Source organism: Octopus bimaculoides, chromosome 9 (assembly GCF_046866305.1).
Source record: "Octopus bimaculoides isolate indiv1 chromosome 9, ASM4686630v1, whole genome shotgun sequence".
In the NCBI taxonomy this organism is placed as follows: Eukaryota; Metazoa; Mollusca; class Cephalopoda; order Octopoda; family Octopodidae; genus Octopus; species Octopus bimaculoides.
The window spans coordinates 34,664,924-34,734,019 of NC_142936.1; the positions used below are offsets into that span (position 1 = coordinate 34,664,924).

At 38.3% G+C, this 69,096-nt stretch overlaps 3 protein-coding genes across 3 annotated transcripts; all 3 read left to right on the forward strand.

Moving 5' to 3' along the window:
• Window positions 1-10,886: 10,886 nt before the first annotated feature.
• Window positions 10,887-27,009, forward strand: LOC106868287 (uncharacterized). The gene is made up of 2 exons (XM_014913477.3): window positions 10,887-11,441; window positions 23,479-27,009. Exon 2 carries the CDS (start codon window positions 23,802-23,804, stop codon window positions 25,575-25,577), a length of 1,776 nt encoding a protein of 591 aa, XP_014768963.1. The 5' UTR covers window positions 10,887-11,441; window positions 23,479-23,801; the 3' UTR covers window positions 25,578-27,009.
• LOC149134051 (uncharacterized) lies at window positions 22,218-22,710 on the forward strand (the record flags this gene model as incomplete). The annotated part of the gene is made up of 1 exon (XM_089358176.1): window positions 22,218-22,710. A coding segment is annotated over one exon (390 nt), but the record flags the coding sequence as incomplete, so codon positions are not given.
• Window positions 27,010-49,867: 22,858 nt separating the features above from the next.
• Window positions 49,868-60,201, forward strand: LOC106868290 (uncharacterized). The gene is made up of 3 exons (XM_089357397.1): window positions 49,868-50,115; window positions 56,767-56,872; window positions 57,798-60,201. Exon 3 carries the CDS (start codon window positions 58,162-58,164, stop codon window positions 60,034-60,036), a length of 1,875 nt encoding a protein of 624 aa, XP_089213523.1. The 5' UTR covers window positions 49,868-50,115; window positions 56,767-56,872; window positions 57,798-58,161; the 3' UTR covers window positions 60,037-60,201.
• The last annotated feature ends 8,895 nt before the right edge of the window (window positions 60,202-69,096 follow it).

Consider the following 69,096-nt stretch of genomic DNA (forward strand, 5'->3'; position numbering starts at 1 on the left):
TGATGAAAAGCTTTTTGTGGGTTTCATGTGTTGAACATACAACACATTATATTCCAGTGGCTTTCTGAAAGTCTATGAAGTTGAAGTAAAGTTCTCTGCTATCCTGTGCATGGCTTGATATTGCATAGTATGAATATCTGACCAGCATATCCTTTTCCTTGAAAAGCCTGTCAACTCCATCTGAGATTTGTAGGATGAGTTCAGCTACTTTTAAGAAAAAATGATTTGCCACAGGTATCTATATGATATGATTTCTCTTTGTATGAATGCATCTGTGACCTCAAAAGAACAAAAATAAATAAATAACAAAGAGTTTACTGACAAAGCTGGTCATAAAATTTCCAAGAGAATTTTCTAGAAAGATATATTACTGAACAAAAACAGCATCAAGAACAAAATTAAATGGAACAAGAATCAATTATTGTCCAATTTGTTTCTGAAGACCTAGATGCTCCTGAAAACTTTCTCTGCTTTTGTAAGCCTTCTGACTGTGCTCTTCAGAGACACTAACTAAAGTTATTCTGGATGTTTTTGCCACCTAAACATTTTGCTGGGCTTATTATTATGCTGCTTTTCCTTTGATGGCACAGGTACCACAAGCAGGAACATTTCGGGTGTATAAAAGAGATTAAAAGACATGCTTTTTGATACATATTTTGTGCACTATAGAGACCACTTTCTGGATTTTATCTCCTAAGAAGTTGGCTCTATGGTTGCCATTGTTGTTAATGCACTGAACTTTTTTCACCAATGCACTATTCTTCTGAAAGAATCACCAAACAGAAAAGTGCTCTGGACAAGACTTTGTGGGAAGATTATCATCATGCTGCAAATTGTGTGTCCAATGTGTTGGTGCATTAAAGCAACAGTACTAAAACAGGCTGAAAGCAACAATAAAAATATTCAAGATCTCTTGCTGGAGCTTCTGAATGACATATCGCTAAGAGCAACAAGAAAGACTACTGTCAAAGGACTGCTGAAACAATCAGGCAAATCTTCCACTTTGTTTGGTATTAAGGTTGCTTGGAAAGTATTTGGAGTGGCATGTAGCTTACAGCATCCTGGTACAACAGCTGATGACTGCTTGAAGCTGATTGCGGTTACATTACGAATCAGGCTGAAGAGGAATAGACAATCGGTAAGATTCGTTAAATCCGAAACCGGTACCTGTTTAATAATGTGTTTCTTTTAGGTGATTTTAAATGTCTTGCCCGCTTACGTTTTGGTATGCTGCTATATTTCATGTTGAGAACAATTTAGGTCTCAATAGACACAAGATGTGATCTATTTCTAGCACATTAATTGTCCACGTTAGTGGTCAACGTTATATATAAAAATATATATGTATATATATAGGAGTGGCTGTGTGGTAAATAGCTTGCTTACCAACCACATGGTCCCGGGTTCAGTCCCACTGCGTGGCATCTTGGGCAAGTGTCTTCTACTATAGCCTTGGGACGACCAAAGCCTTGTGAGTGGATTTGGTAGACGGAAACTGAAAGAAGCCCGTCGTATATATGTATATATATATATGTATGTGTTTGTGTGTCTGTGTTTGTCCCCCCAACATCGCTTGACAACCGATGCTGGTGTGTTTATGTCCCCGTAACTTAGTGGTTCAGCAAAAGAGACCTATAGAATAAGTACTAGGCTTCTAAAGAATAAGTCCTGGGGTCGATTTGCTCGACTAAAGGTGATGCTCCAGCATGGCCACAGTCAAAAGACTGAAACAATTAAAAGAGTAAAAGAGTATATGTATATTTATGTGTATATATGTGTATATATGTATGTATATATGTATATGTATGTATATATGAATGTATATGTATATATGTATATGTATGTATGTATGTATATATATGTATATATATATATGTACATGTATGTATATGTATGTATGTATATGTATGTACATATATGCATGTATAAATATGTATATATATGTATGTATATATATATATATATATGTATGTATATATATCTATGTATATATATTAGGTCATCAAGTATGAAATTTGTAGAAAAGAAAAACAGTTTATGTTTTATAAATACAAGGAATAGTTTTATTCGCCCATATTGTCAATGCACTTTTGTCATTTCAGCTGTGGTTTGTCCAGCCTGGAACTGTAAAAGCTTGGCAACTAGAGTCAAGGAAATCTTGGAAGACCTGTTTTACAGCATTGTCGCAATTAAATTTTTTTCCTATCAAAAAGTTATCCAAATTCAGGAAGAAGTGGTAGTCAGTGGGGGCAAGATCAGGTGAGTATGGTTAATGACAGAGAACTTCCAACTCCAACACCTGTACTTTCACCAATGTCATTTTTGAGATGTGTGCTCTGGTGTTTCTTGCAATAAAGTATGAGTGGATCAGTTGACTAATCTAGGCTGTTTTTTAGTAAGTTTCTGCATCATTTGGTCCTGTTGGCTGCAGTATACTTCAGCTGTGATTGATGAGCCAGGTTTAATGAAATCATAATGGATTACACCTACGCCAGACCACCAAACACACACCATCAGCTTTCTTTGATATATTTTGCTTTTTGGACTGTGTTTTGGTGGCTCGTCTTTGTCCAACCATTGTGCTGAACATTTATGGTTGTTGTATTGGATCTATTTGTTATCACATTACAATTCGATTCAAAAATGATTCATTTTTGTGATGAGAAAGTAGCATAATGCAGGCTACCAAGTGTTGCTGTTTCTGATCTTCATTGAGTTCATGTGGAACTCACTTATCCAACTTTTTCACTTTACCGATTTGAACTAGGTAAGTCAATATTGTTTTCTGCCTAATTTGTGATTTCAAAAGGATTATATTTTCCTCAAAGTTATGAGGGAGAAACTCAGATCTTGTGAATCTTGAGAATTTTCCGAAGTCCTTTCCCTCCCCACACCATTACTTTCAGCGCATTTTTGTTTTCAAATTCGTTTCCTACGTGGGTGTGAAGCAGAACGTTATCCATTTTCCTCAAAGTCAAGAGGGAAAACTTGAAATCTTGTAAATTTTCCGAAGTCCTCTCCCCAACCCCTCGGAAAAGATTTTCCCTGCAAATTTCTTTATAATCGTAATCTATACCATTTGAAAGGTATCTACATAAAATTTTATTTTAAAAAATACATATTTCCTAAAAGTTATGAGGGAAAAGCATCGGATTTTGTGAATTTTCCAAAGGCCTCTCCCCACCCACCGTTGCTTTCTGGACATTTTTGCTTTCATATTCGTTTCCTACACCTTTTTTTTTACACCCGTTGCACTATTTTTTTCGATTTCGTTTCTGAGAAATATTGTCAGCATTAACCTTACTATTATTTCTTTTTATGACAATTACATAAGTGGTCTCCTTTGAATCTATCTGTAACCGTTGTTGTTAAGGTGTTGGCTGCCTGTATGCAAGATGGAAGAAGAACAGTGATCGATGTTGTAAAGAAATATTTATTTATCATTACTTTAATGACAGCCTTTGAGAAAGAGGGAAAAACCTCCTCATTGTAACAAAACTCTGGAAGAAAACCAAAACTTTCAGATAGGGACTGTCAGACTCTTACGCGAATTGTTAGAAAGGATCACAAAAGTACAACTAAAATTATGGCAGAGCTTAATGACCACCTCAAGAACCCAGTTTCCACAAAATCTCTTTGCCGGGAGCTGCACAAAGCCGGATTTCAAAAATAAATGTTGCAACGCGTTTAGAGTGGAGTAAAAACCTACAGAATTGGTCCCTAGAGCAGTGGAAGAATGTTATTTTCTCAGACAAGTCATCCTTTACCTTATTTCCAACCACTGGCTGAGTATATGTGTGGAGACAGCCAAAAGAAGCATTTGACCCAGACTGCCTTCTTCCAACTATTAAACATGGAGGAGGATCTGTGATGATGGGGAGGGTAACTATATCTTGGAAATCTGCTGGCCCAATGGTGTCCCTTCATGGCAGAATTAATAGTCAAGACTATTTAAGCATTTTATCTTATCAAATTTAGCCTATGCTTGCGGAACTGTTTCCGGAGGGAAACACAATCTTTCAGGATAATAATGCACCAATTCACACAGCTAAAGTTGTTACTGAATGGCATGAGGAATATTCTAGTGAAGTTGAACATCTTATCTGGTCACCACAGTCCCCAGATCTCAATATTATTGAACATTTATGGTGCATTTTAGAAAAACAAGTAAGGAGTTGATATCCTCCACCATCATCCCTACAAGAACTGGAGACTGTTTTAGCTGAAGAATGGACAAAAATTCGTTTGGAAACAATTAAAACTTTGTACGAGTCCATATCTCGTAGAATTCAAGCTGTAATTACTAATCACCATAAGGCATTCTTGTGTATAAATATATAGTTTATTCTGTGTTCACTTGTGGTGGGAGCATGTAGTATGATACAAAAACATGTGTTTACATACAAAAAAAGTTTTGTATTTTGCACTGAAAGAAGTAACATATAATATTTGGGTAATCTTCCAGTTTCGGGAGGTAAAAAAAAGTAAATAAAATACAAGGGAAATAACTTAACGTCTTACTAGTATTATCCGTACTACTCTGAAATGTTTTTTTTTTTTAGCTGTTTATAAATAAAATCACACACGTGATTGAAGTTAAATGTTTATATATAAATCACACACGAGATTGAATATCATAGTACCGGCTGCACAACAACTTATGGTAATCTTCCAGTATAGGGAAATAACAGTCAAACTAAAGCGTTTGACCCGAGCTCAAAAATAAAAAAAAATAAATTAGTGTAATAGGTGTAAAACAACTTGCTGTGAACGAATGGGTGGGGTGAGGAGAGTACGGATAATACTAGGAAGACGTTAAGTTATTTCCCTTGTATTCTTATTTACTTTTTTTACCTTCCGAAACTGGAAGATTACCTAATATTTGTATTACAGTATGTATGCATGTGTGTAATGAGCACAGTCATTTTGAGAATGTGTGTGTGATAAAATATCTTCATTTACAAACCATATATCTTATGTCGAGGTGAATAGACATGTGAGTCACACGTAGGAGATTGCGCGTGTAGCCGAAGAGAAGACGTGTGCCTTTGATTGAAACCTAGCAGAAACTAAGAGATTGTACAGTGTAGCTTAGAACGATGCTAATGTCTCAGAATGAGACTACTGTATCAAAGCGAGACTAGTGTATCAAAGCGAGGCTAGATGCCTCATCAATATATTCATCTGCTGTGTAGGTCGACTCACATATTACTATGTAATTTGTAGCTCTGCTACAGTAGGTATGATACATGACAGTTATTTGGTATTTCTGAATGTACATACACATACATCTTCACCAGCCAGTGCCGCTGGACGAGCTCCTGTGCAGGTGGCACATAAAAAACATCTTTAGAGCATGGCTGCTACCAGTACCTCCTGACTGGCTCTTGTGCCAGTGGCACATAACAGCACCCACTACACTCTCGGAGTGGTTGGCGTTAGAAAGGGCATGTAGAAACTCTGCCAGATCAGATTGGGGCCTGATGCAGGCATCTGGCTCGCCAGTCCTCAGTCAAACTATCCACCCATGCCAGCATGGAAAGCGGACGTTAAACGATGATGGTGATATTTATTGGATTTCATACTGAGGAAGTCAAAATTTAACTATTAGATATTAAACAGCCAAGTCCTTTAATTTTTTAGTCTTGATTCAAATTTTCATGAGTGGAAGAATCATCATCATCATCATCATCATCGTTTAGCGTCCGCTTTCCATGCTAGCATGGGTTGGGCGATTTGACTGAGGACTGGTGAACCAGATGGCTACACCAGGCTCCAATCTGATTTGGCAGAGTTTCTCCAGCTGGATGCCCTTCTTAATGCCAACCACTCCAAGAGTGTTGTGGGTGCTTTTACGTGCCTCCAGCTTCCGCTATCTGGGTGACCAAGTCAGTAGTGGTGGAGGGTGCACTGAAAGCGTAGCTGCTAGAATAAGAATAGCCTGGGCAAAGTTCAGAGAGCTCTTACCTCTGCTGGTGACAAAGGGCCTCTCTCTCAGAGTAAAAGGCAGACTGTATGACGCATGTGTACGAACAGCCATGCTATATGGCAGTGAAACATGGGCCGTGACTGCTGAGGACTTGCGTAAGCTCGAAAGGAATGAAGCCAGTATGCTCCGATGGATGTGTAATGTCAGTGTGCATACTCGACAGAGTGTAAGTACCTTGAGAGAAAAGTTGAACCTAAGAAGCATCAGTTATGGTGTGCAAGAGAGACGATTGCACTGGTATGGACATGTGACAAGAATGGATGAGGATAGCTGTGTGAAAAACTGCCACACCCTAGCGGTTGAGGGAACCTGTGGAAGAGGCAGACCCAGGAAGACCTGGGATGAGGTAATGAAGCACGACCTTCGAGCATTAGGCCTCACCAAGGCAATGACTTGTGACCGAGACCTTTGGAAATATGCTAAACGTGAGAAGACCCGGCAAGCCAAGTGAGGCAAAAATCCAAGGCCTCTGCCAGGGGTGTATCCAGCCCACTTATGCATACCTTTCCTTCATTGGACACTAAACTCCGCTTGTGAGGACCTGTTGAGGCAAGTGAAATCGAAATCGAACTAAATTCGACGACAGGCCCCCATGCCGTCTCCTCCATTGGACACTAAACTCGGCTTGCGAAGACCTGTTGGGGCAAGCGAAAGCGAAATCGTGATGGCACCACCGTTCGAGCGTGATCGTTACCAGTGTCGCCTTCCTGGCACTTGTACTGGTGGCACGTGAAAAGTCATTCGATCGAGATCATTGCCAGTGCTGCTGGACTGGCCCCTATGCAGATGACACGTAAAATACACCATTTTGAACGTGGCCGTTAATCATTACCAACATTACCCCCTGGTACTTGTGCCAGTGGCACGTGAAAAGACATTCGAGCAAGATCGTTGCCAGTGCCGATGGACTGGCTCCTGTGCAGGTGGCACATAATAGACACCATTTTGAGCGTGGCCGTCGCCAGTTCCGCCAGACTGGCCCTCGTGCCGGTGGCACGTAAAACACCCACTACACTCTTGGAGTGGTTGACGTTAGGAAGGGCATCCAGCTGTAGAAACTCTGCAAAATCAGATTGGAGCCTGGTGTCGCCTCCTGGTCCTCCAGTCCTCAGTCAAATCATCCAACCCATGCTAGCATGGAAAGCGAACGTTAAACAACAATGATGATGATGATGATATATATATATATATATATATATAATTGAGATTCAGTTGAATTAGGTACTTAAGTTAAAGCACCAAGTCAGTCCAGTATTATCTGCACAGCCCGAAGTAATGTGAATAAAATCAAAATATCTTGTCACTTATTTTGATTATACACACACACACAAACAAAATAACATTGCCAGCTATCCACAAAGGAAAAAATCAATCATTACTAATTGTGTCTGAGGGTACTGGGTATTACTTATGTAGTAACGCCTGCGCATGCGTAGTCTTACGCATGCGTAAAATTAAACAAGCAAGCGTCTCCCGCTCAATTCATTCTCTTTCTCGCTGGCCAGCGATTGAGCAAGGACGTGTGTCTAAAGCTGCCTGTACATCTTTCGGTCTTATACTCGACAGCTCGTTATTCTCACCTCTAAAGATGTATAACCAAAAGATATGTATGTTTACCAAGTAAATAAATGTTGTTTGGGTTGTTTAGTCTGGAGTTCAGCGTTCCGTCAATTTCTTTAATTTTATAGTAGAAAGTCAGGTATACAATCTAAAGATGTATAACCCACTTTCTACTAAAGTGGTGACCCCCGACGAAGAAAAAACGCAGCATGAACTACGGATTACCAACTTATAACTGGTGAACCTCGACTAAAGAACAAATACGGCCATGGAGACTGACTCATTACCAACATCTCCAAACATAGTCAACACGACTCAACAAGCGCGGTTTTTATTCTCGTCTCTGTTAGAGTGGATTTTTTCCACTCACGAAAAACAGACAGGATTTACGGCCTGCTTTTTATGTTCTTATATGTCACATTCACACTCTCACATTACACATACATCTTTTATGTCACACAATAACTCTTGTCATTCATTTCATACGGTCGTTCTTTCATCTTGGGTTAAGAAAATTTTTCTTCGAGGTTTTCGCTAATGGTCGTACAGAAATTGTGTCTGTCGATCGTTCTGTAAAAGCGTACCTCTTCAAACACTCATCACCAAACAGCCTTTTCGCCACCAGCGTCGTGCGCCAACCAAGATTACCACCGTGACGACAACAATTACTACTATCAATTACAAGCTTTCCCCCCGACGTCGCCAAGTTTCAACTGAATCATTACCACTGTCAATATCATTACCACCACACATACAGAACACAGCTAGAGCAGTTCCTGCGCCGACGTCTTCATCAATGTACTCTATCTCGGTGTTGTGGGATTTTTTTTGCAGTCTATACTACAGACGCTTTCACTTGTTCTGTGTTTTTTCTCACACACACACTTGTGCACTCATACATTTTCTTTCCTTTCAGGGAAAACAAACACTCAAGACTTTTACATCGCGTGATTCCAGTTTCCTGGACAGTTGTCATCACGGTTGTTTTGTCATTGTCATTTCATTTATACATTGCATGTTCTGTGTTTTTTCTCACACACACACTTGTGCACTCATACATTTTCTTTCCTTTCAGGGAAAACAAACACTCAAGACTTTTACATCGCGTGATTCCAGTATTCCTGGACAGTTGTCATCACGGTTGTTTTGTCATTGTCATTTCATTTATACGTTGCATGCATGTATTTCACAAGTGTACATTTCATTTCTTTGAATTTTCTTTGTGTGTGTTTGTACCACATCTTGTGGGTGGTTTTTCAGTGGCCATCCTGCCTCAGGCGTTCTAACAGATTTTATTTATTGTGCGTTTCCGCTCTGGCGAGGGAGCTCTGTAGTAACGCCTGCGCATGCGTAGTCTTACGCATGCGTAAAATTAAACAAGCAAGCGTCTCCCGCTCAATTCATTCTCTTTCTCGCTGGCCAGCGATTGAGCAAGGACGTGTGTTTAAAGCTGTCTCTACATCTTTCGATCTTATACTCGACAGCTCGTTATTCTCACCTCTAAAGATGTATAACCAAAAGATATGTATGTTTACCAAGTAAATAAATGTTGTTTGAGTTGTTTAGTCTGGAGTTCAGCGTTCCGTCAATTTCTTTAATTTTATAGTAGAAAGTCAGGTATACAATCTAAAGATGTATAACCCACTTTCTACTAAACTTATATTGCTAGAAATAAGAGTTAAAACCCTTAGAACTGCAAGGAAGCACATTTTCATACACTGTCAGGGGAGATAACTGCCCCATAAGCGAAGCCAGAATCACTGGACTAGACTAGTTTTATATGTAAATTGCAGACTCATCAGCAGTGACTAGTCCACCACCAAATGGTTTAGCTGAATCTAAACTGTGAATAATATATATACTAAAAGTCTTGATTTAGCTAAGCCATCTGGCGATGGAGTTGTCACTGCTGACAAGTCTGCAATTTTTCAAACAAAACTAGCCTTGTCCAGTTACTCTAGCTTTGCTTATGAGGTGGTTATCTCCCCTGTGAGTGTATGAAAATGTGCTTCTTTGCAGTTCTAAGGATTTTAACTCTTATTTTTAGCAATATAGGTGCTACCCAGCACCCTCAGTCACAATTAGTAACAGTTGGACTTTTCCTTCTTGGTTTTATATTGCATATAGTTGCCTACATTATTTTATAATTTTCACATTAGCATTTCGCTACCTCAACCATATATTTAATGGTAAATATATATAGTGTTCAGCAATAAAGATCAATAAAATAAGTACTAGGCTTAGAAAGAATAAGTCCTGGGGTCGATTTCTTCAACTAAAACCCTTTAAGCCAGTGCTCCAGCATGGCCGCAGTCAAATGACTGAAGCATGTAAAAGAATAGTGACAGTCTGGATTTAGTGTCCATTTGGCGATGGAGTAGTTACTGCTGATGAGTCCGCAATTTACAGACGAAACTAGTCTAGTCCAGTGATTCTAGCTTCGCTTATGGAACGGTTATCTCCCCTGTCAGTACATGAAAGTGTACTTTTTTGCAGTTCTAAGGGTTTTAACTCTAATTTCTAGCAATATAGGTGCTACCCAGCACCCTCAGTCACTATCAGTGACAATTGAATTTTTCCGATATATACAAATGTGTGTGCATGTGCATGTTTTACTGTTGTCTCTGTGCCTTGACATCACGTGATAGTTGTAAGCAAGTGTGTCTGTCATGCAAGCGGTATCCTTTGTTTCCAATATTCTATACCTGGGTATAGTGAAATATTACTTTCCTTGGAACATGTCAAGGTTGTGCCCGATCCATGCAAGCATGGAAAAGTGGCTGCTTCGTATATAATATATGGTGACAATATTTCCATCCGGGACGTTACAACTGTATCTGATTGTTCAAGTGTTTCAATTCTGTATTTATTCGATTGCTGATATTTATCAATGGTTTTTCACATAGTTTTGATGTGTCATTTACTATCATTTGTAAAGCTGTTGGTGTTTTTGACGACACGGGTATGTTAGTTATAACTATATTAAATTAGTCATTCGATATTTTACTTCACTTTGAGTGTATCTTCGTCTAGATAACAAAATGTGTCTATATTTGAAGACAGAAGACCGCGATACGTGTAAGATATAGTTTTACCGTAGATCCGCTGCTGCTCAAAATATAATATGAAAAAAAGTAGATAAGAATGAATTTTCGTAACATCTTGTGATGAAGTGATCTCTAAATGAAAGGTGGAGATGGGTATGATAAATTAAATGTAGCTTGTCAAAACAGAAATTAATGAGAGGAGAATGAGATTTGACAGTGAATCTTGCGTTTAATCTTCTCTCCCCTCCTCATCGAGTTTGTATGGATACCGTGGTTTACTTGCTATTGCTGTAACTAGGTACAGGATTTTACTGCGCGTGCGTTTATTCACATCTTAATACTATTATCAATGATAATCAAATGTAATCACTCCTCTCTTTTACGACTGGAAGGTATTTCTCTAATACTTTAATAATCATAAATCCTAATCATATTCCTGGAAAATCATTGTCGATCATGGTAGCATAAATGCTTGTTTAGAAACGTTAGAGCCAAATGCGGCTACAATATATGATGCATAAGTAGTACAGCGATGAATTTTTCTTGTTTTATACCCTGGGAAGAATGTAATATATGCTACATTGATTCTAATGACTCCACAATTCACCACCTTAGCTCGTATACATACGCGCGCGCGCACACTCTGCATCGAAACTATGGCTAAAGACATATTACCTACTTCCAGTTACGAATCTGTGGCTATATTTTGTAGATAGTCCATTGGATAGCATCTGTGACATGAAATTGATTAAACCTTTGAAAACTCCTATCTAACAATGAGATCGTTTTTATGATAACTTGCTAAAAACGTACCTCACAATGTGTCATTTTTACACCTGAAAATGGTAAGTTGACTGAGATTTGTTTCAAACTGTAATAATGTGTGTAAATAATAAAACTCTGAACTATGAAGATACAGTAGTAATTATGTCTACAGAAGTAGAAAAAGATATTTCCTTCAAGAAAACAATGAAAAGAACTAACGTTAGAAAATGGTTATTTCCTCTCAGGATATAGGAGTTAGAAATGAAAAAACATAATAGCATTGGAGGCGCATTATATATTTTGGGGCATAACTACACATTTCGGTATTATTTGATCCTTTCACCCGCACGATTTTCACTAAGAAAAAAAAAACTCGGATTTTTTGTGTGGAATCAAGTATCCTGACCTCCTAATATGTTGCAAGCCCCTTATTTTTGTTTGGAAAAAAAAGGGGTGGGTGGGAAACCGGACCCTCACCCCATATCCCGGAATCATTGGAAATTTTTTTTTTTTTCGTTGACTGAATTCTGGTGACCTAATATGCTACAAAACCCTTTTTTTGAGTCCGGTGGATGGAACCCTCGGAAATTTCACCCCTACCCCATTTTCAAATATTTTTTGCTATTTCTTTCTTTACCCATAATTTTAGATTACATTTTGCAGAAATACGTTTTCGAGATAGTGTGGCTTACATTAGACTGACAATTCAGAAAAGTTTGAAATGAATAAGTGAAAATGCAGAGGTTAAAGAAGTTAGTGGTAACGAAGTGTGTGGAGAGAGAACGAACGATAAATTCATCTAAAAAAAAAAAAAACACGTTAGAGTTTTTGCTGGTATGTGTGAAACAAAGTAAAAGTATAATATTAAAACAAAAATATGTGGACGACATCAAAGTAAAACAATGGGAAAGCATCGGATTGTGGTTTAGATAATTTATTTAACTGACACTTGCAATAACGTGTTGTATACACTAAAAAATTCACTACATGATATTACCAACTTGCTTCGGGTTGGCGAAGTAGAAAATAAACAGGAAATACTGTGTCGATGTGATGAGGTAGAACCGGGTATGTTTTGTGTTGGTCATTTGGTAGTGTCTATGTTCTGCGACTGCTACTATGTTGGGTCGTTCATGCTGAATATGCGGTTCTATGTTGGCTACTTGACTGCTGCAAATTAACTGCTGGGTGTCTGCTTGTCTCCTGACCGTTCGTCTGGTGTTGGCTGTCTGCCTCCTGTTGTATGTCTGACTGTATTTATAATGGTTGTGACAGCTAGGACATCATCATCATCATCATCGTTTAACGTCCGCTTTCCATGCTAGCATGGGTTGGACGATTTGACTGAGGACTGGTGAAACCGGATGGCAACACCAGGCTCCAATCTAATTTGGCAGAGTTTCTACAGCTGGATGCCCTTCCTAACGCCAACCACTCAGAGAGTGTAGTGGGTGCTTTTACGTGTCACCCGCACGAAAACGGCCACGCTCGAAATGGTGTCTTTTATGTGCCACCCGCACAAGCCAGTCCAGGGGCACTGGCAACGATCTCACTCGAAAATCCTACGGGAGCCAGTCAGGCGATACTGGCAACGGCCACGGTCAAAATGGTGCATCTCGTGTGCCACCCGCACAAGAGCCAGTCCAGGGGCACTGGCAACGATCTTACTTGGCTTGCCTGGTCTTCTCACGCACAGCACATTTCCAAAGGTCTCGGTCAGTAGTCATCGCCTCGGTGAGGCCCAATGTACGAAGGTCTTGCCTCACCACCTCAGCCCAGGTCTTCCTGGGCCTACCTCTTCCACGGGTTCCCTCAACTGTTAGGGTGTGGCACTTTTTCACGCAGCTATCCTCATCCATTTTCACCACATGTCCATACCAGCGCAATCGTCTCTCTTGCACACCACAACTGATGCTTCTAATGTTCAGCTTTTCTCTCAAGATACTTACACTCTGACGGGTATTCACATTGACATTACACATCCAACGGAGCATACTGGCTTCATTCCTTGCGAGCTTACGTATGTCCTCAGCAGTTACGGCCCATGTTTCACTGCCATGTAGCATGGCTGTTCGTACGCATGCGTCATACAGTCTGCCTTTTACTCTGAGTGAGAGTCCCTTTGTCGCCAGCAGGGGTAAGAGCTCTCTAAACTTTGCCCAGGCTATTCTTATTCTAGCAGCTACACTTTCAGCGCACCCACCCCCACTACTAACTTGGTCACCCAGATAGCGGAAGCTATCGACTACCTCTAGTTTTTCACCCTGGAATGAGATAGAAGTTGTTTCCTGTTTGTTTACAGTCTTTATTGCACCTGAACATCTGCCACAAACAAAAACTAACTTGCTAGTTAACCTGCCTTTGATGTTGCTGCACCTCTTATGTGTCCATAGCTTGCACCGGGTACATCTTATAGAGTTACTACCTACTCCTTTTCTACATACTGAGCAGGGCCATCTACCTGAAGGGGTTTGTGTTTTATCTACCTTCCTACTTATTAGGATTTTGGTTTTAGCTGGGTTGACTCTAAGGCCCTTCAATTCTAGACCTTGCTTCCACACCTGAAACTTCTCCTCTAGTTCTGATAGTGACTCCGCAATTAGGGCAAGGTCATCAGCATAGAGGAGCTCCCAGGGGCAACCTGTCTTGAACTCCTCTGTGATTGCCTGGAGGACTATGATAAATAAGAGGGGGCTGAGGACGGAACCTTGGTGGACCCCTACCTCTACCCGGAATTCATTGCTGTACTCATTTCCAACCCTCACCTTACTGGCAGCATCTCTGTACATGGCTCGCACAGCTCTCACTAACCATTCTTCTATCCCAAGTTTCCTCATTGACCACCAGATAAGGGATCGGGGGACCCTGTCAAAGGCTTTCTCCATGTCAACGAAAGCCAGGTACAGAGGTTTATCCTTAGCTAGGTATTTCTCCTGCAGCTGTCTCACTAGAAATAAGGCATCAGTAGTGCTTTTACCTGGCACGAACCCAAACTGCATCTCATCTAAATTGATTCGCTCCCTAATTAGTTGGGCTATGACCCTCTCTGTAACTTTCATAACCTGATCTAACAGCTTGATGCCTCTGTAATTATTTGTATCTAAAGCGTCACCTTTACCTTTGTAGCAGTTGACTATGATGCTGCTACACCAGTCATTGGGTATGACTCCTTCGTGTATCACCTGGTTCGTAATACGGGTGACTAGGCTATAGCCAACACTGCCAGATATTTTGAGCATTTCTGCAGTGATTCCTGATGGGGGCTTTCCCGGTCTTCATACTCTTAATTGCTTTATCTACCCCGGTACTATCAACTCGGATAGCTGGTCCCTCTATTGGGTCGACATACGGCAGGCTCTCTTCCTCCCATTCATTCTCTTTATTAAGCAATCTATCGTAGTGGCATCTCCAGACCTCTTTCTTTGCATCCTCAGTTAGTGCAAGCGTACCATCATCCATGCGAATACATTTCTCTCCTACAACATCACTATTCTCTGTCCTACACTGTCTTGCAACACGAAATACCTCGAGTCTTTGGTCCTCACGGCGCAGAACATTGGCAAATCTTTTCTTATCTGCTTCCCCTCTGGCTAAATAAACCTGTCGCCTAGCCTCCCTTCTGGCACATTGGTACAATTCCCTGCTACCACCATTCTTCCAGTCCTTCCAAGCCTGTTTCTTTTGTCTAGTAGCCCTGTCTACCTCCTTGTTCCACCACCACGTTACTCTGGGTCGGGAGGGGACCTTACACCACCCACAAATCTGGTCGGTGGCTTTCAACAGGTTGTCCCGCAGAAATCTCCAATTGTCTTCCACGTTGTATGATGCTATATCCCCTTCTATTTTGTTAAATGCTTCAAGTAACTTGTCTCTAAGTCTCTGTCCATTTGCAGGGTCTTTAAGCTTCCACACCCTTCTCCTCCAAGCCTGTCTAATTCTGGGCACCCATTTTGCCTTGATCCCAAAGTCGCTAACTACTAATCTATGTTGTGGGGTACATTCTTCGCCTGGGTAGGTTTTGGCATTTATAAGCCGCCCTCTTTCCCTATTTCTGGCGAGGATTTAGTCGATTTGGCTAGAGTGTCTGCCGGAGCGGTAGGTGACTAGGTGACTGGCAGGTTTCCTGAAGTTGGTATTGCAGACCATAAGATGGGTTGCATCACAGAACTCCAGCAGTCTGGTTCCCTCTTCGTTGCGGGAACCGAAGCCATAGCCTCCATGTCTGCCATGGAAGCCTCCAGCACGACGTCCGACATGACCATTGAAGTCTCCAGCCACAAAGAGAAGGTCCCTGTCACTCGTCGACGAGGTAGTTTGCAAGAGGGTGTCATAGAATTGGTCTTTCAGACCATCTGGTAGCCCCGGTTGAGGTGCATAGGCTGAGATTACAGTGGCTAATCTATGATGAAGCACTAGTCTGATCTTAAGTACTCTGTCACTTACTCTAACGACCTCGATTACCTTATCCACCCATTTCTCCGCTAGAAGTATTCCTACGCCCCCGACCCCGTCAGTGTTCCCTGCCCAGAAAATCTTGTACCTGTGTTCTTTGCCTGTGAGGAACCTCGCAGAACCTCCTCTCCATCTTACTTCCTGGATGCAGCACATATCTACGCGTCTCCGTTCAAGCATCTCAACAATTTCACCAGATCTACCTTTCAGCGTGCCGACGTTGAGAGTGCCAATCCTAACAGTATGGGTGTTGGGGGTGTGGGCCTGTAGCCTGGGAAGGGGGAAAGCAGTGTCGTGTACCTGAAAAGAAAACTTGCAATTGGAAGAATTCATAAGCAAAACAGTACCTACAACCTGCAAACATTACTCAAACTTAATGCGCTACCCAAAGGTAGGGGAGAGGATGGCCAAGGCCGCTAGATGGGTTCCGGGAGACAGCCGAGGATGACAGGATGACAGAGGAATGCACTTCCGGTGGAGGGGGTGGGAGGGCGGGTGTACCATCAGCGAGGAGATAGGGCTCTTGATCGTAGATTTTAAATATTTGAGAGACAACAATGCATAAATCGTAATTTTTAAAAGAGCAATGAAATCTAGGTGAATAGAATATATACGTAGCATGAATTTAGGAAGCTTAGAAAATGAATAAGTATGAATTTAAGACAAAAACTGAATTCAATTGAATTTCATGGAGAGAAACAAGATAAATAATAGAGGGCAGACTAAAGCGCGAAAGGTATGAGATGTTTGAGGCCGTAAATAAATAAAAATCTTCTCCGCTGCCATACTACGACGAAGTCTCCAAGATGCAGATAAGATAGAGGACAGTACGTACTACATAAGTAATTTCTACCTATGTAAGTTGCCTCCTGTCCACTTGAACCTTAAATGACACAGCACAGGTCATAAGCTGAAGGGGAATCCATTCATCACTTTTTAACAGAACAAAGAAATTTCTTTCATGCCTGTTTGGCCAGTGGTGGATCAGATGAGCGAGAATCCTTAGATTCGGTTTCGAATCTCAGCTCTGAAAAAGGAGGTGTTAGTTTTTACACTACCCCACTTCTAGTGAGAAAGCCACCAAGCTCAAACAATACAGATGCGTGTGATATTGAAAATGTGTAATTTTGTGTGTAATGCAGATAAATGGATACATTGTCATTTACAAACAAATAAATACATGTCAAAAACATGGGAAGTGAAAGAAATGAAAAATAAAAATATAAAGCTAAAAAGCAATGTTCAGAGTTGGTGTGTGCAATATATGTTAGGCAATGTGTATATGCCTAGGCAAAAGTATAAATGTAATATGTTGGCGTGTTGAAAGAGAAAGGCAATTCTATTGATTATGCAACCCACTAGAGGTAAGTTGTCTTTCAGTGGCGTGGAGAGCAAGTGATAGCACACATTAAAATATGGGTGGTGCTAGTGTGTAAGCATACAGGTGTGATGTAAAAAGCAAAACATATGTACATGCAAGGAAATGTAATTTTACAGAAAAATGAAAATGTTCATGGAAAAAGTTCAATGGTGAAATATTCAGTCAGTTCAATTAGCAGAACAATGTTCATAAAAAATGTTTTTCGTTGATATAGAAAAATGTTTTTTTATACAAAATGTTCTTTGTTTTGTTTTGGTTTGTATGTGGGTGATGCAGAGTCACTTGGGTTATGTATGTATAAATTATTTACAACCACGAGAAAAAAACAAGTTGTTTTTATTTGTTGGTGTGGACATTGTGAACCAGGATGTGCCAGGGAATGCAAACGGCACGTCTATGTTTCTGTGGCACATACGGACGTTCATGACCAGTGGAGGTGTCGCATCAAATATAGCTTGTAGCAAAGGGTATCGGTGATTGTTGAAATTTCAGAGATGATGAATTCCGGAGTTGTAAAAGTTCTTCATCATCTTGTTGATCAGCTGCAATCTGCTGGAGATCAGTGGTGGCAATGGTGTGGATAGCGTTAAGTTCCGTGTGTGACAGGGCATCAGCTGCAGAGTTGTTTGCACACTTGATGTGGCGAATGTCTGTTGTGTACTATGATATGAAGTCTAGATGTCGGATTTTACTGAGTGAGTGATGATTGGGCTTAGTGTTAAAGGCATAAACCAGCAGTTTGTGGTCAGTATAAATGGAGAAAACGTGACCTTCCAGCATGTGTGGAAAATGCTTGACAGCGAGATACACTACCAGTAATTCTTGACTGCAGGTACTGTATTTAGTCTCGACAGATTTTAAGTGATTGAAGAAGAAGGATACAGGTTGCCAAATGCCGTCAGTGAGTCGTTGGAGTACACCACCAACTCTAGAATTGGATGCATCAACTAGTACACACAGTGGGGCATCTAGTTTAGGATACACCAGCATGGTAGTGTTGGATAACACTTTTTTCAAGGCAGCGAAAGAGGCAAGTTGTTCTTCACTCAGGGCAATGTTTGTATTTTTGCATGTTCGCTATAAGTGGTTGGACTGTTTCTGTACAGTGGGGTAAAAAAATCTCTGGTAGATATTTACCAAGCCAAGAAATTCCTGCAATTTGTGGAAAGATGTGGGTGGTGTCAAATTAACAATGGCTTTGACTTTCTCAGGAAGTGAGTGAATGCCATCGTTATCAACGATGTGCCTGAGAAAATGAAGGAATGCAACTTTGAATGAACACTCGCTGGGGTTGATAACAATAACATATTTACTCAGGCGTTGGAATAGCAGATGGAGGTGTTGATCTTCGTCTGAGCTATTGGCCACACCGTCTATGTATGCATAGACAAAAGGCAAACTCTGGTAACTGTGTCTATAACATGTTGGTCTGTGCCACATTGTGTAAACCAAAAGGCATACACAGGAATTCAAACATTCCGAAGGGTGTCGTGACTGCTGTCTTCGGAATATCCACAGGTTCTACAGGGATTCGATTGTAAGCTCACACAAAGTCGATCTTTGAAAAGATGCAAGCTCCATGCAATGAGCTAACAAAGTCCTGTAGGAGTGGAACAGGATATGCATCAGGTACAGTGCAGTTATTTAGTGATTGATAATCATCACAAACTCGCCAATTGGTTGATGACTTCTTAGGAACGGTGTATTGGCAAAGACCAGTTGCTGCTAGAGGTGCGGATGATTCTAAGGTCGAGCATGTGCTAGAATTCTCACTTGATAGCTTTGAGACGATCTGGTGGTAACCTTTGGGGTTGTGCAGCAACAGGTGGACCATGGGTTTTGATGTGGTGGGTGACTTCATGCTTGATAGGCTGACTATGGAATACTGGTCGAGCAACATTCGGGTATTCTTTAAGGATAGCACTGTGATGGGTTGTCATTGTTTGCAAAATGGTTGAGCTGACTGTGGCCATACAAGCGGTTATACCCTACCAGGAGACCAAAATGATGAAGGAAACTGGCTCCTAATATAGGGGTCAGTAGTTTAACAATGACAAATACCCATTGGAAGGTGCGGCATAGTCCTAAGTTTAATGTTAGGGACTGTTCACCATAGGTTGGAATTGGTGAGTGGTTGACTGCCTGAAGACAGACTGGTGTCTCTTTTCTTTTGCCTGAAGTGCAGGAAACAGGGATTATGCTGACTTCCGCACCATTGTCAATAAGGAAACACATGCTTGTTACATGATTGCAAACAAAAAAACAGGCAACTTTGTGGGTGAGAGCCAGGAATTTCCATCGTGTTCAATTCCTCGCTGTGTTGTTTCCCGAATAGGATGCTGAAAATGAGCATAGAGTCATGCATTTCTGCACCCGTGTTCCAAATTTTCAGTGGTACCAATAATTCCTGTGAATTATGGGTGGCACTCAGGCTTCAGGACCATCTACCAAATTGACGCCATGGGCTGTTATTTCAATGCAGGGTACCAAGTGATAGGGCTTGTATCTGTGATGCCTACTGCGCCACCAATGAACACAAGTCGGAAATTTCTGAAGCACTGGACGATGAAAGGAAAGGATTGGTGGAAGGAATCGCTGCCTGGAATGATATGTTGACCATAGCTGAGTTCACCGCTGGGTTGTATTCTGGTAAAGCCATCATGTGATGACTAACCGCAGCAATTTTCCAGTTCTGATTTAGTGATGTGTGATGTGAAGAGTGTCATTCTTCGTCTGAGTCACCAAATGTAGCGGGATGGTGTAGCAAATGATGTTGTTGAGGTAGCAGGTGAAATAGGCATGTGGATGACATCAAAGCAATGGGAAAGCATTGGATTGTGGTTTAAATAATTTATTTAGTTGACACTTGCAATTACGTGTTGTATACACCAGAAAATTCAAAACTAATCTACACTGTATGTAATTTTATGGGACCGAAATTGTGTTAATTTAGGTCTTTAAAACAGATGGGTGTCATTTTCATCTTAATTTATCAATCCCCTGTGTTTGCTTCATGATATTTCTTGATTCAATGAAGTTAATTTGGTATCTCAACGGTGAGAATAGAGATTAAAACCTTTCTATTACAGGAATTTAATTCACAGTCAATCTCCATCTGTGTTCTACTGCATGGCACTCAAATAAATGTTTCTTTGTCCTCATCATGGTTTCAATTAAAGAAAGGGAAGAAGATATTGCATGATGTCGTCCAAGATAAATTATGTTGGAGTATAGTGTTTATCACTGGAACACTTGATCATAATAGATCTGGTGGATTGGAGGTAACTTAGTGTTAACTACAATAACCAGTCACTTTTGTAGTTTGTAATTACAGTAATAGAACCACACTGAATGAAGAATATAAAATACATTAAAGTACTCTCTCTATAATAATTTTAACATGTTAACTGTAAATATCCAACCTATTATACTTTAAGGTTTTATGGGTGCTTTCTTATTTCTGTACATATGTTGGCTGTATCTTTGGACTATAGTGTTAGGAATCAAAGTATATTTCATTGCTAGTTTATTGCATCAGTATACATACACATGTTTGTGTAGTATTAGCCCATTGGCTTCTATCCTCTGCTCTTCAAGACCTTTGTTAGCAGAAGTAATAGTTCCCTGAACTTTTCCAGCCTGTTCTCTCTGCTATACATTTGGTGCTTGTGTACTGATCAGGCATTTAAGAGAATATATTTCTGGTGTACTCTGAATGCTTATGGTCCCAGTGCAGCTCCAATTATAAAACCTGCTTTCTCTGTTAGCCCCATGTGATCCCACAACAGCTTTGTGCATCCGTAGCTTATACTGATTACAGCATATGGAGTTCCTATCTACTCCTTTTCTGCATATTAAACAGTCATTTGTTAGAACCTTATCTTTTCTGCTCATTATATATATATGTTTGTGTGTGCAATGTCAGTATGCTTGTACAACAGCGTAAATGTCTTGAGAGAAAAACTGGGCATAAGAGGCATCAGATGTGGTGTGCAAGAGAAATGAATGCACTGATATGGTGATGTGATGTGTATGGATGAGGACAGCTGTGTAAAGAAGTGCTGATCTGTAACTGGAGGGAACCTGTGGAAGAGGTAGACCAAGGAAGACATGGGATGAGGTGGTGAAGCATGATCTTCGAATGTTAGGCCTAACACTGGTGATAAGTGATTGTAACGTTTGCTGTGCTTGAAAAAACTCAAGCCAAGTGGTAAATGGCACCCATGCCAGTGGAATGCAAAAAGCAACCATTACAGCTTGAATTCTACAAGGTATCGACTCGTACAAAGTTTTAATTGTTTCCAAATGAATTTTTGTCCATTCTTCAATTAAAACTGTCTTCAGTTCTTGTAGTGATGATGGTGGAGGATATTGACTCCTTACTTGTTTTTCTACAATGCACCATAAACATTCAATAACATTGAGATCTGGGGACCGTGGTGGCCAGATAAGATGTTCAACTTCACTAGAATGTTCCTCATACCATTCAGTAACAACTTTAGCTGTGTGAATTGGTGCATTATCATCCTGAAAGATTGTGCTTCCCTCCGGGAACAGTTCCGCAAGCATAGTATAAATTTGATCAGATAAAATGCTTAAATAGTCTTGACTATTAATTCTGCCATGAAGAGACACCATTGGGCCAGCGGATTTCCAAGATATAGCCCCCCAGATCATCACAGACCCTCCTCCATGTTTAACAGTTGGAAGAAGGCAGTCTGGGTCAAATGCTTCTTTTGGCTGTCTCCACTTGTATACTCAGCTGGTGGTTGGAAGTAAGGTAAAGGATGACTCTTCTGAGAAAATAACATTCTTCCACTGCTCTAGGGACCAATTCTGTCGGTTTTTTCTCCACTCTAAATGCTTTGCAATGTTTGTTTTTGAAAGTAGTGCTTTTCTGATTGTTGCCCTCCCATGAAACCTGACTTTGTGCAGCTCAAAACGAACAGTTTTTGTGGAAACTGGGTTCTTGATGTGGTCATTAAGCTCTGCAATAATTTTAGGAGTTGTACTTTTGTGATCCTTTCTAACAATTTGCATAAGAGTCCGACAGTCCCTATCTGAAAGTTTTGGTTTTCTTCTAGAGTTTTGTTACAATGAGGAGGTTTATTTCGATATCTGTGGTAAATCATTCTCTGTAAAGAGTACCTTAACTAAACACAAACGCATTCATACAGGAGAAAAACCATATCACTGTGATATTTGTGGTAAATCATTCTCAGAGAAAGGTCCTTTAACTCAGCACAAATGTACTCATACAGGAGTGAAGCCATATCATTGTAATATCTGTGGTAAATCATTCTCTCAGAGCAATAGCTTAACTAAACACAAAGACCTTCATACAGGGGAGAAGCCCTGTCAGTGTGATATCTGTGGTAAATCATTCTTTCTCAAAGGCTGTTATTACTTTTGAGACAGTACTTCTTGATACACCAAACATTTCGGCTGTTTACGTCAGGCTAGTGCCTGCCATATGAACACCAACAATTTGACCTCTTTGAAAGTCTGATAGATCTGGCATTTTAGTAAATTTTAATTACCTTTTAACTGGTGATATCTGAAAAGAAACAGCAAAACATATTAAGCAACACTAAGAATAAATAAAAAAAAACATGCAAATAAACAAGCTTATGACGGTTTTTATAGATATTTCAAAATTATGATGCTAGGTGTTTCCATTATTTTGTCCAACCCCTGTATATATGTGTGTGTGTGTGCACCTGTGTTTGTCTCCCACCACTGCTTGGCAACTGGTATTGGTTGATTTGTCTTCAGAATGGTTCAGCAGAAGAGATTGATAGAATAAGTACCATTCTTAAAAATAAGTACTGGGGTTGATTTGTTTGACTAAACCCTTCAAGGTAGTGCTCCAGCATAGCTGCAGACTGAAATGCGTAAACAATAAAAGGTTGTCTTAAAAAGGAGAGCAGGTTATAGTTGAGGTGCCTCTATCATAAGTTTGCTTAATTAGGTTTTACCTTGGTCAGAACAACAATAGTCTACTTTTAATAAGGTTATCTTAATCAACACTAATTTAGCTTTAAATATAATGCTATGATAAGAAAGCTGTATGTGATGGTTCACCTTGCTAAAAATGCACTCAAATTACCCTCATGTTACACCCTACCTTCTAGTAAGGAGATGGATAAATTGGCTCAATTCAGCTGTTCAGGTAAATGTTTATATTTACAGTTTATCAATGTAGAAATGTTAAATATTTTACTGTTAAATACTATTTAAATATTCCTTATATCTTATAGTTTTTGTTTTTGTTTTCATTTCAGAATAACAAATGAGATTGCCTTGCAGTATTTTTAACTTATGATCCTTCATCAATATTTATCATCTAAAGGTAGATGCTATATACTATACAGGACATATAAACCTTTATTTCATTAATCTCTGGTAGAATTACTGAGAGAGATTTCTTCAAAGTAAAGTTATTTGCAAACTATCTCCACTTCACTGTCTGGAATGTTTACAAGATGAATTTGTTGTCAACAGTATAAGACACAAAGAACACAATTGTTGTAAAAATATTTACTTAGAATACAATATAAAAAAACAAAGAACAGTATTTGCATACTGTAGTGATAGACGAAAAATTATGGAAAATGAATTATGTGACAACCAAAATAAATGCAAGTCAGAGTTGCTTAGAACAGATTTTCCTGATGAAAATCTGAAAGAGATGAGGAAAATATCATACCACTGTGATATCTGTAAAAAGTCATTCACTCAGAAAAGTAATCTAACTACTCACAAACGTATTCATACTGGAGAGAAACGCTATTGTTGTGATATCTGTGGTAAATCATTCCTTCGAAATGATGAGGTTGCTATTCACAAACGTATTCATACAGGGGAGAAACCATATCATTGTGATATCTGTGGTAAATCATTCTCTGTGAAGAGTACCTTAACTAAACACAAACGCATTCATACAGGAGAAAAACCATATCACTGTGATATTTGTGGTAAATCATTTTCAGAGAAAGGTGCTTTAACTCAGCACAAACGTACTCATACAGGAGTGAAGCCATATCATTGTAATATCTGTGGTAAATCATTCTCTCAAAGCAGTAGCTTAACTAAACACAAAGACCTTCATACAGGGGAGAAGCCCTATCAGTGTGATATCTGTGGTAAATCATTCTCTGAAAATGGTACATTAACTACTCACAAACGTATTCATACAGGTGAGAAGCCCTATCACTGTGATGTCTGTGGTAAATCATTCTGTCAAAAAAATGATTTAAATACTCACAAACGTATTCATACAGGTGAGAAACCATATCACTGTAATATATGTGGTAAATCTTTTACTCGAAGTGGGGAGTTAACTAGTCACAAACGTATTCATACAGGAGAGAAGCCATATTGCTGTGCTATCTGTGGTAAATCATTTTCTCAAGGAAGTGCCTTAATTAGCCACAAACGTGTTCATACAGGAGAGAAGCCATATTACTGTGATATATGTGGTAAATCATTTTCTGTAAGTAGTGAAATAACTCCTCACAAACGTATTCATACTGGAGTGAAGCCCTATCACTGTGATATCTGTGGTAAGTCATTTGTTCGAAATGATTACTTAACTAACCATAAACGCATTCATACCGGAGAAAAACCATATCACTGTGATATCTGTGGTAAATCATTCTCGCTAAGTTGTCAGTTAACTACTCACCAACGCATTCATACTGGAGCAAAGCCATATCGTTGTGATATATGTGGTAAATCATTCCCACAAACTTGTGGATTAACTTCTCACAAACGTATTCATACAGGAGAAAAACCATATCACTGTGATGTCTGTGGTAAATCATTCACTGTAAATAGTACATTAACAAAACACAAACGCATTCATACAGGAGAGAAGCCATATCACTGTGATATCTGTGGTAAAACATTCTCTGAAGGAAGTGCCTTAACTAAACACAGACATGTTCATACTGGAGTAAAGCCTTATCACTGTAATATCTGTGGTAAAATGTTCTCTGGATGCAGTAACTTGACTATTCACAAACGGATTCATACTGGAGAAAGGCCATATCACTGTGATATCTGTGGTAAATCTTTCTCTGTAACTAGTCGCTTAACTAATCATAAACGCATTCATACTGGAGAGAAGCCATATTGTTGCAATGTGTGCGATAAATCTTTCTCAGAAGGAAGTGCCTTAACTAAGCATAGACGTATTCATACAGGAGAGAAGCCATACTGCTGTAATATCTGTGGTAAATCATTCACTGTAAATAGTACTTTGACTAAACACAAACGCATTCATACAGGAGAGAAGCCATATCACTGTGTTATCTGTGGTAAATCATTCTCTAAAAAATCTCACTTAGCTGCGCATGTATGTATTCCTACAGAAGACTGACACTTCCAATATCATCTTATATTAATATATAACCTATAAACACATTCATAGAGAAAAGAGATATAGCTGTGCCTGAAACTAACTTCCCAATACTATTGTATATAGCCACAATGATATATTGGGGATGTAATGCAGTTCCTCTTAGAGTTTTTCTTGTTAATATGTGGGATTCTTCTCTTGTGACGCTACATTTTGCTAAGTTGTACACAATTATAACAATCTATTAACATAATCAGGAATATTATTTACATTTGATGGATATTTGTCCTCATCTTGTTTGTTGTTAACAATGTTTCGGCTGATATACCCTCCAGCCTTCATCAGGTGTCTTGGGGAAATTTCGAACCTGGGTTCTTATTCCTAAGGTATTTTTTGATATTATTATTATTCAGATCACTGCCGGGCATATGGTGTAGTGGTTAAGAGCGCGGGCTACTAACCCCAAGATTCTGAGTTCGATTCCAGGCAGTGACCTGATAATAATAATAATATCGAAAAATACTTTAGAAATAAGAACCCAGGTTCGAAATTTCCCCAAGACACCTGATGAAGGCTGGAGAGTATATCAGCCAAAACGTTGTGTTAACAACAAGCAAGATGAGGACAAATATCCGTCAGATGTACATAATTCCTCATCTCTTAAATATAGAACTGTATAATCAGTAATGTCTGAAAATAACCGATTCTATAATACTGATTGAAGAAAAATAGCCTACCATCAATAACTTGCCTATAGATAGTTTTGATGAGTGAAAATTGCAGACTTCGTGGTCTGTTATATCCTAAGCATACTTGCAAAAACCCAGTAAGTAGAAAAAGGCATGACTTGAATAAAATTAGAATGAAACTCATTAAAATATTTAGTAAATCAAATCTTAAGAAAACAAAAAGTGTATACCTCGAAATAGTTACCTATAAATTTACACTCTAGAGAACAGTACTAATTCCATATAATGAACAGGGAGACGATTTATATGTACAAAGGCATCAGCCATAATCAAAGTATGTTCTATAAAACCATCTTCCTCTCAAACTATTGAGCATGGAAATAGTACGATTGTGTGGTTCAATCTATTCTTTAGTATCAACGTAGCCATGAATATAGCTAGATGGTTCTTATTCATAGTAGACATGGTTTTTCTTGCAAACCACACTGATTACAAGAACTCTGTTGAAGTTCGCTTTAGTTCAAGCAATATAAAGTCACATATATTCAGCTACAATAAAGAAGTCAGATGATATAGGATCATTTCAGATACACAGCCAACTTCTGAATAACAAACGCCTTGGAAAGGTATTGGTGTATAGACCTGATGTTTAGATAGTAAAGGGATAAAAAATACAAAACATACATCAGCCTCATCAAAAATACATTTGCACAATGGTCTTGTTTAATTTAGACAGAATAAATGCAATTCCTCCTCACTGTCAATGATTTTTTTTGTTGTCATTCTTTTTTTTTTACCTTTGTTTTTCCTTGCTAGCATGGATGAGATGAATTTGTTATTGAGACATTGTTTTACAGCTGAATGTCCTTCCTGTCACTACTTCTTACTTGCTTTTCAACTAAAAGGTCACTTATTTAACATATCTTTGAAAGTATAAAACATGTGGACAACTACTATAACCAATTCGATTAATAATCAAATTGATCTACAGTTAAATCTATTCAAAAATATAGTCACTTTTCGAGTCTAAAATAAAATAAAAATAATTTTAAAAATCAATGTATGTATTGTAACTTATACTAAATATCTAAAAAAAATACTTGTTTTAACAATAAATAAATAAATAATCGAAAAGCATTTAACAATATTTCTTAAAATAAAAACACAACTTATCGAAGAATTGCTGTAAACTAAAATTTCAAACGTAATATGTAGAACTTAGCGTTTATACAAAATATATCGCGTGAAAATACGGCGTAAATAAAAAATTATGGAATAATGAGATAGAAATATGTATTTAAACTGTTAAGATGACTTAATGTATTTTAGATGTGAGAATAAGGAAAAAATAAACTGTAGTATATCATTTACTTAAAAATACTAAAGTCTAAATAACTTAAATCTAAAATACGTAAAATACATTATATATTATATACATAAGTGAAGCTAAATTACAATAATTCAATCTATTTATTTATATATTTTATAAACATCTTAGTTTAATTTTATTCTAAATATGTAATATATCCTTTATAATCTCATGCTAATTTATACACATTCTACTACTACAAATCAACTACAACAATTAGTAACATAAATTAGGGTTCATATAAATACACAACTCAGCTAAACTTATATAAGTAATTTAATTTATGTCTGCATTTAATTTTTTGTTCATCTAGGGAATTAATTTTTTATCAGTTAATAATATCTCCTTAAATTCATTAGTACATAATAAACAAAAAGCACTACCTATTCGTTAAGATTTAGCCTTACAAACGATCTCCCAATTTAAATTGTGCATAATATTTTTAGATTTTAGTTCCCATATATATTTACTAAGGCCAGTAGAATTAATTAAATTTCTATTCTTAAAAGAATTCACATGTTGAGCCACACGTAATTTAATTTTGTTAGAAGTCGACCCTATGTAAATAGTATTTAAATTATAACCATTCATACTATTATCATAAAGCAAAGTCACTACACATTTATATACTACGTCCTCCAAATTACAGTTATTATTAAATTTTCATTTATTTTTATCTCTACATGTACAATTATGTTCTGGTCTGTATTATTATTATTGGAATAATTACTTGATTTGTTTTTGTAAAACTTATTCAGCTTAAAGAAGAAATAATATTACCAACATTATTAGTAGTAGAGTAACCAACTCCAAAATTATCACTACAAAAAATGTTATTATATTTTTTATTATCTCTAATGAATACCTCAATTATATTTAAAATCTCTTTAATAATTTTTGTTTTAACTTTACACCATTTACTAGTTATTCTTTTATATATTTTATTGATTTTTTGAATAAGGTTTTTATGATATATTTATTTTCTAGAGGGTGTGAATTACATTCTTCTTTATTGAATTATTTATCTCTCTCTCTCTCTATATATATATATATATATATATATATTTTTATATATGACGTTGACCACTAACGTGAACATTCAATGTGCTAGAAATAGATCACATCTTGTGTCTAATAAGACCTAAATTGTTCTCAACATGAAATATAGCGTGATACCAAAACGTAAGCGGGCAAGACATTTAAAATCACCGAAAAAGGAACATTCTTAAACGGACCGGTTTCAAAATTTAACAATCTTCTGTTTAAAAATGTTCCTTTTTCGGTGATTTTAAATGTCTTGCCTGCTTACGTTTTGGTATCACGCTATATTTCATATTGAGAACAATTTAGGTCTTATTAGACACAAGATGTGATCTATTTCTAGCACATTGAATGTCCACGTTAGTGGTCAACGTCATATAAAAAATGTACTTTAATCCCCTGAGATTGCAGATACTGTTTCTGAATCTCTTTGATTCTTTAAATGTGCTAGCTTCCTGGTAATTAATCGCAGTGAGACAACTTGAAATCATGGATATGGAAAATTAACTTTTTCAAACTATTATCACTACTGGAGATTTATTTAAAGGACAGCAATACCTCAGCCCCTTCCTCTAACTTTTCTGCCTGATACTCTTTCCACTTCACCTCCTTTTTGATATCATACACCACTACCTACAACCCCAGGAAACCCCACTCCTTTCTCTGGCTCCACTCTTGGACTGACTACCTGCTATACTAGAATGTAACTCCTGCTCCACTATATAGACACCTAGTGTCTGTACTTGCAACTTCAGAATTAGCTGTAAACTCATAATCTCTAAATATATCACAGTGGACAACATCTCATGATATAGATGTGTGATGTCTATAGTTTTCCATACAAGATATAAGCTGTCATGATGTCTGAACATTATATCAGAATGGACAACATCCACATGCCATTATACAGAAACTTTGTACATTCTACTAAACAAGGAGACATACATTGCCTAAAACTGTAAACATTGTATTCCAGAGGTTAACTTACCTACTACTACATAACTTGGTCGCATACGACCATATTGCAAGACATATTACTCTATATCTGGAAGGGACTTTGCATCAGCCACAGACTTGGTCTGTAGCACTCAGTAAGCTGTCCCGTAAGAATTTCCAGCTACCTTCTATGTCCGGGGACTGTAGTTCCTCCTCCCTCACATTAAATTTCTTGATGAGGATGTCCCTAAATCTCTGACCATGTGAAGGGTTTTTTAGCTTCCAAATCCTTCTCTTCTGGATTGGTCTGCTTCTAGGCATCCTCCTGGTCTCGAGTCAAAAGTCACTAATAACTAGTCTATGCTGGGGGGGGGGGCATTCCTCACCTGGGAGGGTCCTTGTATTTAAGAGCAACCCTGTTTCCTGCTGTCTGGTGAGGATGAAATCAATCTAGCTAGCAGAATCCCTTGATTGATAGTTTATCAGGTGGCTGTCTGGCTTCCTAAACTTAGTGCTGCAGATTAAAAGGTTACATGCATCACAGAACTCCAGTAGCCTAGTTCCCTCATCATTCCGGGAACCAATACCATGGCCCCTGTGTACACCAGTGAGGATACCAGATTTCTGCCCAACATGCCCATTGAAATCTCCAAAGATGAGGTCATTGCTACTCGTCTTTGAGGTAGCCTGTAGAAGGGTATCATAAAAGTGGTCCTTCTGATCATTTGGTAGCCCGCATGTGGGGCGTAGGCACAGATAATTGTAGCCATGCTGTTCTGCAGGACTAGCCTGAGCTTAAACACTCTATCACATACCCTAACATCCTCTATAACCTTATCCACCCATTTCTCCACAAGGAGTATGCCTACACCCCTATGCCATCCATGTTACCTTGCCAGAAGACTTTATACCTATGTGCCTTGCCAGTGAGAAGCTGAAGCTCCTTTCCATCTTACCTCTTGTATGCAGCATACATCAACCCATCTCCTTTCAAGCATCTCTACAATCTCACTCAACCTACCTTTCAGTGTGCCAACATTGACAGTGCAAACTCTGAAAACTGGGAAGGGAATGCGGGGTGGGGCTTGGGGAGGAGAGATGTTATTCAGCGCCTGAAAAGAAGAGGGAGGTTGTTGTGATTGTTTTTTAGGCATGCTTCATCTGTTCTCTGTTCTGACCTGACAACATTCAAACATTCAAGCATGTTAAGATTGTTGCCCCTACTGGAGGTAGGAGCTGGTGTTAGCGGCATTGTTAGCATAAGCATTATGGTCATTGAATGATGTAAATTTAAGCGGTGTAGCAAAATATGGATAAATTGATAATTTATCCTGACTGACTGCTAACCAGTACACTTTCCCTCTCTTCATTTCTTTATTTTCTCTCTCCCCACTTTTTTTTCCTCTCTTCCTGTTTTTGATTTGACCTTACAAACACATTCCCAACTTTTAAGTCACTTCAAAAAAACCCTCGATTCAATAACACCATTTACAAACTCTATGCTTGGAATGAGCAATTTTAAATACTATTGGAACTCACATACAAGTTACAGGAAACTTATATGTATACCATTCTGCTTAAATAATGGAACTGCAGATACAATATCCCTGCATATCTCCCGTCTGTTTTCATTACTCCACTTCACACTATTTCATATCTTCTCTAGAATAACTATTGCTTAACCATTTTCTTACACCGTCACCGATGAAAGGATATATAAAATATTCTGGAAGCAGCTGTAAGACCTCTTTATAAATGTTCTGAAATCTTTCACAACCTTGGATTTTTATCTCATTCTGATAATTTTTCATATATACGTATGCTGATATATGGCCGACATTAGACTCCTCATTCGCATAATCACCGAACCTGGAGCTTAACTATACTCTGTCCATAGCACTTACTCAGCATTACCTGACATCTTTGGGTCTTCTTGACACCATTACCTCTCATAACCTATATATAATGTGTGTATACATATTATATATATATATCATCATCATCATCGTTTAACGTCTGTTTTCCGTGCTAGCATGGGTTGGACAGATCGACCGGGGTCTGGGAAGCCAGGAGGCTGCACCAGGCTCCAGTCTGATCTGGCAGTGTTTCTACAGCTGGATGCCCTTCCTAACGCCAACCACTCCATGAGTGTAGTGGGTGCTTTTTACATGCCACCAGCACGGAAGCCAGTCAGGGCGGCGCTGGCATCGGCCATGTTCGGATGGTGCTTTTTGTGTGCCATTGGTACAGGTATCACAACTAGAATTTCCATTTGATTTTTATTTTGATGTTGATGTACTTTACTCAATAGGTCTCCTCAAGCACAGCAGGTTGCCTTACGATCCAAGGTAAGCACAGCAGGTCGTCCTACGATCCAACGCACTTTTGAATGGGCTGGGGCTGGTTATGCGAAACTGGTGTAGGAGACAGCCATGAACTCACTTTATTTGTCGGGTCTTCGCAGTGACAGTGTATCTCCAGAGGTCTCGGCCTTTCGTCATTGCCTCTGTGATGCCCAACATTCAAAGGTCATGCTTGACCACACCATCCCATGTCTTCCTGGGTCTACCTCTACCCCGGATTCCTTCAACTGTTTGGGAATATATATGTACTGTATACACACACACACACACACGCACATATATATATATATATACTGTATATATATATATAGACAAGTGCACATACACACACATACACAAATGGAGACTGAAACACATGACCTATTATACACGCACACTTTACTTCACACAAGGACACATATAGAGACACACGCCCACACATATGAAGATGCACATCCATACATACAAACACGGTACATAGTTGCAAAACATACACACTCAAACATGCACACACAAAGAGACAGAGGTACACACACACACATATACATACACACATACATAAAAACACACAAACACTGACACGAAAACATGAATATGCAGAATACATACATACAAAAATACACACATACATACATATATACATATGCACATACATGCATATACACACACATGCATACATACATACATGCAAAACACACACACACACACACTCAAACATGCACACACAAAGAGACAGAAGTACACACACACATATACATACACACATACACACGCACACACATACATAAAAACACACAAACACGGACACGAAAACATGAATATGCAGAATACATACATACAAAAATACACACATACATACATATATACATATGCACACACACGCATACATGCATATACACACACATGCATATACACACACATGCATGCATACATACATGCATGTGTAGGCACACACACACTAACCCACACACATGTGCACAAACAAACAAAAAGGAACTAAGTGTGAATAATGGACAGAGTCAAAACTAATGAAAAGGTTGCAAGACGCAACGAAAATTTCAGCAAAATAAAAAAGAAGTGGAAATTTTACTGGTGAGTGTGTTAAATTATAAGGCACTAAAAGAGAATGACTCTCTCCAGACACAACAGAATATGCTTCAACACACGAAATCACATATATACACTGCATATATCTATATACTGTATATATATGTGTGTGTGTGTGTGTATATATACATACATATATATATATACATATTCTTTTTTACTCTTTTACTTGTTTCAGTCATTTGACTGCGGCCATGCTGGGGCACCACCTTTAGTCGAGCAAATTGACCCCAGGACTTATTCTTTGTAAGCCTAGTACTTATTCTATCGATCTCTGTTTGCCGAACCACTAAGTTACAGGGATGTAAACACACCAGCATCGGTTGTCAAGCGAAGTTGGGGGGACAAACACAGACACACAAACATATACACACACATACATATATATATATACACATATATACGACGGGCTTCTTTCAGTTTCTGTCTACCAAATCCACTCACAAGGCTTTAGTCGGCCCGAGGCTATAGTAGAAGACACTTGCCCAAGGTGCCACACAGTGGGACTGAACCCGGAACCATGTGGTTGGTAAGCAAGCTACTTACCACACATGGGGGAATTCACAAAAAAAAACATCAAACGAAAACAGGTGGTGTAGAAAACAAATAGATGTATTAGTATAACGCAGGGGAATTGAAAAAGTCTTTAATGTTTCGAGCCTATGCTCTTCCACAGAAAGGAACAGAGAAAGAAACAAGGAGAGAAACGAGTAGGGGAAAAAAAATGTGTGTAGTGGTTAGCGATCTATCATGGCGAATGCCGAACAGAATTGTCACAAAGGAGAGTTAAGAAGAAGAGGAGATAACAAAGTAGTAGTGATCCCAAAACGAAGGTGCGCATGTGTAAGAGAATGCTGCTGATCTTGACGTATGCATGTGTGTATGTGTAGGTGTGAAAATGTGGGGATTGGAATTGGTCAGTGCTGGGGTATGCATGGTGGTGTGTTATGATGTGTTGTGTGGTATGGTGTAGCATGGTGTGGTGTTGGGAGGTGGGGAAAGCACGGGTGGGGTGTGGGTTAGGCTGAGGGTGGGGGTCTGTGGGAGAGGGTGTAAGGGATGGGGTGGGATGGGAAGGTGTGGTAGGAGTATGTAGGGGTGGAGTGGGCTTATGAGGGAGCGTTGACAATGAAGGGGGAAGAGGAAGGTGGGTTTGAGAGAATAGAGAGAGTACGGGTTAAGTGAAGTAGGAGGGAGGGGAGGGGGAGGAGGTTAGATGAAGAGGAGAGGAGAGTTGAGCCCATGTGACGCAAAGGAGTGAAGAAAGAATATTAATCCCTGAGAAACACCCAAGTACCTCAATTTCATCTACTAATTACTTCAGTCCACTGGAGGGATAAAGGTAGAATGAGGTATTTTTGCCACTTGGCTGAAGCAGCTGTAAGATATTATCCCAATTTCTATTGCTTTATGTTATATTTTAATAATTACTGATATTTTATATTTTATATATTATATATGTAAGGCATAATATGTCATATATGTATGTATATTGTTATAATTGTCCTTTTAGTAAATAAATAAATTGACATAATATAATGTCTATAAGTTGATACCCTCCATTTTCTTATTACTCTATAAATTAATGGTAAAATAACTCTTTACCCTCACCCATTTATTACACTTGGTAATGTAATTGCCATGCAATGAAAAAACACTTGTGTATTAATAATTGGGTATGCTACCAGCAGTATATTGGATAGATACTATCCCTTAGTTGGTTGGATTCACAACCTCTAACTTTCTTGGAATATATATATATATATATATATATATATATATATATACATATATGTATGTATGTATATATTCACCACCCCACACCACTCTGCACATATTAGCACTGACCACTTCCCAGCAGCCATACCATCATCCACACACACACTTTACAGATGTGCACTCTTACACATGTGCACATCTACATGTTAAAGTCACCAGCCCCTATCCACATACACACACTTCCACACTCTCACATATACATACGCATGTGCCCCTTAGTTTGGGGATCACTAGTGCTTTATTATCTCCCCTTCTTCCTAGCTCTCCTGTCCAACTACCTTTTTCCAACCAGTCGCCATGATTGACCACTAAATCCACAAGTTTTTTTCTCTCTGTTTATTTCCCCATGTTCCTTTCTGTTGAAGAGCATAATATTGTATACGACTTGAGATGTTTGACTTGCCTGATTATTTGTTGTCCTGTTTAACAATTATATGTATGCGCATGCATGCACGCGCGCGCACACACACACATATGGTAAATGAATGATAGAAGATGGAAGATATGAGAATTTTTATTAATCGCTATAATTGTTTCAATACCTCATGCATCTATCATTCAAGGTTAGGATACTTAACAACTGGTTCAGGAGTATCTGGCAGTGCTGATGTGTCTGTTTGTGTGATAAAAAAACATAACTCATTGAAATAGCAATTCCACAATGTATCTTTTCATTTCATGTAAAGAAAAGCAGCAAAACAAAGGATATACCTTCATTTATATAGAAGATCAAAAATAAAATAACAGATGCAAAAAAGAATCGGCTAGGTCTGTGACCTAGTTGAAATATATATCCTTTTATTAATCCAGTCTTCCTTTCAGGAAGTAACTGGAGGTCTATACAGGGATGACTACCCTATTCTTTCTGGACAGAAGTAGTTAATTAAAATTAGAAAGGCATAGGAAAAATTTCTTTAGATCTTTTAAAATCTTATGACAATACATTATTATGGGAAAGGATTATCGTGAAGTAAATTGTCTTGACACTACCTTCTGTCTTGATACTGGATTATTTGAACCATTTCGTCAGCCAAATGATCATATCAAGTACATAATTGTAGCATCCAACCATCCCCATCATAATTTCTAGATTATCTGCTAATAAAAAAATTTTGGAATCACATGCAACTTATAATGCTGCTTTAACTAAGGCTGGGTACCATGAGAAAATTCAATATATACAAGAAGTAGCAAGCAGGCATACCCAGCACTGTCAATTCCTCCAATAATAATATACATTTTACACTATCACAACATTATGGTATGAGAATTTACTCTGATCGAGAATACAGGCCAGGAAGAATTAGCCAAGGCAATTAATTACCAACGAAAACTCAGACACACACAACATAATAATCCAACTGCTCATAACACAGTAAATTGTTCTAATCCTGTACAACACAGTAGATCAAATAAGCCAAACAACAGATATAGAAATCATGATGTCCTCTGGTTCAACCCAATTTTCAGTTTGCATGCTTCAACCAAGATCGCTGAAAAAAATTTTGCTGCTTTGGACAAATGTTTTCCTAAATCTAATAGATACCTTGCTATTTTTAATCTGCATGCCATGAAAGTATCCTATGCTAACATTTACTAATTTAGAGCAGCATATGCACTGCATAAACAATAGTAAAATGCAACAACAGTTCAATAACCCACCTACTGGATCTAGCAAATGAAGGAGATATAAACCACAATGAAAAGCACCAAATATGGCCAAATTGTAATAGTAGAAAGGATTATGATATAGCTAACATAGTAACAATGTCGGAAAATGAAGTCAGAACTGCTATATACACAAATAAGTATGATGAATGCTCATGCAGAGAAAAATTTAAATGACCATTGATAAACCTCTGTATGAGTACAAATCTTGTATATAGATGTACCATGCACACAGGGGGAGGGTCATATGTTTACATTGGGCAGACAGCTGATTCATTTAAGAATTGTTATCATAACCATGTCGCCAGCTTCAAGAGTATCAATTAGAGACATTCAACATGTTTGGCTGATTTCGTGTGCTGACTGAAAGATGAGAAAATTAAGTATAGCATAACTTGGTCCATAGTAAGGCATGCAAAACCATACAATATCATTTCCAGGAGATGCTGACTCTGCTCTGAGGAATCCTTGTCTTTTTTGTGGACCGATGAGAAGATCATTAATAGAATTTCTGAAAGACTCTCAAGATGTCTACATGCATATAAATGTACTTTCACAAAATGCAGTGGGAATGAATTTGAGAAATTGTTAACAGAATTTACTTTAAGGTATGGATAAATTAAGTTTAGCTTTAACCTTCCCATTCTTGTAAATACCAAGTAGCTACTTAACTCGCTATGTGAACGTGTGAGCACCAAACCACACGTGTGCATATGCTTGCATCTTCGTGGATGCTAGTATGAATGAGTGTACATGCAGCTTGCGTGAGGGCATTTATACATCCATATCTGTTAATAGTTATTTTTAATACTTTTCTCGCTGTATTGTGTGTTCATTTCTTTTTCGCACCTGTTATTTTATTTTTGATCTATATAAATGAAGATATCCTTTGTTTTGCTGTTTATACATACATATATGTGTGTGTGTGTTATGGTATATTCTGTTAAGAATGTAATAGAGTACAGTATAAAGCTCGTCCACCTTCAGATTTCACCATGCTATCCAGTAGTAGTATAATACGTACTTCCAGATTTGCGTTTGGGCATCTGTCTTGTGTGAATAGGTAACTGAAAAAATTTGGAGTCAACAAGGAGTACAGTTGGACATTTATTTTTTAATCGCTCCAATTGTTTCCACACAAGGTAATTCTCTAAGCATACAGGTACTCGATTATACGACTGTTTCCCTGCATTATGAGATTTAGTTGTGTTTCTTCAGGCAATATGTAAATATTGTCTCCGTAAGTTCAAATTCTTATCCTCTCTGTCTGTTGTGGCTTGAATTTAGTAGTAGTCACTGAGTTTATCAAGGTGTGTTGTTGCTGAAGGACCATTGGCAAACTGCTTTGAATGTGTAGATGTAGTGGGATGGTGATTCTGCTACTCTTAAAGTGATTGCTGTTTTAAAGGGATTGGCAGATTTCTTTGTACTCTTGATTTGTTCTTCATGATTGGTTACACATGCGATTGTTCTTAGCTGACCTTTAAGAATTAGCCTATATGTACACATACATGGTGTTTACATATACATCCATATACTCCCTAACTCTCAGACAAATAAACACACACACACATGCACACATATATAGATATGTACGTGCACATGCATGCATACACATATTCAAATACATGTACACATACACACTTATACATACATAGATGTGCATGTACGTATACATACACACACACACATATATATATAGATACATACATTCTTGCATACTAAGCATGCAGACAGGCACACATACATATATACAGAAATACAACCCGACACATGGATAGAGGGAAGGGGAGAGGGAGAAAGTTTACTGAATTATTATTATTATTTCACTGTGTTGTATCTGGAAAATGTGAATTTGGTGTGATGGCAACATTTTGGTGTTTTCTCAGCATGCTTGTTTCCCAAGTTTTTGTTACTTAACAGAATGCACAAGGCTTCCTCAAAGCACAAGTCACATTCGCCAGATAGTATATTATATGGGTGTGCATTTTTATTATTGACCATTCCGGCTTAGATATGGAGATATGGCTGTGATAACAGACCTTAAATTGGTTTTCAGAGGCTCCTATGTATGTGTATTTATGTTGTGGTGTGGTGATTGTGCATTTTTTGCATGCATCAATTCCTGAGCAGACATGCAGATTTCTTGCAATTGCTGCAATGATTAAAATTTATTCTCCAGTAAAATCACTTCATGTTTGACACCACTGTATACCAATAAAAATTTGGAGTTGTGATGGGAACCAAGGCAGCCACCATTCTTGCAAACCTGATGATGGACTATTTAGAACTAACAGTATATCAGGAGTCACTCACAAAATTCAGAAATCCCCTTTCCTAATACATAAAGGAAAAATGGGGAAGATATTTGGATGATCATTTCATTCTATGGAATGAGAACATGGAGAAACTTTTGGAATTCAAAAGACTTCTCAATAGAATAAATACAAATATACAATTCACAATGGAACACAACAAAAAGTAACTCCCTTTTCTAGATATACTAATCAAAAAAGTAAATAAAGAAATAGAAACTAACATATTTTACAAAACTACAGACTTGAAACAATGCTTATTATTTAGCTCATATTAAAGACATATTAAAATAAATACATAAATACATAAATATTCTATTCAGTGTAGCAAGAAGAATCTGCACTATAGTGTCAGAAAAAACACCAAAGAACTCAGACTACAAGAACTTAAAAACATACTCATTGACAGACTTTGATTATAGATAATGCAAAAAGAATTAATATACAAACATTAAGAGAGGTCAAACAAAACAACACACCCACTCAAAAATATTACCTTATATTTCCATGTACAATCCCAGAAACAATGAAGCATATAACACTATTATCCCAAACTTTCCTATACTACATAAGGACCCTGAGCTGTATGACATTCTATGCACCTATAAAATTATTAAAAGCAACAAACAGCCAAAACCACTAAAAGAGATATTCACAAATGCAAAACTATACTCAAATATAACGGAAGCAAGAGTTAAAAAATATGGATGACCAAACTGTGGAACATATCCCAATCTAATAGAAGGCTCAGAATTCCATTTTAAACAAGGACAAAAATTTTAAATTAAAATTGACTTCACTAGCGCCTCTGAAAATCTCATCTACATCAAAACATGTTCCGGACACAGAAAGAACTATATAGGCTCAAAAAGAATGTCCCTAAGATGAAGATTTACACTACACAGACAACAAATCTACCATCCCCAATACCGTCAAATATCACTCAGTGGTCGCATAGACAGAAGTGCTAAGGAACACCAACCATAGTTCACAATATTCCCACTATACCAATGCACAGAAAGCACCTCAACTCAACAATGACTAAATAAAGAGGCTACATTTATTGAAAAATACAAACCACAATTTAACATGAATATATAATGGACTTCACAGCTAAAAATATATCCACTGATTATCCCCTTAGCTAAAAAACGTTATATTTACTGATTATCCCCCTTCAGCTATACTCTTCTGTATAACCAAAAAACGGTATCATACCTGCTCCTATGCAAGATTAAATCAAAAACTTATGATTTCATAACATTGAGTCATGGTTAGCAAACCAAAACTGGTCGACTGTACAAACAAAGAGTTCTGTACTTTTTAATCTTATATATATATATATATATATATATATATATATATATATATATATATATATACTGTATACACACACACACACACACGCATTCATACAAAATATGTTTATGTGTATGTATATTATATATATATCCTTAGCCGCAGCAAAACTGCAGTTAAAAGCAATAAAAACAGTGTTTCAATGATAATATATGAAACTATAGCTAAAGATGTTAGATATTGTAGGGAAGTGGTTATACACCATTAGGTGTACTCCGCTTCCGTACATTAAATTTCTTGAAGAAACAACGCAACGCAGATTCTGAACTATCAACACAACAATATTTATTACAATAGAATTCGGCAGCACTTCGCCCTTTGGTTACTGAGACGCTGTCAATGAAGTTGCATGGTTATTTGTGTAGCTCCAGAGTTGGATTGTTGGAGAGTGGCTGCTACGACGTCTAGGCTCTTCGTCGGCCAGGGTGAAAGAGAATGAAAAGAAGCGCGAAAGCTTGGATGTCGATGACTACGCATGCGCATGAGACTCTTCTTGTATTCCTTCCGGAACTAGTCCCTGCGCATGCGTGGATAAAACTCCGGAAATGTCGTCTGCTATAAAGGCGTCACTACATGGCTCCCCCTCGAGTGCCGAAAGCACGAAAATAGAAATTTGGAGTGGCGCCTGAGGCAAGATGGCTACCGAAAACACCCACAAGATGTGACACAAATATATATAAAGAAAAATCGAAGAAATGATGTACACTTGTGAGATACATGCATGCAATGTACAAAAGAATTGACAATGACAAAACAACCGTGATGACCACTGTCCAGGAAAACTGGAATCACGCGATGTAAAAGTCTGATTTTTTGTTTTTTTCTGAAAGGAAAGAAAATATTTGAGTGCACAAGTGTGTGTGTGTGAGAGAAAACACAGAACATAGTAAAAGTGTCTGTAGAGAAAAAACAGTTTGTATTAAAGTTCCACAAGGAGATAGAATGTTCATACGCAGGAAGTTGTGGTCAAGGAGCAGAGCTGTAGTTGAGCGTCGATGCTGCGACCTGTGTTACCTGGTACGGAATATTCTGGCTGGTTAGTTCTGGTCTGTTGATTGTGAGTGGAAACATCCACTCTAACAGGGTCGAGATAAAACCACGCTTGTTGATGTTGGTTTTGCTGGCGACGACAATGGTAGACAGTACATTGGTGGTGAAGACGTCGGCGCTGGAACTGGCTGTAGCTGTGTTCTGTATGTGTGTTTGCGATTGTGTATGCATTGGTAAAGAATGTTGACAGTGGTGTGTGTGGTTGTTGTGACAGGGCGTCGATTTGAGAGATACCGTTGAGTGGCATTGCTTGAAAATGCTGTCATGAATTCGGAGCTGCGAGCGAAAATGACCAAAAGATCCCGTGCAAATGAAGATAAGCCAGAACTCTTCCATTCTCCGGCCGAGAGAAACGGAGAGGTGACGAAAGATGCTGAACTGGGAACAAGTAAACATCAAGAAATGTTATGTACTCACTGAAATGTTACTGTGCATTTTACTGCTATTTTCAGCAAGTAGAGGATGCTGTGTAAGAATGAATGGACGTCTCGTGAAACATGTAGGAAACTGCTCAAAAAGTTGTTAGGATGAAATAACCGTGAAGTTTTTTGTGTGAAAAAAACACAAAGGTCTCAGCCGCAAAGAGGTCTTTGGTTATAGGCTCTGGAAGTCATTGACAAAATGAAAAACTTTAACGTAGGAAAATTTACTTAGCTTTTCATTTGTGATGGATGAGAATGTAGAGGCAATCCTGAAGTTGAACGTCGCGAAGCATACGAATTCAATGGCTGTTGAAACGAGGTCTGTGTTTGTTGTCGCGGGCATTTGCTAAGATTAGCCCGAAACGACGACAGTGTTGCATGCTGACGCGTTGCCTTGGACAGACAATTTTCTCTGTTAACTTCGTGACCAACCTGGGGTCGAACAGAGATAAGTTGTGTCTGACAAGAACGCAGAGAGCATGGGTTGACATCCGACGTACACAGAGTCGGGAAAAGAGCTGAGTGGGCACAGACATGATGATAACAACTCTAAAGGCATAATATCGTGGTGCATGTGTAGAGATGGGTGCGTGCGAAGAAAGTTCAATCTATGACTGTCAAAAAACGTTGCTCGTGTGGGCTTCCATAGAGTTATCCGTTTAGTTCTTGGTCGGATAGCTGTTCGAAATGCTGTATTTACTTATGTCAGCGGTTTCTCTGGTGGTATTATTGGTCGGCAGATCAGAATTTTCAGCTGCAGTTGTTCTTTATTCGGGGTCACCAATTGTAGGGAAGTGGTTATACACCATTAGGTGTACTCCGCTTCCGTACATTAAATTTCTTGAAGAAACAACGGAACGCAGATTCTGAACTATCAACACAACAATATTTATTACAGTAGAATTCGGCAGCACTTCGCCCTTTGGTTACTGAGACGCCGTCAATGAAGTTGCATGGTTATTTGTGTAGCTCTAGAGTTGGGTTGTTGGAGAGTGGCTGCTGCGACGTCTAGGCTCGTCGTCGGCCAGGGTGAAAGAGAATGAAAAGAAGCACGAAAGCTTGGATGTCGATGACTACGCATGCGCATGAAACTCTTCCTGTATTCCTTCCGGAACTAGTCCCTGCGCATGCGTCGATAAAACTCCGGAAATGTTGTCTGCTATAAAGGCGTCACTACAATATTATAAGCATGTTGAAGCCAGCGATTTAAAGAGATTAAACCTTTGACATTCCCAGTCAAACAGTATTTTTGGTAGTTTAGGGTAGCGAGCTGGCAGAAGCGTTAGCACACCAGGCAAAGTGCTTAGCAGTATTTCATCTGCCGTTACATTCTGAGTTTAAATTCTGCCGAGTTTGACTTTGCCTTTCATCCTTTCGGGGTTGATTAAATAAGTACCAGTTACGCGCTGGATCAATGTAATCAACTTAATCCCTTTGTCTGTCCTTGTTTGCCCCTCTATGTTTAGCACCCTGTAGGCAATAAATAAAAAATAAATAAATAAAAACTATGCTATCACTCTCTCCCTCTCTTTCACTCAAATACATACACACACACACACACACACGCCTTCTCTCTCTCTCTCTCTCTCTCTCTCTCTCTCTCTCAGTCAGACACAAAAAACTAAAAACACTAAAAAAGATGCAAGTAAAAGTAAATAAATCAATTTACGCTATCACTCTCTCTCTCTCCCTCTCTCTCTCTACTTCTCTCCCTCTCCCCCTCTCTCTCTCTCCCTCTCCCTCTCTCCCTCTCTCTGTCTCTCTCTCCCCCTCTCCGTCTCTCCATCTCTCTCTCCCTCTCTCCATCTCTCTCTCTCAGTCAATCACTCACACACTCACTCAAAAAAGATGCAAGGAAAAATATATAAAAGATGTATGCTGTCACTCTCTCTTCTTCACACACATAGCAACACACCTCCCTCTCTCTCTCTCTCACACACACACACACTTTCTGTCTTGCACCCCACGCCAACACATACACACTTCTCTGTCAAATTTCTCTCTCACTTTATGCTGACATCAAAGGAAATGTACATTTCCTGCCACAAAAATAAATGAATTTTTTTTACGTAAACGCATTAATAGTTGATGGATCAGCTGTTACAGTTTGGCATTTCTGCGAGTCATATCGAAAGATAGCCAGGATCTGTTGGAAAGAATATTCCCGAGAGGTTAGGGAGAGAAGTTTCAGAAAAAACACACAACCGAACTTTTTTCCCCATAACTTTCAAGAAAATGGGTATCTTTTGATGAAATGTTATATAAATACTTTTCAAATGGCATAGATTACAATTATAAAGACATGTCATTCTTTCAGCTTTAGCAGCATAAACGTCAAACTTTAAATATAAAGATACCCATATTTCTGAAAGTTGTGATGGAAAAAATTCAGGCTATGTGAATTTCCAGAAATTCCTCTTCCCACCCTCTCAGAAAAATTCTTTCCAATAAATCTCTATGTACTCTGAATCTACAGCATCTAAGCAGTATTTGTTGAAAATTTTGTTAAAAACTATTCATTTTTCTGGAAGTTATGAGGCAACAAAGGGTATCCAAGTTAAATAACCTGAAAGTGTCGAGATCTCAGCCCTGTTGTAGCTCCCCATAGAAACATTGAACTGTGGATTGCTTTCTTCCTTTATTCAGAAGGAATCATTGTGAACCAGAATTAATTTTCTGGTGTTCGTGATGATTCTGACATCGAGATCACTTATACTAGAGAATTGATTTGCAAAATCTAGGGTCTTTAGGAGAAGAGGTTTTGATATACAGGGTGTCTACAAGGTCTGGGTACATGGAGTAAATAAAATCATAAGATAAACAATTAAATATAAGAAATAATAATTTCTTAAAGCATGTGTTAATCCCCATGTACCCAGACTTTGTGGACACTCTGTAGATGGGTAGTCGTCCATGATGTCAAACTGTGAATCTATAGGCTGATTTGTTCTTGACACTGTGGAACCAGTTGATCACAGCTGCACTAGAATCCTACTGAATCAACCCTGTGGTCCTCTTAATATCAGAGTTGATGGTATCAAAAATGCACTTACGGCCAATGCTTGTATTTGCATATGTGTATGTATACGTGTATGTATGTGTGTGTGTGTGTGTATATATATATATATATATATATATATATATATAAAGATAGATAGATATGTATGTATGTATGTATGCATGCATGTATGCATGTATGTATGTATATATATGTATGTATGTATACCCACATGTTACAGTGGTCTTTCACCTGCCCAGACTGCCAAATTATCTCCTCTCATGCATTACATATGTTTTATCGTTCTCTACTCCACATCTGCAGCTTACCCAAACATGTCAATCTCTCTCTCTAACTTCTCCCCTGTGAATGTTATTGTTAGTATTCCTATAGCCTCCCCAACTCGTGCACTCCTTCCCCTCAATCCTTACGGATGTTGCCTTCCCCACTTTCCCTATCTCTTTCAAGCCCCCAATCCCCACCACCTGCTACTGTTCCTGTTACCTGAGGTTCCACCTGGACATCTCATCAACACTGTCTGTCTCCTTGAAGATGCCTCTAATTCATTCTCACACACTCTCCTAAATATGAATAGCTCCTCTACAACAAGAACCTGCTCTACACCAACCTCTTCTCTCATACCTTAACCCCCATCTAGCATACAGAGGCAAAATCCTCCCTGATTTGTTGACTTGTGAGCTACATGTTGATCTCAATAGTGCTTGTGACATGAACATTGCACCCAGTACACACTGTAAAGTGGTTGACATTAGGAAGGGCATCCAGTCATAGAAACCATGCTAATGCAGGCACTGAAGTACAGTCCCTGTGTGTTTTTAAATGGCTAATATGTGTCTTTTATGCTACAGTGATTTTAGTTTCAACACATGATCTTATGTCAAATCACTTGCTGGCAAGTACACCTCCAAAAAAGTTGTAACATCCCTGATAACAACTTGCTTTCGATAACAAATCTGCCCCAACAGGACACACCTAAGTTTAAATAATAACAACAATGAGCCACAGAGGGAGCCTGTGTGCTCAGCTGGCTGCAAATAGAAGGCAATTTTATCCCAAGTCAATATTATAGTGGGGTAGGCTGGTTTATGGGGTTACCCTGGGTTTCTCACTCATTAGGGGTTTAGCCTTACGGTATATCTTCAGGCCCCAAACACTGCTGGCCTGAGACCTCATTAAAATATGGAGGGGGAAAGCTAGCGTTGTTGCTGTTGTTCAACAGCTGGAAACTGATAGCCAAGGCTGAAGGGAGACAATCGTTTACTTTCGTGGTGCTTTGGTGACCACAAGATGGCAGCAAGGCCAAAAATCGGTGGACAATGGCAAAGGGAGATAATCATCTAGGAGTTTACCCTTAAAAACGATGCTTTTCCCCCTCCATATTTTAAAGAGGTCCCAGGCCAGCAGTGTTTGGGGTCTGAAGATGCGCCATAAGGCTAAACCTTTTATGAGCGAGAAACCCAGGGTAACCGCATAAACCGGCCTACTCCACTATAATATATATACATATATATATATTTAGAGAAAAATAGTTATGGTTGGTTCATTGGGTTGCCCAGAGTTTTGCATTCATAAAGCGCTTAACTTTACATGTCTTGTCAGACCCTAATGAGTGATGGCCTATAACCTCTCTTCAAAATGGAGGGAGAAAAGGCCTCATGGCTAGTTTCTGGATATACAGACAAAGAAGAAAGGTCAAGTGCAAAGGATTGATTTCTTTTGACCACTGTCTGGAATCCACCCAGTCAACTTACAGGTCCCAAGATTTCAGTAGGAATCACCTGAAATGTAAACAGGGTCTGAAATTCCAGGACGAAGACTTCTGTCCTTGAATTTAAGTTGTTCTCCAGGTCGAGGGAGTTCTTTAACATCCTTGCTTGTTCCACTGTTAATGTAGAGACCCAGTTTTTCTAGCATCTTCCATGTGATTATATGTGGAATCTTTTCACCCTTCAGGCGTTACATGTGGCTAGCTAAGGACATAGCATAATGTCTCTCTGGGATCCTAACCAAGGATTTCTGGTTGGAGAGGTGCTGCTTGAAGGTGTTTTTGGAACACCCGATGCATCTTCCAATGCTGCTTCTGTTGATGTTGTTGACATTGCTACTTCTGTTGGTGTTGGTGCTGGTGTTGGCATCATTAGTGCTGGCATAGGGGACACCATTGGTGGCAAAGTTGATGTTGGTGCTGTTGTTGTTGTTTGTGTCTCTGTTGGTGCTGCTGTAACCATTGTTGTTGTTGGAGCTGTTGCTGGCACTATAGTGGTGGTAGTTGTGGTCGTTGTTGTTATTATTATCATTATCATAAGTGATGCTGCTGCTGCTACCTCTGCTGTAGTCACAGCCATTGCTATTATTGATAACACTGGTCAACAGCCAATTTTCATCAGGGATATTATATGGTGTTTTATATGTAGTTTTGTCCGCAGATTTCAAAAATGTAAACAGTTTCCTTCTATCAGGCACAGTTTTTCTGATGAGATAAGAGAGGTATATAACTCACATCAGCAGTATTGCTACACGTAAATGTCTTATTCAGGTAAATTCTGACTTCTGTTTTATAACTATTTGTATTCCTTTTGTAATTTTATGTTTTCATAATCTTTTCTTTTCATAAATTTTACTTTCTGTTTAAGGTGCCAAGTCATCATCATCAAATTCTACTCAGGATGTCAAGGCATTGCAAGAACAGACCTGATATATTTTGTCATCTCTGTGTTTGTTCTGAGAGTATGTTCCAGCTGAATGGCGCTTATTCATTGATTCATCTAAGAGAAGCCTATTACACAACGGCAATAAGAAACCATCCATTCTCATAGAACATTCAGTGCACATGAAGGAGTGTTATGAAAACATGCAAGTACTCGTCATTGCCATAAAGTATACAAACTACAGCTGGAAAATATGTGGAGACTTGAAGGTGATTGGAATGTTGATGGGAATGCAATCTGGGTTCATGAAATATTGTTGCTTTTTATGCCTATGGGACAGTCGTGCAACTAACAAGCACTATGTACTATCAGAGTGGCCTTTGCAAAAATCATGAGCCAAAAGTTTCTAGCGTCCAGAATAAGCCACTTTTAAACCCAGAAAATGTTCTCCTTCTCCTCTTCACATAAAGCTTGACCTCATGAAACAATTCGTGAAGACACTTGCCCAGAAAAGCTCAAAAGGTTTTGAATATGTGAAGGCCAAATTTCCAAAAATCACCGAGGCAAAACTGAAGTGGGGGGGGGGGGGGCATATTCATAGGTCTGCAGATAAAAGAACTCTTGAAGGACAACCACTTCCTCACAACACTGGATGAGATTGAGCTTAAAGCCTGGGAATCCTTCAAATGGTTCTGTGAAAATTTCCTAGGCAACAAGAGTTCTCTAGAATTTAGAAATGGAGTGAAATGTCTTCTAGACTCCTATGCTGCAATGGGCTGTCGGATGTCACTAAAAGTCCATTTCCTTGATTCACATCTGGACTTTTTTGCAGAGAACCTTGGAGCAGTGTCTGATGAGCAAGGGGAACGCTTTCATCAAGATATTGCATCGATGGAACAACGATATCAAGGATTTGGGAATGCAGGAATGTTAGCTGACTACTGTTGGATGTTATACAGGAATTAACCAGAGACAAAACACCAGAGAAAGTCCAAATCCCAAAGATTTTAAGTTATGCATTCGAGTGTATTCTAACTTATTTGTACACAATAATTTTAATTTTGTACAATAAAAAGCCATGAAATTATTGTATCTTGTATTCATTATACTTTATATAGACATGCTTTACATATCCTATAAGTTAAAACAGCAGGTATCATTAACATGAAAATGTGACCCGATAGAGGAAATCAGACTTCAGATTCGTAATCAGCATCAAAAATTAACCCAGAAAAGACAATCAGCAACTCTGATGATTAAAAAAAGTTTCATTTTGTTAACCAGTGTAACAAGTGATGGTGTTGCTGCTGATATCACCTAAGTTTCATATACGACCCCCTTGGTTTGCATTGGCCTCCCACTGGGCGTCTGTTGTTGTTCCTACATAATCATCCCACCTCCTTCCCACACCCGAGGGGCTGTTAACTAAAGTACTCTTAATATTGGGGGCACAGCTAAAAGAGACTCTTAGATTATATCTGTTGAACAGGTGTCCATACCTGTGTGATTGTGTAAAGCCTAAGGTAGGATATTCCTTATGATGAACTGAGGGACAGTGCAGAAACAAGACAACTTACATCAGTGCTCTACCAACATGCTCATTTAGAATGTAGAGGCCCACTTGATAACATAGAGGTTAAGTAATTAGCAATGTATAGAACAGACACGATGTTTAGATTATGGAGGCCACACACATAGTAAAAGACAGACTGCGCCTCAACAGAAAACACAAATGGAACAATAACACCCACCACCATAACACCATGACTAAAGACAGAAGGGGAATAAAAAAGACAGATACGAACAGTATAATACATAAACCCATGTATACACATACAAAAGACACACATATACGAACTTATGATGAAACATAAGAAACAAGGATGAGTAAATAAATGAAAAAAAAAACTATATAAAGAACATGGATACAAATATAGTAAGCAAACCCATATACACATACAACCATACACACACACACACACACACACACACACACACACATAGACGCAAATGCATGCGAAGATAAGGATACACATCATACATAGAGAGACAAAATGAACTAAACAGAAGAGGAAACGTGGATGGAAGAGTCGTTGAGGGGGTCACAAATACGTGATGAAAGATTTCCAGACAATGGATATAAGATAAAATAAGAACAATAATAAACGAGTGAACAACAAATATAAAGTGCGTGTGTTTATTTGGCAAGAAAAAAAAATGACCGTCCCGAAATATAATAATAGATGGGGAAAAAAACCCAACTGAATTTCTTGACCTTTTCTTTCCCAAAAGTAGCATAAAAGTTATCCTAAAATTCCGATATGTTGTGATTTAAGGAGGATTTGGCTACTATTTTTTCTTGCACGCTGAGCCCTGCATATAGTAGAGGTGTAAAACATATGATCCTTGGCTCCACTTTTAAAAAAAGTCTTTTTTTTTTTTTTCATTTTGAAATACTCCTCTTAACATGTTTTTAGTCTTAGCCTGACTATAGTTTTAACACCGTTTCCGATTAGTCAAATCGATTTCAAATCAGGGAATCTTTTGTTAATTCAGCCAATGAAAAAGAAGTTTATGAACACAGATACTAAACGATATCTATAAGTACCCTTCATTTTCTTATGCACGCAGATTTTAGAAGAATTTGCTTTGTTTTTAAATTTATATTCTTCTTCGACCGAATACGTTCTACCGATGAGCAATATTGAAATGTTTTACAGCTGAAACAACGTTGATCTTCTCAAGAACTGTATTAATTCTCTTGGACAATTTCTATCTCCGTTCTTGATCTTAATGACACATCAGGACTGAGCACGTATGTACATACATATATATATATATATACACACACTAAGTAAATGAAGGTTCCCCCCCCCCAACCCTGACAACTCATTTTTTTTCTGTATTGTTGGCTGGAGTTCGGAAAAAGCTGACCCACATCAATTGCAATTTCAATTTCTCCATTTTTATTTGAATTTTTCGAAATTGGCAACTTTTCATCCAAAATTTAGAAAAATCGCAATAAAAACAAATGAGGAGAGAGATTAATTTTTTTAGAAATAACTTTATAAATTTATGTTTTTTAAATGTCTGTCCCCTTCTCCCGTCATACTTTCATTGCACATTAGCCGTCTATAATATTTTTTCTTTTGTTATTTTTCGGCATTTTATAAGTAATCTTATAGGATCAGAAATATATATTCCGACTCTATTGCTTCCAAATTTAGAGACGTTCCGAAGAAACGGACGTTGAAATGGAGCGAAGATTGCTCTGTTCAACAGTTTCTCCTCCAGAGCGGCCCGCAGTAGTGCCAGGTGGTAAAAGAAATCCCTGGAATTAAAGATGCCATCCAAGAGCAAAGAAGGCATATAATGCTTGGCTTGAAAACAGGTCTCCCCCTTTGCGCATGTGGTATACTGAAGCGCAAAAAGTTGCAGTAGAGAGAGTAAAAGCATCCAGTGCTAAGTCACTGGAGGAGTTTGGGGTTAAGCAGATACATCATTCAATAAAGTATTTCTGGCAGACTTCATAACAAGTTCCCTCGGCACTATCATGCTATTAGCTGTCAGAAGTGAAAGTGCTCTCTGCCTGCATGCCTGTTGCTGGCCTGTCGATTCTTTGGCTACTGACAGCTAATACCATGACTGGCCGGAGCGAGCTATATGTCTGTCTGTCTGTCTCTCTCTCTATCTATCTATCTATTACTCGAAAGTTCGCGCATCCGCGCTAGCTAGTCGTGAGTAGAAAACACAAATTTAATATAAAAACATATTTCCTGAAATTGCAAATTATTTAAAATATAAAAATATAATTTTCAACAGAGAGAATTTATCAAAATAGAAAACAAATGAAGTTTGAAGTTTAAAAATAATAGGATCGACCACTCACGACTAGCTAGCGCGAACTTTCGAGTAATAGATAGATAGATAGAGAGAGAGACAGACAGACATATAGCTCGCTCCGGCCAGTCATGGTATTAGCTGTCAGTAGCCAAAGAATCGACAGGCCAGCAACAGGCATGCAGGCAGACAGGCAGACAGACAGACAGACACTTCACTAGCAGGCAGTGAGCACTTTCACTTCTGACAGCTAATAGCATGATAGTGCCGTTCCCTCTTCCACACATAGCAATGAACATCTTTAGGAGGTAGAGAGAATACTTTGCTGATCTTCTAAATCCACTTAGTATAAAATCTAGTGGGAATGGGTTGCATCCAGGGTCGAAGTTTGACTTCAAAGAGACTGAAGTCATACAGGTGATTAAAGTGCTTAAATGTGGCAAAACCAGTGGGAGGAGGAAGTTCAGCATGAGATTTTAAAACCTTTAAATAGAAAAGGTATTTTCTGGCTGACTTGTGTGTGCCTGGTGGCTTGGACCTCTGTTAAAACACTAAAGCAATGGCAATCCAAATTGATAATCCCAATTTTTCATAGGGGTGACAAAAGCGAGTGCTCTAATTATAGAGGAATCACCTTGTTGAGACACCTCAGTTGAAGTCTACACGAGCTATCTGGAAAGGAGATGGAGGAAAGTTGTTGAGCCCAAGTTTGCTGAAAAATAGTATGGCTTCTTTCTTGGATGCAGCATAAAAGACCAGTAAGAAATAGTGGGAATAGCACCAGTGGTGTACCCTTGTAGAACACAAAAAGGCATATGAGCACATGCTGTGGAGGGTTTTGCAGAAGTTTGCGACGAATGGCAAACTTCTGGTTGATGTGAAGTCCCTATATGAATGCCCAGTTGTCTGTGTTCAGGTAAATGTGCTAAGTTGAAACCTTTCTATATGTTGGACTTAGGCAAGAGTGTGTATTTTTTACTTCTTTTCATGAAATGGATTGACATGAGCAGCCATTGTGGAAGTGGTATCACAATTGGTGGGTGTAGGACCAGTTTGTTGATATTTGCAGGTACCATAGTGCTCCTTCTCTCATCAGAATGTGGCCTCCAGCAGGCAGTGAATGAATTTACTGTTGAGTGTTGCAAGGCAGGGATGAGATTTAGTGTTGTGAAGACAGATATTGGTCTTCCCAGTGTACTCTGCATGTTGATGGAATATCACTGAGGCAAATGGAGAAGTTTAACTATTTTGGGGTCGTATTCATGGGTGATGGGAAGCAGGAAGTTGAATTGGAAGCTAGAATTGCAGGTGCCAGTGTGCAGCTGTGGCATTCAGTCTTCAGAGGAAGAGAGGTTGGCTAAAAAGCCAAACTTGCTATCTTTAATTTGGTTTACATACATATCTTCCCTATAGTTATGAATGTTGGATAATGATCAAAAGAGTATAATTACAAATACAAGCAACTGTAATGAGGTTCCTCCAAAGGATTAATGTTACTCAACAGGGTGAATAGCACAGTGATCAGGGAGCCTCTCCAGCTTGAGTCACAAGTTATCCATATTGAGAGGTCAAAGATCCAGTACTACAGACGTGATTAGAATGTCATGAGAAAGAATCACAAGACAATTTCTTGAAGTTGAGTGAGATCGTAGGAGACCTAGGTGTTGACCAAGAACAAAATGGTTGGATAATATCTATAGTTTTAGTGGGCCACGCTGGCAATCCAGCTGGAAAGTGTAATGACAGCTGCTTCTGATACGACCCTATGGAGGAGGTGTCTGAAGACCCCATGACACTTTCAGGAATAGTGGGTGGAGAAAATGGCTGGAGGGCATTTTGAAACACATAATCTGCATTTTTTGAGAAAAAATTTTGTGCCACTCTCCACTTCATTGTGTTATTCATGATTAATTGAAATATTTTTGTCTGTCATTTTTATTCTATTCCAGTCTTAAACACTTCTGATAGACTGGTAATTTGCTTTTAAAACAATGTTTTTTCAAAAATCTGTTTTTCAAATTTATTAACTACTCCTCCAACCTTCACCTTCAAATTACTGACATAATAATTAAATGACTCAGGACTTCTCTGATTTCATCATTGTTTGCATTGATGGCCAATTTGAATGTCTTTTTTTATCCCATTTAGATATTTCAATTCAACTCAAGGGCTGGAGTTAAACAACCTGTGATAAAGTCACAAGAATACATTATTCAATGTGTCCTTCTCTAAAACGGTTGGGGACAACATTGCTCAATTTGACCATTTTTTAACATAGTAGAAGGGGCTGCTATTTCTGACAGTTCAAGCATCTGCATAAGGGCTTCTCCCTTTGGTCCACTATGACCACCTGTTGCTATGATAGACTGAAGTTTTTGGTCACAGATGTTTTTGGTCCCATTATACTTTTCTTCATTTAGAAATATTCTTTTCTACATTTTTAGTGTTTCATAGACATTTTCAAAATTCCAATTTAGATTTTCACACATCCATTTGTAAGTGTTTGATAAATATTTTGCAGTAGCGCTCTATAGGAGACATATTTCCTGCAGCTGAAACTAATTGTGAGAAATTCTTGTCAAGAAATATTGATATCCCGAACTGAAAGGTAGCCAGCTAACCACTATTATCTTGTCTTCTTTCTGTAGGGGATGAAGTTATTGTTTCTTGTCCAGAAATCAAAACAACTTCAGGAAAAAAACATTGTTTAAGTTGGCCAGCAACTCAAACAATGGTAAAATTAAGTGTTAGTGCCCTCTTATTTCTCTCTTAATAAATTCATTTAATTTTAATGTTGGTAACTTCAAGATGAAGTGTGGTGGAGGAGTATGGTAAAAAATTTGTAAAACATAGATGCCAGAAAAGCTTTTTAATGCAAATCAGAAGTTTCTCATTTCAGAGTGTAGAATATTATAAACTTGTTGCAAAAAAAGTAAAAAGGAATTTCATTTTAATTGTGAACAGTACAACAAAAGGTTGTGGGTGGGTATTTATGAAATTTTATTCTCTAAAAATGCAGATTACATGTTTCAAAATGTCTAACACTGTAACATAACAAGAAAAAATATTAGTAATTGATTATGTCATGATGCTATGATGGTGGGGTTGGGGGAATGCAGGTGTTTGAAAACCATGAATTTTTTTAGAAATACGCTCCTATCCCCTATTGTTTTGAAATGTGGGACACAAAAAAGAATTTGAAAAAGTCTCAACAAAAATGGGGAAATTCCAATTTATGTGCAAACAGCTATTCTGAAAGTCTGTCATATCATTATAATGTATATTGTATGTTAACTACTTTATGCATTTACTTTTGTAAAAGCAAAAACATTTAACAGCATTGGAGAAAGAGATTTCTGCCAGAGTTTGCCAACTACCAATGGATTCTGTTGTGTTGTTTTATTTGATACTATTAGAATTTTATTTTTGTTTATCACCAAGTCAGCTCTATCTGTCCAAAGACTTTCCAGCTGTGATTGGACAACTTACGAATTAACTAATGTAATCTGAGAGAGATCACAATGAGAGAGATCACCTTTTAATCCCCTTCATTTTCATATGCACACCAATCCAAAATTAAGTCCCTCCTCTTCAAATTTACATATGTATTTGTCCAAAAGGATTCTAATAATATAAGTAATATTGAAATATTTTACTACTAAAACAGTGCAAGCTTTCTCTTAAGCTTTGGTCTTTTCAAGAACTGTACAATCCACTTGCACATTTTCTGTCTCCATTCTCTCCCTTAATACCTCACTTCTGTAACTCCTCATATTGTTTCTTTTCTTTTAATAAAGTTCTTATAATGTATATTGTATATTAACTGCATTATCTATCTATTCTAGCCTCCATTAGGAATAATTTTTTCTCTCTTTTAGAAATAATTATCCCTATCTGGCCTGCATGATATAGTTTATGCTTCAATTCTGCCCATATGTCAAATGAGTTTGACTCTCTTAGCATAAAAATAGATGGGGTATGTCAAGGACCAGGAAAGGAGATTATTGAGAAAGGGAGTGAATAGAGTGGAAAGGTGACATGGTGAGTAGTGTAGGGCTATCTTGTCTGTGATCACAATGCATTGCAGAAAATCGCTGGAGACAAAGTACTGTTTCCAATACTCTAAGTGGGTACTTAAAAGTTGATACCTGATTTGAGAGATGAAAATATGAAAGTCTACTGTGATCTGCTGGAAGTATTTGAAGTCAATGAAGATGCACTTTTTCTGATCAGAGAAGGAAACATAGGCATATCTTTATGATCCAGAAATGAAATCTCAGTTTATAGAATGGCATCACACCTCCTCTCTAAGGCCTTGGAAATTCAAAAACGTCAGTGATCAACACAGAAAACATGGTGACTTTTTTTTTAAGAGGATGTTCAAAGCATTATTCTCTTCCTTTTCTGGAACATAGCTGTACTATGAATAGTGAGTGTTACATGTACATACTGAAAACGTTTACGGAAGCCATTAGGATGACAAAACAGAACAAGAATCTGTGATTGGTTTTCATTCTCCATAACAATGTTTGACCACACACATCTTTGGCAACAGATCAGGCAATCAGCAAATTGGGCTGGTCATGGTCCTCCATCCACCAAGCTGCTTGGATCTGGAGCCCTCCAACAGGTGCCATGGAAGTGGCTTTGCGAAAGTGGGTATAACAGTGGACATCTGAACTTTTTCAAAATGGTTTTGAGAATTGGGTTGGACTATGACAGAAATGCATTGCTAGAGATGGAAACTATGTTGAATAGTTTCTTTGTACTGACAGAGGTTTATTCTACTATCATATGCCATTTAAATGAGCAGTGTCAGTTAATAAAATGTTATTCCCACTTTTGTATTACTTTTGGTTAACTCTGTGTGTGTGTGTGTATGTATACACACACACACACACACACACACACACACACACACACACACATATATATACACACACACACACACACACACATACACATACATGTGCACGCATATATACGTACATATATAGATAGATAGATTGATAAATACCCATACACATATCATCAGCAGCATCGTTTAATGTTCATGTGTAAGGATTTTTGAGCGAGATCGTTGCCAGTGGCTCTTGTGCGGGTGGCACATAAAATACACCATTTTGAGCGTGGCCGTTGCCAGTACCGCCTGACTGGCCTTCGTGCCGGTGGCACGTAAAAGCACCCACTACACTCTCTGAGTGGTTGGCGTTAGGAAGGGCATCCAGCTGTAGAAACTCTGCCAAATCAGATTGCAGACTGGTGTGGCCATCTGGTTTCACCAGTCCTCAGTCAAATCGTCCAACCCATGCTAGCATGTAAAGCGGATGTTAAACGACGACGATGATGATGATGATGATGATGATGATGATGATGATTATATATATGATGCTATATGTATGTATGAATAGGATGAGCTTCTTTTAGTTTTCATCTACCAATTCCACTCACAAAACTTCAGTCACCTTAGGGTTATAAACATACACTTACCTAAGATGCTGTATTATGCCATATTTAGTTCTTTTCAACTATTTTTTGTACTAATATATTTTCATTCTAAAACTTTTCTATAGCAAACTTTGAAAACTGCATCTTGAGATTCCTCTTTTTTTTTTTTTTTCTACAGATGTTTTAATTGAAGTCCATAAAAATTAATATTAATCAGCACATTGTTCAGTTACAACTTCCTACCAATTCAAATGTCATTTTTCACAGAAAGCGGTTTATACAAGGTACTTTCTTTGTGCATGTCTTCATTTATTATTTTTGTTCTTCATCAGTGTAATGTTTCTATTTGATTTGTCTGATATGAAATTTGTAGCATCCCTACCTTTGTTAACAGGTCTGCTTCATCAGGGCTGACCTGGATATAAATACTAACAACAATGAACCACTGAGGGAGCCTCTGAGTTGTTCAACTGGTTAGGAGAGAAAGTAATTTTATTCCAAATTACTATGTATTGTCTTGAAAAGTATAAGGAAATATTAGAAATTATCATCCTTGATATTCTTGGAGGTCATAGAAAAATTGACAGTGCTGTTCTTCTGACTATGACAAACGAAGAAAAAAAGAATACTCTTAAAAAGATGGATGGTTATGATTTAAATGCCTTTTATTATAGATCTGTTGAATTTGGTTTGTTCAGATAACAATAACTTGCATTTAATAACATATCACTTTAGTCAAAACTAATGTGGAATTAAACAACAACAAACCAAGGATAAAATTGTAGACACACAACTTACCCTCAAATTATACCCTACTATCCTGAAAGGAGATGACACATTAGATTAGTTAAAAAATGCAGGTAAATGTTTGATATCTTCAGTTTATTAATATATAAATGTAGTTTAAGGTGGTGAGCTGGCAGAATTGTTAGCATACTGGACAAAGTGGTCAGTGGAGTTTTGTCCATCTGAACACACTAAGTTGAATTTCCGTTGAGGTTTACTTTGCCTTTCATCTGTTTAGTGTTGATAAAATAAGTACCAGTTGAGTGCTGGGGTTGATGTCATCGACGTACCCACTCAACTGAAATTGCTGGTCTTATGCTAAAATTTGAAACCAATATAGTAATGTAGTAAAATTTTCATTCTTGAATCTCCATTTTTTATATTTCCTACACCTAATACAGTTTCTACTTATTATCATTTCAGAATATCGAATGAGATGGCCTGAAAAGTATATTTAACTTATGACCCATCATTAATTGTTGTCTTCTATTTAAAGACAAAAAGATGTTACACAGAACAGTTATAACACTGTTTATGTAAATGTTTATGTGATGAATTAGTGTGAAATATTTTTTGGCATCACTTCATAGTAGATTATCTCTATTCCATTGTGTGAACTGTTTACAACATGAATGTGCAATCTTATTAAATTAGGACAAAATATGTAAAAGAGTTTGCAGCTTCTTCTGGAATTGAAAAATGTAGATATACATTATTTCTTTGCAATACAATAGAAAAATACAACGAAGTGCAGTGTCTGTACATTGTGGATGAAAAACAAAAGATTATGGAGAATGAAATATATGGCAGCCAACAAAAATGCGGAGCTCAGTCAAAAGGCATTGAGTCATCTGGTGAGAAGCTGACAAATACAGGGAAAATATCATATCACTCTGATATTTATAAAGTGTCATTCACTGAAAAAAGGGATCTAACTACTCCCAAATGTATTAATAGTGAAAAGAAGCATTATTGTTGTGATATCTGTGGTAAATCATTCTCCCAAACATATGGATTAACTTCTCACAAACGTATTCATACAGGAGAGAAACCCTATCGCTGTGATATCTGTGGTAAATCATTCTCACAAACATGTGGATTGACTTCTCACAAACGTATTCATACAGGAGAGAAACCCTATCACTGTGATGTCTGTGGTAAATCATTCCCACAAACATGTGGATTAATTTCTCACAAACGTATTCATACAGGAGAGAAACCCTATCACTGTGAGATCTGTGGTAAATCATTCTCTGTAAATAGTACTTTAACTAAACATAGACGCATTCATACAGGAGAGAAGCCATATCACTGTGATACTTGTGGTTATTCATGCTCAGAAAAAGGTGCTTTAACTCAACACAGACGTGTTCATACAGGTGTGAAACCATATCATTGTGATATCTGTGGCAAATCATTCGTTAAAAGAAGTTCTTTAACATCACACAAAGTTATTCATACAGGGGAAGTTATTCATATCAAGAAGCCTTTTCACTGTGATATCTGTGGAAAGTCATTCTCCTCAAACACTAACTTAACTGTTCACAAACGTGTTCATACAGGTGAAAAGCCATATCACTGTTATGTATGTGACAAATCATTTGCTCAGTCTAATGATTTAACTAAACATAAACGCATTCATACAGGAGAGAAACCATATCAGTGTAATATTTGTGGTAAATCTTTCTCTGCATGTACTCAGTTAATTATTCATAAACGTGTTCATACAGGAAAGAAACCATATTGTTGTGATACTTGTGGTAAATCTTTCTCTCAGAGTAATAGCTTAATTTCCCATAAACGTATTCATACAGGGGAGAAGCCATACTGCTGTGCTATATGTGGTAAATCATTCTCCCATAGAAATTCTTTTGCTAACCACCAGCGTATTCACAAAGGACAGAAGCCCTACAACTGTGATATCTGTGGTAAATCATTCTTACGAAATGATTATTTAACTAACCATAAACACATTCATACAGGAGAGAAACCATATTGTTGTGATATTTGTGGTAAATCATTCTCTCTGTATTGTCAAATAAGGATTCATAAACGTATTCATACAGGAGAAAAGCCCTATCGTTGTGACATCTGTGGTAAATCATTTCCACAAATATGTGGATTAACATCTCACAAACGTATTCATACAGGAGAAAAACCATATCAGTGTGATATCTGTGATAAATCATTCACTGTAAATAGTACCTTAACAAAACACAAGCTTATACATACAGGAATGAAGCCCTATCACTGTGATATCTGTGGTAAATCTTTCTCTGGTAGTAGTAACTTGACTAAACACAAACGTGTTCATACAGGAGAAAAACCCTATTGCTGTGATGTCTGTGGTAAATTCTTTTCTGAACAAGGTGCCTTAAGCAATCATAAACGCATTCATACAGGAGAGAAGCCATTTAATTGTGAGGTCTGTGGTAAATCATTTTCTTGTAATAGTTACTTAACTGTACATAAACGCATTCATACAGGTGAGAAGCCATATCACTGTGATATCTGTGGTAAATCATTCTCTGCAGGTAGTAAATTAACTAGACATAAACGCATACATACAGGAGAGAAGCCATATCACTGTGATATCTGTGGAAAATCATATTCTAAAAAATGTTCCTTAACTACACATGTATGTACTCATAGAAAAGACTAAATTTATTCATGTTCAAAATCATTCAATATAAATGTATATAATCATAGATGCATTTGCAGACGAAATAAATACATAGGTGGGATAACAACATCCTAACACTACATATATCCTGTCGGTAAAAAAACTTACAACTATTGTTTTTAATAAAATCGTTGTTTCAGAGGACTTGCGTGTATTTTTATGGAGATGTACTTGCATTGCAAATGTTTTGATCTGAGATCGTGTGTTGAAACTAAAACAGTTGCAGTTTGGAAGACAGAGGTTAGCCATTCAGAAACACACAAAGACTGTTTACTTTACAGAAACATTTATTGTTTGTAAAGCATCCAACATAAAATTATGTAGTGCTGAGAGCTTAAGAGATGTAACAGAAATGAATGTGATATAGAATGAAGCTATTTAAAATATTTAGATAAATCTTACAATCACAATAAATACAAACTTCAAAATTGCTGAATCCTTAGGTATCACAATCTATGTAGCAGGAAACACTCCCCTCTCAATATGGAAGTTTATTTATATATACTGAGGTTGCAAGCACCTACAAGCAGTTATTGTACATATCACAATCGACTTCAGGAAATGTATTGCTAGCCTATTTTCAGATCTGACTATATTCAGTAGGGCCACCTATCTGTTAGTAAGTTATGGGAAAGCTGCTCTATTAGTGATCATCTCTGATGCTCAAAGAATATGTACGTATCTGATGAATAGTTAATCAGTTTTGTTTTATATCTAGTGCTACAGATGCCATCTTTAATGTGAAGAAACTGCAGGAGAAGTACTTGGCTCAAAGTAAGCCACCATACCTAGCAGACATTGACTTTGAGTTGGACTTTGACAGAGTGATAGGCTCTGTAAGATAGTGGTCACTAAGGAAACTAGATGAATGGCTCAGAGCTGTACAAATTATGTACAATGGTACAGTCAGTAAAGTGAGAGCAATGAGTTCAAAGAGAAATTTAGCATGAAAATAGGAATCCATGAAGTTCAATTCTCAGCCCCTTCTTATTCATCATAGTCTCAGAGGCCATCACTGAGGAATTTAAGAATACTATCCATGGAAGTTCAGCATTAAATCTCCTTTGCGCCCACATACTGTACCAAGTGTAAGCTATAGATATAGAAAGAGGCAGACTTTGTATGTGGCAGATGCTTGAACATGTAATGCATAAGGAAGTGCTGAGCACCCCAAATTTGAGAAAGGAGGGAGATTAAGAAAAACTTTGGTTGAAGTGTTAAAGGCTGACCTGAAGATGTCTCATTGCAGGAAAGAAATGAGAAAGGATTATGCTAGCAGGATTATACAGTGATACAGAAGACCCTACCATATCAGTAAAATGTATTGTGATGAGAGCAGTAATAGGGACTGGAATGTTTGTGTGTCCACTCATACCTTATATTTGGAATCTCATCCATAGTATCCCCCTTCCTCTTTTCTCCCACCCTACAACCATCCTACGTCACCTCCAGATTTTTCCCTGTTCTGATGACCATTCTACCCAACATCTCTTAGTCTTTGGGATGGCTACTTTGCCTGGATCCTCTACTAATCTCCAGAGGGAACAAAAGCTCATTTTTACTCTCTAGGCCTATGCAACCTATGGTTTCAATTACTAATTCTTCTAACTTCCTTCCCAATTTCCCTATGGGCCTCTATGTCCCACCATTCTTAATCTCTTTTCAAATTCTGTTTTCTGACTGGGTAGAAATTATCAAACCTTAAACCTCTATAATGTTTTTTTTTAAAAGATTTTCTGGAAAAAGTGCAATATCTCCTGAGATTCAGCGTGAAAAATTACATCAATACACCAAATTTTAAAATTCTCAGTAAACTTTGAAATTTCCACAGGTACAGCCAAGCAGAAAAGATCCCACCATTTAATAAAACTGGTTTGGTAAGTCTGACATGTCAGTCTGTTATTGTCACTACACCCTCCTTCCTCAACTAGCCCTACAAAGATTTTAGCGTTCCAATAAAGAATAAATAAATGGAAATATGACACTGATTGTTTGCTGATATCTGTGTGTGTGTGTGTAACTATATGACATTGTGTTTGTGTGTGTACACGTAACTATGAAATTATTTGTATGTGTGCATGAGACTCGGTGTGTGTGTGTGTGCGCACACGTACCTGTATGACATTGTGTTTGTGTATAATTGTATGGCACTGTGTGTGTGCATGTAAAACAACTGAACGTGTATGTTGGTATCTGTATGTTTAACATACAGACTACGTGTGGTATATCTGCTGATATTTGTGAACCGTAAATCCTCAAGTATAATACGCAGGGGATTTTTAGGGGGCTGTAACTCTGAAAAACCTAAACCTTGTGTATAATACACACCCCTTCTCTAACTTGAGTCAAGGAGGTCTATATAATATCCTTGGTTTGTAAACGTATATACAGTGACGTCCTTTATTATCATTGTATATATAACATAATGCAAACGTAGCCTTTTTGTGCACTTTGCAGAAAATAAAGAAATAACAGTAATAGCGTCTGAAAAATAAATATCAAGTAAATTGCCTTTACATATTTATCACTTAGAAAATTTTGCTTAGAAAGTATTTTTCATTTTTAATCTTGTATATAGTACGCACTAGAAATTTTGACCTTTAAATTTTGGGTAAAATGTGCGGATTATACTCAAGGATTTACGCTATATGTGTGTATGTTTATATATGTATGCCATGATGGTGCTAAGGTGTAGATACAGGAGGTGATCAAACTCTGCATAAGGAGTAGACAAAAACCACCATGTATAAAATGAATAAACTGTGTGTATGTGTACATAACAATATGTAACTGCGTTTGAGTGTGTATGTGCTTATGTCATTATCTGTGTAACAATAGATTATGCAATTGTTAGCTGGTATCTGCTGGAGTGTGGCTTAGAGGTTAGGGTGTTCAGTTCAGGATCGTGAGTTTGAAAACCAGTGGCACATTGTTACACGGTACTCTCCCAGTCCACTCAGCTGGCAAAAGTGAGTTGTATCTATAATTTACAAGGGCTAGCCTTGTAAATAGATAAATTGATATCACAGTTTTGTTATGAATCTGCAACCAAGGACAATATGAACATCTTCAATGTTTCATTCAAACTAAGTACGAAACTTTGGCTAATGCTGTTTAGAGCTATGTCATAAATTGGTGCACATGGCGGTGACGTAAACGGACCCCTCCTTACCTTAAAATTTTTTTTTTATGGAATCCCATGTTTTCAGCTATGGAGATTTCGATTCTGAAAATAAAATTTTCAAAAATTGCAACTTCAAAATTTCAATTCCACCCCTACACAAACACACACACTTCTTCATTTTTCACTTTTTACGGAAATTTTTTTTTTTTTGCAAGATACGTAGAAAAATACAGAGATTTGGCTGTAAACATTAGTATTTAGCATTATTCTCCAAGTCTCATCGAGCAAAACTATGTTCAGAGCCATTCCAGCTATGGCCGGAAAATTTTTTATTAGCTATCATTTATGAAGTGTAAAAGCACAGAATCGGGAGGCAAAAATATAGAAGAAACATTTTTTTCAAAATTGTAATTGCCATGCAATTGTAAGAAACAAGAATACTAAACATGGAAGGGAAAAACCCCACCTAATTCCTAGCTAGGCGGTGTTTCGGATCAGGATGCCCACATAAGTAAGATTTTCTCCGGTTCGAGGGTCTGTTCCCAATTTATTTTCACTGCGGCTTTCAAATTGATGGGAAGGCGATGGGGACATCTCCATATGAAAAATTTTTTGGAAAATTTATGATTTTTCTTTTCATTTCACCTCCTAACCACCCCATTCTGGACAGATTTTGGCAAAATATTTTTGGCACTATGCAGTTATAAACCACAGGAGAAGAAAAAGAAAGTAAATATTTTCAGACGAAAAGATGTATGACTTAAAGTAGATTTGGCTATAGTTTCTAATACATCCCACGACCATCTTCCTCGTTTCTTTATCACTCTCACATGTGCTGATGTTTTTTCAATATTTTTCTCCCCATAAACACATTTATGCTATTAAATGGCTTCTTATGATATGGGTGATATTGAAATGTTTCATAAATGACACAGTGCAAGCCTTCTATCAAGCTTCAGTTCTTCCTAAGAACTGTACAATTAATTCACTGAAACAATTTCCATCTTTCTCATTCTTAAAGTCTCACATCAGGATTTATATATATATATACATATATATATAGGGAGAATTCACAAAAAAAAAAGACGATGACAGGTGGTGTAGAAAACAAACAGATGTATTAGTATAACGCTCGGGAATTGAAAAAGTCTTTAACGTTTCGAACCTACGCTCTTCCACAGAAAGAAACAAGCAGAGAGAAAAAATGTGTAGTGGTTAGCAATCTATCATGGCGAATGCAGGACAGAAGGGTCACACAGGAGAGTTAAGAAGGGGAGATGACAAAGTAGTAGTGATCCCAAAACGAAGATGCGCGTGTGTAAGAGAGTACGTATGTGCGTGTGAAAGAGGGCTGGTGATCTTGACGTGTGTATGTGTAGGTGTGAAAATGTGGGGATGAGAATTGGTCAGTGTTGGTGTGCTGTGTGGAATTGTGTAGTGATGGTGTTGGGAGGTGGGGATATGTGGGAGAGGGTGTAAGGGATGGGGTGGGGGCTTATGAGGGAGAGTTGACAATGAAGGGGCTAAGGGGAAGGTGGGTATGAGAGAAGAAAGAAAGAGTAAGGGTGAAGAGAAGTGGGAGTCAGAGCAAGAGAGGAGAGGTGGGTAGGAGGGAGGGGAGGAGAGTTGAGCCCATGTGGCACAAAGGAGTGAAGAGAGAAGATTAATCCCTGTTCGCGGCACAAACGGGAGTCCAGATGGCCCCTGTGCAAAGACAATCCGAACACGGACAGGTGTTGCAAAGAGTGACTGGTAGAGCGGAAGTGGCATGAGACTGGGCTATCATTGGCGAGGCACATGTCTCGGAGGTGATCTGCAAACCGGTCAGCCAAGTGGCGTCCCGTTTGTCCGATGTACAGAGAATGGCAGAGAGAGCAGGAGATGCAATAGATGATATTGGTAGAAGTGCAGTCGAAGGAGTTGGTGATGTGATAGGGTCGATGATGGGTGCCAATGAGAAGGGTGGTGTTGGAGAGGTAAAGGCAAGTGCGGCAGCGTAGGCGGGAGCAGGGGAATGAGCCAGGTAGGGAGGCTGGGTTGGGGAAGAAGCTGTGGACCAATAGGTCTCGTAGGCTGTGGGCTCATTTGAAGGAGAGGAGGGGTCGGTTAGGGAAGATGTGAGGTGGAGGGGTTGGAGTGGGGACGCTGGAAAGCTCGGAGAATGGTGCATTGGAGAGGTAGGATGGTGGGGTGGTAGATGAGGGGAAAAGATAGGCAAGGTGGGTTTGTTGGGAGAGAGCAGATGCACAGTCCACGGAACGTGCTCTGGCAAGGGCGGTGGGGATAGTGGTGAGGGGATATCCACGTAGGATGAAGTGGGGAGCCATGAGTTGATATTGAGTCTCAAATTCATGGTCATCACTACAGAGCCTGTGTAGATGGAGGAATTGGGAATAGGGGATGGAAAGCTTGGTGTGTTTAGGGTGGGAGGAGGAGAAGTAGATGTGTGAGTCTGTGTGTTTGTAGTGGATGGAGGTGGTAAAAGTGGAGTGATGAATGCTGACCAAAATGTCAAGAAAGGAGACAGAAGTGTCAAAGATAGTGCAGAAGTGGAGGGCAGGATGGAAAGATTTGACAAAAGAGAGGAAGGAGTCTAGATGTTCGTGGGAGAGTGAGGTTGCACTGACACAGTCATCAATCTAATGGCCATATAGTTCGGGAGTGGGACCAGTGAAACTTGAGAATATTTGGGCCTCAACGTAGTCAACAAACAGGTTCGCATAGTTGGGGCCCATTCTCGCTCCCATGGCCACTCCCGAGTAATGGTGGTAGAAATCACCCGCGAATGAGAAGCAGTTGAGTGACAGGACAAGTTCAGCCAGACAAACGAGTGTGGAGGTGTCGGGTTGGAGATCAAGGAAATGTTTGAGTGCATACAGCCCCTCGTGGTGAGGGATCACCGTGTAAAGACTCTGGATGTCAAGAGTGAAGAGAAGTTTAGAGGAGCCAGGAGGGAAGGAGAAAGAGTTGAACAAACGAAGCACGTGGTTGGTGTCATGGATGTGAGAAGGGAGAGAAGCCACTAGGGGGGCAAGGACACGGTCAAGATATTTGGAGATAAGCTCAGTGGGGCAATTACAGGCAGAGATGATGGGCAGCCAGGATTGTTAGGTTTGTGGATTTTGGGGAGGAAAGCTGACGTACCTGGTAATTCCCAGTAAAGCGGGGCTTATCCCTTGGTTCTGTTTTCATAAGTGTTTCGCTAATCCAATAACAACAATAGAAATTATGTAGCCCTTAAAACGGTTTTTGTGCATTTATTGAAAATACCAAACTGTCTTACACAGGATCTTGTATTTAGGAATTCCCATTAAGTTATGAATACCCAAATTGTGAAGTCAGTTATGTAATAACATGAAATTAGTTACCTGATAGTAAGAATTCAAATAAAGTAGCCCTGAAAAGGGCTTTAATGTGTTCCCAGAGTATATAGAACTTAGGAGGAAATACTAATAAGGTATGTATACTAAAATCATGAAGCATGTTACATAATAACAAGCTAATCAGATATGAGATAATAACAATTCAAAGTAAATAACTCTGAAAAGGGCTTTTGTGCATTCCCATAGAATATTACCCTCAGGGGTGCTAGTGTTGGTATATTCGTGAATAAGTCACTAACTGAAATAAGATGATCTATTGTTTAGGAAAATACTATTTACTTGTTTAAGGGTTGTACTGGATAAATTGCGAAAATAACTCTAACAGTTCATAAGCATACTCCATTTCATTTTTACCGAATAATTTAGGAAAATGAATGGGTTATTTCCCTTGGCTATATATAAGGATCCTTTCCAGGGGCAAATGGGTTATTTCTCTTGGTTCTTAAAATAAAATATATTAGATATATAAGGATCCCTTCTAGGGGCCCTATTATCGATTTTTTCAACAATCTGAGTATGCCATGAGGCTTCCAGACATGAGTTCTACTCATGTGTCAGGTTTCATCAAAATCGATAAAATGATGTAGGAGGAGTTACCTAACAACTCCACAAGCACACCCACAGACAGAATTTCCCACATATGTAGTAGGTATAATATATATATGTTAAGGACGACCGTGCGAACTCATAAAAGGAGCAATGGCGACGAATGGAAAAACAAAGGACTCCTTTTATTTAAACGCGTCACACGGTCGAACATACAAAGATATATCGATGAATGATATATATAATATGTTATACGTCGATAACATAGATGACCAGTAATGAAAGACCACAACCGTATTAGATGAATAACAGATATATTTATTGTAGTGTTAAAGATGTATGTCTGTGTGAGAGTGTGAATGCGACATATAAGAACATAATCAAAGACAGGCCGTCGTACAAAGAAAAGTATGTATGTGTATGTGTATTATTACAGCAGATAGAAAGAGAGTCAATAACACGTGGACAATTATACCAGATCGTTAGTACACTATAGGAAAAGTTCTGTATGTGAAAGTGAGGGAGGCTGAGTTTGGCAGAGCTGATCACCAGTTGTGATGTCGAGGCATCGATGCCTAGCCGTGATTCTTGTTATACAGATGTTCGTCGCTGGCTGTGGTTCTCTTGTCTGTTTGTTTACTGTGGTGAAACTAAGTCACCTAACAGAATCGAAGAGAGAGATGGGCCGCGGAGTTTGGTTTGGTGTACGTAGTAAATCGTGTTGACGCTGGTAGAGATTGTTGCTGGTTAGTAGTAATCGTAGATCGTGTTGGTCATGATGATGCTGGATAGTAGTAGTAGACTCTTGTTGCTGATGTGGCGACGGCGGAGGTCATCGTGGCTGGACGAAGCTGCTGAAGTGGTCGCTGGAACTGCTGCTGCTGTCGTGTGGTACACGGAACAGTTCTCAAAGAGAAACTGGACCGAGACGAATTTGGCTGCCGAGTTAAAGCTATTTATAACAAACTATTGGCTCACCAGATGGTAGAAATATTCTCCATCACGTGACCTTACTAGGGGCCGTGATTGGTCAGTTTGCGTTCTGGCGGGAACGGTTCGAAGAAGTTGCCGATTCGAATAATGATCAGTCACGTGATGGACAAGGAATGGGTTCTCTACTACGCTCGCATTTATTTATATTTAAATGAGAACATTGTATGTAATGGCGATAGTAGTTTGTATCTAATGGCGGGAGGTAGTTTCACTACACCAGCCTCGCACCAGTCGGTTTGTCGAAGACAAACAGACGAAATAAGGAGAAAAAAAAATTGTAGTGAAAAAGACTTAAAGAACGGTTGGTCTATTACTGGGATTTAGTCACCATTTTTGGAAAAGTTATGTGAACTTTTCACGTTGGGCGTACATATCAGATGGGCTGTATGAACGAATCAACATCAGGGGTCACCAGTTGTAAGGCAAACTGTGTGAACAGGCTCGCGTTGGCTGTACCTGTACAGATCAGAATGGCTGTATGCCGATTCGAATAATGATCAGTCAACGTCGGGGGTCACCAATTGTTAGGGACGACCGTGCGAACTCATAAAAGGAGCAATGGCGACGAATGGAAAAACAAAGGACTCCTTTTATTTAAACGCGTCACACGGTCGAACATACAAAGATATATCGATGAATGATATATATAATATGTTATACGTCGATAACATAGATGACCAGTAATGAAAGACCACAACCGTATTAGATGAATAACAGATATATTTATTGTAGTGTTAAAGATGTATGTCTGTGTGAGAGTGTGAATGCGACATATAAGTTTGCGTTCTGGCGGGAACGGTTCGAAGAAGTTGCCGATTCGAATAATGATCAGTCACGTGATGGACAAGGAATGGGTTCTCTACTACGCTCGCATTTATTTATATTTAAATGAGAAGATTGTATGTAATGGCGATAGTAGTTTGTATCTAATGGCGGGAGGTAGTTTCACTACATATATATATATATATTTGTGTGTGTGTAAACAAAAATAAG

Bases quoted from the DNA above. Each gene is read 5' to 3' on its own strand.
- LOC106868287 (XM_014913477.3), top strand. From the start codon at position 23,802: ATGGAAAATGAATTATGTGACAACCAAAATAAATGCAAGTCAGAGTTG.
- LOC106868290 (XM_089357397.1), top strand. From the start codon at position 58,162: ATGGAGAATGAAATATATGGCAGCCAACAAAAATGCGGAGCTCAGTCA.